General features: G+C 46.3%; 1 protein-coding gene across 3 annotated transcripts; it reads left to right on the forward strand.

Moving 5' to 3' along the window:
* The first annotated feature begins 1,823 nt into the window (after positions 1-1,823).
* RYBP (RING1 and YY1 binding protein) lies at positions 1,824-43,499 on the forward strand. 3 transcript variants are annotated; one of them, XM_063411588.1, is made up of 5 exons: positions 1,824-2,070; positions 2,905-3,030; positions 35,285-35,461; positions 35,577-35,675; positions 39,582-43,499. In XM_063411588.1, exons 1-5 carry the CDS (start codon positions 2,039-2,041, stop codon positions 39,832-39,834), a joined length of 687 nt encoding a protein of 228 aa, XP_063267658.1. In that variant the 5' UTR covers positions 1,824-2,038; the 3' UTR covers positions 39,835-43,499. The 3 variants fall into 3 exon arrangements, with proteins under 3 accessions (XP_063267658.1, XP_063267657.1, XP_063267656.1); XM_063411587.1 differs by lacking the exon at positions 1,824-2,070 and adding an exon at positions 2,139-2,289; XM_063411586.1 differs by lacking the exon at positions 1,824-2,070 and having other exon boundaries at positions 2,714-3,030.
* The last annotated feature ends 27,099 nt before the right edge of the window (positions 43,500-70,598 follow it).

Raw genomic sequence — 70,598 nt, forward strand, 5'->3', positions numbered from 1 at the left:
AAATGGGAGGTTGAGCATGCCTAAGTCTCCTGCTGTGTCAAAATTTCAGTGCTTTCTGCCTTTCTGTTCTTCTCAGGTTCTCCACTGACCTTGTCCCCACACTCTCCATTGTCATCAGGTCTGGTAGCAATTGCACGCCAGGTCTCTGCTTACCAGACCCCACATGCACTGCTGAGTTCCTGTTCCCACACAGATTCCCAAAGCAAACGTTACAGCTATAATCTAAAAGAGCAAAAATGTTTGGAAAACAGCAGATGCAATGGGAAAATGACACTTCCTACATGTGATAATTGTGCAACCTTAACTCTGCCCTTGGAGTATGTCTGCGTCTTGCTGTATTGTTCAGGAACTTGTGTGGTGAAGAAAAAAGTCACTGGAAGCCTGTCTGGAAATTGAAGTGGTTGGTGGAGGTGCCAGCAAGGGTTAAATTACCTGGGTGGGGATGGGGGGCTGGGTAGGGTAAGTGGATTAATGGCTCTTAAATACAGGAGTGCAGGAGGTGACTGTCAGCATGATTTGACTGTTAAAATGGGCATCGGTAAAGGGAAAAAGCCCTCTGTGGCTTGTGAGTCCAGACTCCTAAAGCTTTAATGCACAGGACATGGTTGTGTTACCTCCTGCCATGTAGATGCCTATCCTGCTTTAAGCCACTTACATGGGTTTGCTTTCAAGCAATAATTTTCTTTTTTTTTTTCCCTTGTACTCAGCCACAGATTAACTTTGCTCAGACTGTCTCCACACTCTCCCTGCAGCCTCACTCACCACTCTCTCAGGTACAGCCCTGTTCAGCCCACGTCCCTCCTGTCTGCCCTGTGCCTTGCCTGGGGATGGAGTTTGCTGTTCACTGATGGGAGGAGATGCTTGCTTGGCTTCACCACCACTGAGACAGTGGGAAAGCACAGTGAAAAGCACAGGGGAAGAGCACAGTGGAACAATGTCTGCACTGCAAGACGTGTGTGGCTGTACCAACTTTCTTCCTTCACTCATCACCCCTTGCGCCATCCCTCCTCAGCTGCTCATGGCCTCCATCCCCTCTGGCTGCTGCAGAGGAAACAGCCCCATGTGAAAGGGGCTCAGCAGAGACAGTGACAGCTCATGCTTGGCGTGTCACCATCCCAGCCCGCCCTGCCAGCCCTTCCACAGGCCCCCGGGGGCCGTGGAGAATCTCAGGACAGGACTGCTGCTTTTTGGGAAACGCCGCTTTTTGAGAATGCCACTTTTCGGGAACGCCACGTTTTGCCACCTGGGGAGTTTTGCAGAAGCACAGCTCGTGCTCGGCGGAGCCGACAGATCGCTGAGGGAGTGATGGGAACACTTCTGGAAGCAGCAGCACAGCAGCGCTGTGGAAACACCTTGGACTCTGGGCGGGCCGCTGCCCTGACCCCGAGCCCCAAGCCAGCTCACGGAGGTGGCAGCCGAGGCATCCGTGAGGGCACCGGGAGCCCGTCCCCGAGCTCAGGGCAGGCAGCAGGAGCTGCCTCCCTCTGCCCAGCCCCTCCGCTGCTCCCAGCTCAGGCACCGGGCGGGCGAGCCGGCTCTGACCGCCCTTCCCCTCACGGAGCGGGCCTGCCGCCGTCCCGCCCGCGGCAGCCCCGCTCTCCAGGGGGCAGGCGGGCGAGGAGCCCTCCGAGGGGGCAGGGACGGGCAGGGGCCACCCGCGGCGGGCTGCGCGGAGCCCGAGCCCTCCCGGCGCTGAGGGGCCGCGGCGCGGGCGGGGCGGCCCGCGGGCGCTCCCGGCTCCCCCCCGCTCCCTCCCCGGCAGGGCCGGCGGCGGGGCCGCCCCCATTGGCCGCGGCGCGGCAGCAGCTCCGCCCGCCGGAGCGGCGCGGCGCGGGGAGGGAGAGAGGGAGGAGGAGGAGGAGGAGGGAGGGCGCCGGGCTGCGCTGCGCTGCTAGTCCGGAGCGGAGCCTGGCAGCGGCAGGAGCGGCGGCGCGGGGTGCGCAGCAGCCGGAGCCTGCTGGACGGAGGCAGCCCCGTCCCCCCGCCCTCCCTCCCCTCGCCTCTTTCTTTGTGCGCAGGGCAGGGGCGGCCCCGATCCATGGTCATGGGCGACAAGAAGAGCCCGACCAGGTGAGCGGGGGCGCGGGGGCGGGCGGGGAGAGGCGGTAAGATGGAGGGAGCGCGGCGCGGCCGCCTCTGCCCCGGCCCCGGCCGAGGGGATGGCGGCGGGTAGGCCGTGGCTGGCAGCCGCCGGCGTGTGCTCGGCCCCGGCGGGGGGAGGCGGCGAGGGGCGCCTAAGATGGAGGGAGCGAACGGGGAGGGGGCGGCGAGCCCGCGCCGCCCCGCCAGGTACGCGGGGGGCCGGGGCGGCGGAGCGGGGGGGGAGCCGCGGGCGGGGAGGGAGTGAGGGAGGCTCCTAAGATGGAGGGAGCGTGGAAGGGCAGCAGCAGGAGGAGGAGTGCCGGTGTCTCCTAGCCTGCCGCCGGTGCCAGGGCTGGTGCGGTGCGAGCGCAGCCATGGCGGCTCCGCTCGCTCGCACTCCCCGCTCCGCGCACTCGCCGCTCCCAGACAAAGGGAGGTTTAACAAGGTGGAGGAGGGAACGCGCCTCCCAGCCCGCAAACTCGCCCACCCACCCTCCCACCCTCCCGCCGCGGGCGGGGGGACGCGGGCGGCCCGGCCCGGCGGGTTCGGCCCGGCGGGGCCGGGGCGGAGCTCGGCGCCCCCCGCACCTCTCCGGGCCCGGCCCCGGTCGGGGTTTGTCGGCTGCTCCCGGCCCCGCGGGAGAGCGGCGGTGCGAGCAGGCGCTGGGTTTCGGGGCTCTGTAACATGGTTTCTCATGTGTGTGTTTTCTTTCTCTCCTCCTCCTCCTCTCTCTCTCCTCCTCCCGCCGCCTCTCTCCTCCTCCCCAAACACACACGTACACACACACGCTTCCCCTCTCCCTCTCCCTCCCCCTCCTCAAGGCCGAAAAGGCAAGCCAAACCTGCAGCCGACGAAGGCTTTTGGGATTGTAGTGTGTGCACCTTCAGGAACAGCGCCGAAGCCTTCAAATGCAGCATCTGCGATGTCAGGAAAGGCACCTCCACAAGGTACGTCCGCACCTTTGAACGCGGCTGGGCTGCGCCGACTTGTTGATTTTTTTTCGCTGTTGCATGGATATCGGCTGGTTGCATCCTTTCTCTCCCCCCGTGCGGTCCCTTCTGTCCCCGTTCAAAAGCTTGTGGATTTTAAAAATTCTCTTTCAAGCGTTTAATTGGAGCTGGAAGACATGTTTCGTGGATGTGGCAGCAACCTGAATCTTTTTGTTGTTCTGTGCTTTTTTTTTGTTGTTGCTGGTGTGCAGAGAACCTTTCGGAGATGCACAGCCAGCCAGAAACGCTCTGACTGTGGTTTGGGGCAGATGGTTTTCTGTGGTTTGGGTGGAGGTTTACCTGTCTTCTCTACGGGAGTAGAAATTAGGATTAGGGAGCGAGAAAGGAAACGGCTGAAACTAAAGATGCCGTGAGAACAGCTCTCTCCCTCTGATGTTGATCTCTCGGTGACTGTTGTCATCAGAAAGGAATCGGCTTTGTGCTCACTGTGGGAATGGTGCGGGATTTTGAAAGCTTTAGCTGTCAGGTCTCTCTGATGGCCTTGCTCTGAGAAACTGTGGAGGTCTTTGTGAGGTGATGAGTCTGACATGCAGTAGTTAATTTAGTCTCAAAAAAACCCCCGAAGTTGCTATTTCTCAGTTAGAGGGTTCGGAAAGTTTGTCCTGGAGGTATCAGTTGACGCTAAAGCAGGCATGTGGTGCTCTGCTTTCCCTTTCTTTTTGTGATTTGTTCTACCATGTTGATTTCTGATTTTGTTCATATTGTACCTTCCAAATTTAGTTCCCATTGCGGTGCTTTGCCAAAGCAGTAGTCTGTGAGGTTTCCATTGTGAGAGGCGGCGTTTTCCTTGAGCGCAGCTGTGTATAGAGGTGCTCTCATCAGCAGGCTGTTTGCATGACTTGGCTGTCTTGGCTTGATTGACAAAGGAGGTGAAAGCGTGTCGGATTGTTATTGTTCGCACTGTGCTTTAGACAATGTGAAGTGCCTACATTTTTAATAGGGAGCATGTTTTCGGGCCATTGAAACTCTCTGAGTTACAGTAACAGAGCGATGAAGTGCTGCACTCTGTGTTTTGTGATGCACGTCAGCTACAAGTATCTGTGCTTTTTACAAAATGTGCAGAGGTGTTGAACTTCAACCAGTTGTAAATAGCGTAGTTAGAGCATTGAGTAAGGTCGAGCTTTGGGCAGCAGTGTTCATGTGCACCTGGAGCTGATTCTTGCCTCGTTCAGTCTTATTTAGTCATGCAGCTGAGCCTTCCCAGCACGTTTTATTCCTGCGGGTTGTGACTCCTTGGCTGCCCCGTTGGCTCAGGTGTTGCTCCTGCAGTCTCCTGGTCCTGAGCTGCTCCTCCGGAGCGTGGCCGTGCTGTCCCCGCACGCTCCCGGTGTCACCCAGTGCCTGGGGGTCAGCGGGAGCAGAGCCCTAAGGAGATGTAGCAGCCCAGATGGGATCTATCCTGTATCAGACACTTTTATTTTCATTGGCCACCATGCTGCTGTTCATTTGGAGAGCAGCAGCCTGCTCTCACATGCCCTTACTTTTTTTTTTTTTTTCAAAGATAATTTTCAAACTGTTTGTTGCGGTGGTAGGGTGGTTTGTCTTTTAAAGGGCCATTAAGAGCGGTGGCAGTCGATGATTTCAGGTTAAGAGCTGTAGCCTAACTTGCAGATGTGATCCTTGGGTCTAGAACATTGTAATTCTGTTTAGCTTTTAATGGACCCTTATGAATGGCTTCTAATTTTAATTCACTTAATTCATCAGCTTTCTATTCATTTTTGCTGCTTTAAAAATTGCTTTTGTTTGTAGAATTTGAGAAAGTATTTAAAATATTCAATGGCCCATCATGTCTTCTTGCATATTTGTATAATTTATGAATAAATATAACAGAAAGCAGGAGTGATTGAGTGTTGTGAGAGAGCACTGTGTGTTGGGAAGTTCTGGGAGGTCAGAGCTATTTGTGATGTTACTTTGAATTTTATACTATGTGACATTCGAGTCAGTTCTGGGAAATTACTCAGATTTTTTTTAATAAATGACTGATGTAAATATACTTAATGAGTTATGATTGATAATTTATTACTTGAAAAATAAGGTGTCTGATGAGCTTGACTTTTAAGTTGCAATTTGACAAGTTGATGACACAAGTTCCACAGTTAAAACTGCCTTGCTTCATTGTGACTTACTTCAGTAACACTTACGGAAATTTATCAAACTCACTTTAAAAAAAACATCAACCAAGTAGTGAAAGACATGGTGAGGCAACTGTTTTTCATCAAATTATTGTGTGCAATCACAGCATGCCCAGGGATTTTTTTAAGATCTGGTATGACCTACTTCCCCCCTCCCTCCACTGTGAAGCCAGTTATTTGTTGTGGAATTTACTTTGGCTGATAAATATTCTCTTCTTTAAGAACTGGTGAGGCCCTTAGCTAATTCTCACTGTGTGTATATTTTTTCAGACTCAATATAATCTGTTGGCGTGTGGGAGGAGTGGCTGGCAGCAGTTAGAAGTTTTATCTTCTCTGATCCAACTATCCCCTTTCCCTAGGATCTTGTAAAAGGAGCTTCAAACAACTGTGAGCTTTAGAGCTGACCTGCCAAGTCAAAATCATTGTAGAGGCTAAACAGTTAAATTGCACTCGACTGTTTTTTCAAGGAGCTGTTTATAAATATTTCAGGTGCACTTTTAAATAAAAATTAGGTCAAATCCATCTCTGAAGAATTGTTGTGCAAAGATTATATTAAACCTGTAGCACTTGAATACGGGATTTGTTATAGTATGTCACTGACTTCCTTTCCTCACCTGGATTCTTGCTATTTTACAGTTAAACTTTTATTACTTCCTATTTAGGCAAGTATGATGAGGTTTTTTACTGTTTTTCTTCTGTGAGGATGATGGCAAAGACACCAGCTCTGTTCAGAGCCCAGCTGGGTGAGGTGATGATTTAGCTGGCTGCAGAGTGAGCAGCAGGGAGCTGTGTGCTGGGGTTTACAGTGCCTTATTCCTTTCCTGGAGATTTTTATTGGTGTCACAGCACAGGGAACTGGTGCTGGTCACCACTTTCACTTGTGTCCTGTGGCTCTTCTAGTGGTTTTCTCTGGTGTAGCAGCACCAGCTCCTGCACTCAGGAGAAGACTGGAATTGAAACTTCTGCCAGGAAGTTTGCTCCACAAACGCATGTTCCTTTCCAATATCCATTACTTCTTCAAACACGGAAGGAAAGTTTACTTTGGATTTCCTAAGAATGTGAGGGCAGGATTTGGCCTCGTATTTCCTGTGAGTTCCTATTTGGGGGTAGGTGATGGCTCTCTGTTTCTGTTTGTTTTCTTAATGGCATTCTTGCTCCTCTTCTCCTTTGGTTCTCTGGTAGTTTACATATATTGTGTTCCTGTACACCTCTTGTAACTTCCTCTCTCCTCCTAGGCAGGGCTGTGAAGTGTTTCTACGTGAGATTGTTTTCAGACTTTGTTGTGAAGGAGCATATTTGCTCCCCTGTCCTTATGATTTCAGGGAAACTGGTTTTTGAAACTCTTTTTGGGTGAATAGGCAAGCGGTGTGATGTGGTGGAGCTTCTCTGATGTTAATTTTTCTCTAAATTTGGGATGAATGCTTTTCTTTTCCAAACTCCACATCTTGAATGTGCCTTGAGTACAGAGAAATGCACTTAAAGTCAGTGGAAAATGTGAAAGCAACAAATGGATGTCTGATATGCAAATGAACAAAACAATGGGAGCTTTTAGTGCAAAATTGAGTTGAAATGTGCATGTCCTCTGCAAGGTATAAACTGAGCAAGCATTTCTGTTTTATTTGTTGCTAATACCTGTACGCCTCAAGTCCAAGGTTTGGAGTTTGCATCAAGTGAGGTGAATGTTCACTTCATTGTGGAGTGCCCAAGCAGTGATGACAGTAGTGCTTCACCTTTTTGCCATCCTTATTTTTGAGGGGAGGCCAAGCTAAAACTGTTCATATTTATAAAACAAATTGTTTTGTATGGAGCAGATGTCTCAGATACAGGCCTTTGTTTCCCTTTAGTTCTGCAGAAAATTCTCATGTTAGCAGGATCTGAACTACCACCTTGAAGGATGCAAACTGCTGTGCATGTCACCATGGAAAAGTTTTCTCTTCTGCATCCAAGCTGGGCTGACCAGAATAGGCACCAGATAGTCCTGCTATTCCTGGAATGAGGAATCATGCTTATGATCTTGACCTTCATACAAATAATATGTGCCCTGCTTATTTGCCATGTGTTTGCAGGACTGTCCTGAAAACTCTGGCAGTGATGTGTGGCTGTGGTGTAGGTTGGAAGCCAAGTGGTTTAATTTGGTTCTCTCAAGTTAGTTAGCTTTCACTTGCATTAAGGTGGGTTTTATTTAGCATCATAGCTGGCCTTTAAGTGGCTTAATTTCTATAAAAATGGAATATGAAACTTGTCTAAAAAAAGCTGTTGTGGAAGCAATATTGGTGCTTTTACTCTGGAATATTTGTTTTACTATTTGGCTGTTTGAATCTGTTGTTAAATCATCCCTGCTTTTCCTGTTGATTGCTGCATTTAAATGGCTGTTGGATTAGGAGGAGTGAGGCATGTTCTGTGCCAGCCTGGGGCTGTGGCAGTGTCCCACTGGACCAGCCACATCCTGAGGACGTGTCCCCTCAGGGGCTGCTGTTCTGGTGGTGGAGGGTGCAGTGTAACTCTGCCTGGGTACAGCTGAGTGCTGCAATGCACAATACCTATTTGCAAAGTGTTTGCTCGAGTGCCAGGAGTTCTCGAGATCTCTGTTGTCTCATCCCTTATCCACCAGCACTGCCTAAAAGTAAGTGGCTGTTACTTTGTGGATTTGGGGAGTGCTGCTGCTAGATCTGGCAAACCCAGCAGGGCAGAGGAGCCAGGGGCAGGAGCAAACACCATCTGACAAGCAGACAATGCTGATGGTTCACAGCAAACCCTGAATTCTGGGGCTGTGGTTTGACAGCACACCAAGTTTGAATCTGTGACTTGTATTGCAGAACCACATGTGTCTCAGCCACATGGCTTGGAGTATTGACCCATTATGAACTGACTTCGGGTACAGATTCATGCTACACTTACTTTTTAAACTAGCATGGAGTTAGTCTGTGAGGCTTCAACTGAGCAGGTGAAGCTGTTCAGCTTCAGATCAGCTATTATCTGTCAGCCTGGTGCAAGCACAAGCCTGGCATTAGATCTGTGTCTTGTACTTTGGCTGTTTGAAAGAAGTGAGTGTTGTGTCCTGATTTGCTCTTTGCGGTGTTTGGCTCTGGCATTAATGATCTCATTACCATCACCCCAGGATTTCTCTTAGATCTCAGCACCTCTGGGAAATCATTCTCAGCAGGGAGAATCCTCAGTGTTGATGTGCAGCACCAAGGCAATACCCCTTTGCTATGGTTGTCAAATTTGGCTACCTGAGAAGCTGTGGGTGGCAGATTCAGTAGGGACTATGGTGGTTCCTGTGACTCACTTTGCTCCTGACACTTATTTTTTTCCTGAATGTCCTACTAAGGAATAATACCTATACCTGTTGTTTTCCTTATTTTGTTAGGATAAAAAAGATCTTTTGGTTAAATAATAAAATCTTCAGCATGTATAAGGGGTGCTGATAATATTTATGTAGAGTACTCATTTGGGTTAATTGTGGGTGGTAGGGTTTAATATCTATCTCTGATTTCTCGTGGAGACTCTCTGAAGATCTAATGGATAAACTGTGACACTGAGCGTGTTAATACATCACTGATAATATGCAGCGTGGATATTATTCATTTTTCCCTTCCTCCATAGGCTGCTTTTCTGGGAGACAGGAATCTAAATCAAAGTATGCATGTGCATGTAGGAGGAGAGGGCATGCAACTCTTTTATTGCTGTGAACAGACAGCGTCCACTGGGATGCTGACCCCTGGCTCCCAACAGGTCCTCGTGGGGAACTGGTAGGCAGAGGAATGCAGAGCAACTTTCTCTGCATGCCTTTCTTAATTGCCCTGATTGTTTCATGTTCCTATCAGCCCTGCTGTGGAGGGGCTGCTGCCTTTGCAGGCCTGGTGGGTGTGTTTGCACCCTCATGTGGGGTTTGTCTGGTAAGAGGAATTGGTTGAACTGGAAATAAGACAGTGTGCAGTGTTGCCCAGAGTGATGGTTGAGAGGAGGGAAGTGGTGGATGCAAGGTGTGGTTCCCTGTGGCCGTTCTCTGCTCCTGTGGCATTCCGGCTGAATGTGCTGTGCTCAATGTTGGTGTTCCCCAGCAGTGTACAGCACCCTGGGACTCTGTTCTAGCTGAATTTTTAGGGTCCCTGCTGAAAATGCATGAGACCCAAGACCCTCATGAGGGGTGAAAGGAGTCAAGAAATGTTCTGTGGGCTGGATGGATTGTTTTGGCTACACTTGGCTTGTGTGCCATAACTTGGACACCCCTGCTGTAACTCCAGGCGAGTTCACTGCTGACCTTGAATTGAGCTGCTTTGCGTTATTGGTAGGCTTACTGTCCCTTGCTGTGGCACTGCTCCTTTTCTTCCTGCTCCATTGGGCTTGAACAAACAGACAGGTCCTTGTGGGGTCCCTCGGAGAGGAGCACAGAGTTCACAGCACTTCTGGGGAGTCCCGCTGCTCTGCAGGAATACTGCAGCAGAGTGAGACACGCGGCTCCTGTGTCAGGGAAAGCGTGTGCTCTGCTTGTCCTTTATTTCATCTGCATCTCTCCTTGTCTGGGGAATTCTTCCTAGGAGGAAACCCACTGACCTATTTTGTGGGATTTCAGGTGGTTCTGTAGGTTAGTGGGTTCCAGTCCTGCAATGTAGGTCACTCCCAAGGTGCGTTGGAGTTTCGTAATGTGGAGCTCTGACTTGAAATAAGATTTGTACAGACTCTCTCTGTGGCTGTGTCTTGCAGCTGTACTTTGTCTCTTTGCACTGGGCTGTTTCTTCACAAGGTAGAAGGAGAAAATTGGCCATTTCCAGAGGGAAGGGCTCTTACAGGAGGGTTTATGAGTATTTATTTAGAAGTTGTTTCAGACAGATAAGGGCAAATTTCCCTCACTGCTGCTTTGTGTTAAGGGTACTGCAAGAAAAGCAGACTAGAAACACCGAGTAGCCCATCCATGCTACCCTAAGCAGATGTCCAGGATTACAGTATACAACAGAAATAATGTGGAAATGCCTCCATTACGTTTATGTAAGTTCCTTTTACAGCTGACATATGCTAAATACATCGATTGTCTCTTTGTGCAGACAGATTTCCTTTACATCAAGCAGAGCTCCTTTCACACTTTTCTTGGTACATCTGGAGGTACTACCAGATCCTTAACATTGCTCTTCCCATAAACCAGCTATTAATTAGGAGCATGTTCTTTGTAGCAGAGTGCTAATTGGTGCACCAACAAAATCACTGCCTGTTAAACATGGCAAAGATAGTAACTCTGACTGGCTCAAATATAAGTGAGAGAGAAAAACATCACTTCTCTTTGCTGGCGCACTGGGGTTTTTTTGACTGTTTAGTAACTCATATTCCAAATCATGTGAATCTCAAGTTCATCCTACAAACCCCAAAATTAATGCTTCAAACTGGGTGTTGCTTTGATAATATTTTATTCCTGAAGTTCTCTCTGTGTTTCTGAAAGTTCAAAGTACACCCACAGCCAATCTTCTGTTAGGTAAAACTGGAAATTCACGAGGAAAAGGGCTTGTAGGGATCTAAAATATGGATCATGAAACCAGGAGACCTGATTTGAGCTGTGTGTGGTCTTTCCTGAGACACTGGCCTGGGATTGTGGAGCACACCCTTATGCTACAAGGATCCAGGTACTAAAAATTTGGAGAGGGAATTTTTACAAGGCTGTGAAGGGACTCAGGACAAGGGGAATGGCTTCAAACTGGACAGAGGGCAGGGTTTGATTAGGTATTAGGAAGAAGTTCTTCATAATGAGGGTGGCAAGGCCCTGGCACAGGATGCTCAGAGAAGCTGTGGCTGCCCCATCCCTGGAACTGTTCCAGACCAGGTTGGATGGGGCTCGGATCAGCCTGGGATAGTGGGAGGTGTCCCTGCCCTTCCACATGGCAGAGTGGTTGGAATAAGGTGGTCTTTAGAATCCCTGCAAACCCAGGCCATTCTATAGTTCTCTCTGTTCAGAAGTTCCAAAAACTTTTGTTTTGGGATCTTACCAGATTGGTTGTCTTTAAATAAAATGGAAGCAAAACAAATCAGCTTTGGATTTTGTTTAGGGCTAAACAAGGAATAAATGTTTAGACATGTTTTCTCGAGCAGATTGTTCATGGGGATTTCAGAGTTATAATGAATTGTTTGTAACATGCAGAGGTGCTAAGTGAGACAAAATATCTTGCCTGAGATAAAGCTGCCTTCTTCAGATTTTTATTTTTGAGTAGACAGAAGTGACCCTGATCCTAATCGAAAATATTTTATCTGAACTAAATTGTCTTTGTGCACATGGAACTGTGTCTGGGTAATTCATGTGCAGCTTCACATGGTTGCTTTGGGGAGATGGACAGAGGATGCAGAAGTGCTGGGATTTGGTGCCTTCAGTGATGTAAACTTGATCAGAAAACTGGCAGGTGAGTGATGAGTATGGGTTACTCCCTGCACCCCAGTCCCATATGTGCAGTTTTATAAATTATAGGAGTATTTATTAATGGAATAGGATTGCTCTCTGTCTCTTTTTTTTTAATCTATGTTGTAAATAAGTACATGGAAGGATTTATATTTTCTTTCATTTCTGTTTGCAGATGACAGTGGGGCTTGTATGATGTTAATGTGATTTCAGCCTGTGTAAGAGTTGCTGGAATTCACCCTTTAGCAAGTCAGCTAGCTAAATATCCTCAGGATGCCATTTTTAATCTGTACGATTATATTCACTGTCTGTGTTACAATTTGATCAAGAAATTTATGTCTATGGTACGTGTTTCATTCCTTTGTTTAATTAAAGAGAAAAAAGATCTAGTTTAGCAGGAGGACGTAAATCTTACTTGTGCTGGATGGACAAAGCATGCTGATCTGTCCAGGTTGCTGGAAATGCGTGTCTCTGCTGAAATATTTGGCTCTCATTATATATCTTGGAGCTCTTATTCTGAAAGTGCTTCCACTGTTTTTTTCGGAAGTGGCACAGAGCACTTTCTCTTCCTGAGATGAGATTTCAATAAGAGAGGCAATACATTGATGGATGATGGCCCTGTGATGGAGTCAATCAGCCAGTGCAGTCATTTGTCTCCTGGGGATACAGGGTAGAGCACATCATTAGCAGCAGAAGGGGAGGCTTTCCTCTGTAATGCTAATAGGGCCAGGGAGCTGGCTGCTGCCTGTTTGCTGCCATTGCTCCGTTATTACAGGTGCCTCGCAGAGAAATAAAACCGTTTTCATTTGTTATCTACGGGTGTGGATCAATTTAACAGAAATATTTAATAAGCTTTAGGAAATGTTTGTGATTCAGCGCAGTGTTAGCAATTCATAAACCCGCATCACGTAAAAATGCTGCCCATAAAAATGGTGAATTATTCTGGGGGAATTGTGTGTGTCTTACTGGTTTTACACACAAGTAGCTTGACAGGCAGCTGGCTGATTTGGAGGGCAGTGGGTCTTAGTTGGAGAAGTGTTGAAGGGGAAGCCTGTGGGCTGCAGAAGTTACTGCAGAGGAGTCTGGTGGTGCTGGGTTTGTGTCACAGCAAAAGGCAAAGCACGAGGCAGTGAGGGAGGGTGGCCTGTCCGAGGGACAGCTGGGGCTGTGCTGGTGTGTGGCAGCAGACTGAGCTGATTCAAAGTGGTTTGGTGTGCTGGGCATCATGCAGCTTTGCCCAGGGAGGGTGAGTTAACCTGCAAACTGCTGCTCCTCCATGGCTGCTCTGCTCCTTTCTGGACTCCTGGGAGCCACAGCAGTGATCCCACCAGGGGCAAGCATGGACTTCCCTCAGGGTGGGCAGGAGTGCTGCTGTTGTGGGATACAGGGCTGCACACTTTGTGTAAACAGAATTGTGTCCAGAGATGGTCAGTTCCAGCAGGGCACACGTGGAAGCTGTCAATGTTGGGAGGAAAGGGTTGTTCCGAGTGGCTGGTGTGTGTTTCTGTACCCTCCAGCCCTGTGAGCAGGGGGCTGGCAGCTTGGATATGATTTCTTGGGGGGAAGGAAAGCTTAACCTGCTGTCAGTCTGGACATTTAAGTAACTCACCTGCATATGTTTACCCATCTGTAAAGTAAATGCACTATGAAGTCCACATACAGCTTGTTGGGAGGTAAAGTTCATTTTCGGGAAGCACTTCAGGTTCTGAAATAACTTCTCAAAAACTGCACATGAAGTCAAACTTAACAAACAATGTTTATCTTCTTTTCTCTGAACTGTATAGATAATGGTTAAAAAAAAAGAGCAAAGGCAGCCAGAAAGCAAGTGATGTTGAGCTGCTGGAATGGTGTGGTGGGTACTTCTGGAACACTTCTTTTCTCTGGTGTACAGCAATGCCTTTGCTCCTGAAGTGTGGGAGGAATGGCTCAGCTGTGGTGCTAAAGGCATGGGGTTGTCAGAGTTGTGCAGTTTTACATAGGGGTTAGCAGAGTGAGGAACATGCTTTGTCATGGGTGTGAGAATACAGGGCTCTGGCAGCAATTAAAAGTCATTAATTAGGAGTACTTATTGCCGGATGTGAGTCAAGTTAGTTATAAGTTGCTTAACTTCTGAGGTCAAGAAGATCTGATGCATCGGAGACAGGCTTAGTTAGCATCCATGGGACTGTGGGGCTGTCCACAGGGACTGGCTGGAATAGCAGAGCTCAAACTGAAATTTTGAGCTTCATTAGATGACTTATTGACAGTGACAGTTTGGCAGCACCTCTGCCAGCTGGGGCCACACATTTGCATTCAGAACTGCAGACCTGTGAAGGGTTCCTTGAGGCTCCTGGGTTGCATCAGCTGGGAACGTACAAGTGCACGCCAGGAATTTACACTGAATCAGCGTTGGAAAATGCTACAGTGAAGTTTTCTGGTAAGGAAAAGCTGTCCTGTCTCAATGAAGGACGTTACTTTTTTTGTCAATTACAAATTAACAAATTGATTAAAACATCGTGCTGCATCCCTGCTCTGTGAATGCAGGGGAGATCACACCCTCATGTTCAGCCTGTGTGCTTACAAAGATGTAAAACATGAGGACAGTCTCACTTCTTGTGCCTCTAAGAGGAATTCGTGCTGCCCAGCATGTCAAGCAAGTAATGGAAAAAGATCTTTATAATGTACCTGTTTTATTTCTCAGGGTTTTCCCTAATGTGCAGGGACAGTGAAGGATAGCACTGAGCAGTAGTTTGGGTTTATTTCCATCTCTCCAGTTTTCCTCTCTTGCCATTTTTTTTTGAGTTTTAAGCCAGACTAACTTTCCTGCTGGCACTCAGAATTCAAAACCCTGAAGTTGTACGGCTGTGTACTGCACTTGCTTGTTTATAAAAGCTGTCACAAGCATGAGTGGTTTGTGGTTTTTTTTCCACAAAGGTGTAGTGTGAGGAGCAGGTTTACTTAGCCACGGGTGTGGGAACACAGACACCGTGCTTAGAAATGACTTTAATAACAGTTGGTCGCTTTATTTCCGAGTGTGCTGGCATCTGCAAGCCTGTCTTGGTCCAACAGGTGGTTGATGCTTGAGGAGAATTTGACCTTTTGCTCCTTGCATTGATTTTTTGAGTCATGTCCAGAGGCTGCAGAAATCAGTGCAGCACTTTGCTGTCAGGAGCAGGGGCTGGATCAGGCCTCTGGGATCGATGCACTGAGAAGAAAGGGAGTAAGTTGACATGAAACTTAACATGGTTGTCTTTTGTGATCTTGCTTTTTTTCCAAGACTGTTCAAGTAGATGTTTTTAACAGATAAAAAAGATTTGAGAAATGTGTTGAATAAAGCTCTAAACAAAGTCTTTGGGGAATAGTGTGGTCTGTGTCCATGTAAGCAGAGGACTCCTCAGACTGCTCTTTGCTCTAAAGTCTGAGACTGCTACAATTCTGGATCTGGTTCTTTTCTGTTTGTTTTTGGGTTGGTTTTTTTTTTTTTTTTTTAAAGAGCACCTCGGTGACCAAACCTTTTCTCCACGCAGAATGAAACAAAATACCCAGAAAAACCCAAGAGATTCACCAAATTTTACAGAGCTACAGTTTTCCACGAGCCTCATCTACGTGCTCACTTGTATCAAAAAGATTACATTCCTTCTCCCTGGAGTTGTATCCATGTCTTTGCTTGTATAGCCAGCAGATTATTAGGAGGTAAGATAGGTCGATTATGGTGACTTGCTGCTTTCCCTGCTTGTGCCAGTTGAGGGTATTATTGTTAACAGCTTTTAAAGTTCCTCCTGGAATAATTGCTGGCTTCAGGCAGAAAAAGTTTTCCAACCAGTTCTGAACTACTGGGACTAGTGAAATTTTTGAAATGCTGTTCATTGCTCCACAAAACCGCTGCGAGTACACCTTGAATCATGCACAGCCTGAAGAGCATTCTGGGGGTAGGGAGACATAAATAATTCTTTAATTGCCCTATTGTGTATCTTACATCATGTTGAGTTTATAGAAAAAACTCATTCTAAACAGTATTTTACGGTAACAATTCCCTGAGTCTGAAGATGAGCATTTATCCCAGTGAAGTTTAATGTGGTGGTAAGGAAGACATGCAAATGTTCTTGACTTGAGTTTGAGTTTCTTAATAAAAATGTTGCCAGTCTGTCAGCTTTCAGATATTTGGTAATTGTGCTAACTGAAGTCTTGAAGAGTTTTAAAAGGAAAACATCATTCTATAGGAGGGAAAAACTTTGTCATTAATATGTACGAATTGTTAATAACTATTTTCGTATTTCATTAGATTAATGAGAAAACATGTCTTCTGTGGTTGTTAGCAGATACAGCAGAAATCAAATAATATACTAACATTGTTTTAATTAAGAACACATTGCTAATTCTAAAAATTCACTTTTGACATCCAGCTCTTAGGCTTGAAATGAATGTCAAACTTGAGCTTTTTATACTCCAGGAAAATATGCTGTTTTCTCAAAACATGCAGCAAAAGCAAGCTCACGAAAATCAGTATAACAGAGTACAGCCATTGCAAAATATCATTACAACAGTTAAGTGATTAGCCCACTGCATGACTTAGCAGGAGGGATAAATAATGCATGTGGAATTGTGTTGGAGCTTGCAGGGAGGATCGTGGCTGGGAAGGGCACAGGCAGAGCACGTGTCCAAGGATGGTGTCCGCTGGGTCTAGGAGCTGATGGCTGAAACCTTTCTGTTCCTGGGAGGAAATGCAAACCAGACCAAGTTTTCTCTTTTCTCTGTAAATTTGAAGGTGGCCATTGGGAAGAATTCTTCGCTGTGTTAGCACAGCTTGGCTCCTGCTGCTTCCCAGAGCTGTCCCGTGGACAGTGTGTCCCAGCCCTTGTGGGTCAGGTCAGCAGGAACATTGGCTCTTTTTGCAGCAGACAGATGAGGGGTTTGATTTGTCTTCCTTTCAGCTAGAACTGAATATTCCAAATCTGTCAGTTGCTGTCAAGAGGATTGTACTTTGGATTAGAGAGCTCCTGGAAGCAGTTTGAATCATTGCAGTTAAAAGCACGCCGAACAGCGGTGTAATTAATAGTTATATAATGTACCCAACAAGCTTAGGAAGCCAGGATGTAACTTGGAAAGGAACACAGCCTCGTGCAATCCCTGCATTGCCTGAGGACCACTGTGCATTTAAAGGGTGATGTTTTTTGTCCCAGGACCATTATGGTCAGGACAGGTTTGTTGCTGATGTGTCAGTTCCACATTCTCACAAGACTTATAGAGGCATCTTTCTGCACCTTTTCCTTTCCTTTTCTCTGATGTCCTTCTCATCAGGCCCTGGTCAAACCAAGAACATTGCTCATGTTAGGCTTGTTGGAACTATTCTTTGCTTCTGTGTTTGCAGAAATCTTTGGCTGCTGTGTAATTATGGATGCCACATGAAAAAAACTCCCCAGCTCCTGAGAATAATACACATTTCTGTTGTGGAGTTTTTGAATAGACATTCAGGGCAATTATGCAATACCTTTCTGCTATGCAGTACCTGTCAGCCCTTAACCACTTGTGTTTTTAGGGGAGCTGAAATGGCTATTGAGCCTTCCAGAGTAGTTTCTGCTTTGTGACAAGCTCGAACCTGTCAGGCAAAGCTGTGTATTTCAGCAAGGCAGCAGGTGAGTCTGTGCACCTCAGACCTCCTGTCTTGTAGGCATTGGATTGGAGGTGTAAAGCTTTCAAGTTTTTTATATTAATGTCTGTGAATATCTTAGGCACACAGAGATGGTGATCAAAATTCAGAGGTGTTGCTCTAATTCTGGGCGAGTTTGATAAAAAATTAAAGTAATTTTCTTCCTTTAGCTGACTGCTGAACACTTCAGTTGTCTTAAACCTTTGCACTCCAACATCTAAAAATGTTTTTTTCTCTTAGCTGATGTGTAGGTGTGGTGTTTGGAGACATGGTTGAGTGGTGGACCTGGCAGTGCAGGGTTGGACTCTGTTTTAAGGGTCTATTCCAAACTATGTGATTGTGTGAAAAAGGGAGAATTTTGCTGTTTCTAAGAAGATACCTTATCAAATATGATTGGTGATTGGTTGGTTGGTGATTGGTGATTAATTAGAAAGTAATTCTTATCTCTAGAAAGAGCTACTTTATTTTGAAATGGGATACTGCTGCTAAGCAAATGTAAGGCTGCCTGCCCTCCTGGTTTCTATCTACATTGCTTCCCCAAGTCAGTTTGCTCAATATTCACTGCCACTGACCTTGGATAATTAGGAAAAAAGTCTGCTGTTCTGAGAAGATAAATGCAGCTTCTGTTTGGAATGAGACTGATTAGCTCAGTTGTGAAAGTGTAATTTAATGTCTGTAGTTTCTGTGGGATGGATGCTGCCTCTGCCAGGCTTGATGTCCCTTTCTGCTCACTGATACCCAGCTGAGGCTGTTGCTGAGAATCCCCTGGGCCTTCAAGATCTGAAACTCGCAGTGGACCTCTTCAATTTCCAAAGAAAATGAATTTAAGGCTTCTTTTTCTTTCTGAATTGCTGACACTTCCAGCATATTCCCAGTGCAGCTCCAAGGCTGCAGTTGTGCCCTGCCTGGGGGTTTGAGATTCCTGCTTGGAGCAGAGCTGGAGCAGGGGTTGGTGCACGAGGCTGTTCTGTCCCACAGCAGGGTCGATGTCACTGCCAGCCCTGTGAGCTGGGGCTGAGTGGAGAGCAGAGAAACAGTGGAGACAAAAGGCCAAGTCACAAAAACAACAAAAAAATTAAGGAAAAGAAAAAGTTTTTCAGAGCTGTGAAAATACTTGTCAAAATTTGTCTGTTGGACAAATCCCTTGCTCTTTTATTTTTCTCTGTGCTGCTGCTTGGGCTTCATTTTTTACTTCTGTTTTTGCTATCTGAGTTACTTGGATTGTTTATGACTTAAAATACCTGCTTGTTTACAATGTGAAGGCTGTTTGTTTTTTAAACATCTTCATGATGATCATGCAGTTGCATGGTATTTTAATGGGCTTTTTTCTTAGTCTAGATTTTTCACGCGACACTTACTACTGTATTTGCTCTGGCAAAGTACTCCAGGCTGAAGATGTTTCATGACGTTAAAGTTGTATTTTAGTGATCCTTTTTGAGTTTTTTTTTTAGCTGGTGTCAGCCTCTTCTTTAGAGAATATACACTGCTGGTAAATTGTGTATCTTATCAGGTTGTCTTTTGTTATTACACAGTTGGGGACTGTTTCTGGTGGCATCTTTGGGTGCTGATGTGGTGGCAATAATTGTCAGTAGGGTTTTGAATGGCATGTGGACTCTCAGCTTTTGAAGCCATATTTACAGCCATGAAAATTTTCAAGTTATCATAATCTTCCCTCTGTACAAAGGTAGAAATTTATTTGGGAAATTGCATAAGACTTGTTATGCAAGCAGTCTCTTTTTAGCCTCTATGTAAAGTGTATTATAGAACAAAGTGTTATTTTTTTTTTTCAAATTCAGGCAGCGAGTGGCACAAAAATCTCACAACTGAGATGTTTTAATGAAGAGGTTTTAATGAAGGTTGTGTTATGTTTGGAGCAGAGTTAAGGCAGAACTGCACACAGCTCCAGCAAATGCTCATACACATTGAATCTCTCTGTTCCCACAAAGAGATTCAATTCCCACCACGCATCAGTTCTGAGGAGCAGTGATTGAGTGGACAGACTGTGGATAAAATCAACATAGGTCTGTTAATTGAAATACATTTTTCCTGGAATGTTGCTAGTAAACAACTTCTTAGATGAAATCTATCCATCCAATCTTACTTTACATCTCATTTAAGGATTTGCTGCTTACCCTAAGTTCTAGGTCATTTTTCACATGTCTGTGCATGTCCTGAAGTAACTCATTTTGTGGACATCTCTCCTTTTCCTCTGCAGGCTGGTGCATGGCTTTGTTTTTGAGTTTCCATGAGAATCTGATTTTAAATATAATGAGTTGATACAGTGAAATATTGCTGGGGTTGTAGGGGGACACCGGACTCCTTTGATCACTTTACACCTTTAACTCCACAGCATTAAAAAACAGTGTGGCTGCTTCCCAGTGTCAAGGGCCTTATAGGTTTTACATTCAGGTTGTAACTGTGTGCCTTGAATAAATCTGTTTAGTTGTGAAAGGGTTGTTTCATGTAATATGTCTGAGTGGAAGAGTTACTTGAACAAAAGAGACTTAAAATGAAGCTGTTAATTGTCACAGCCCGTGACTTTTTTCTGTGCATTGCTGCCAGCTGAGAGCACTTTAAACTCCCATCTGAGGTATGAGAAGGCCCATGCCTCTTATCTGCACCTCCCTAAGTAAGGAAAGCAGTTGTTCAATTATTCTCTATAATTAGTGTGCTTCAGTGGGTAGGCAGGTATTAGTTATTCACAGCCTCTTTCACTCCTGCTTTTCCAGGAGTGTTTGCCTACCAGTTTTCTTCCTTCTGTGTCCTGAGGCATCTGGATGAACCTTACCTGCCAAGACCTGGTAGTGGGTGGGCTCTTCCTAACAGCTGTGAAAAAGGGAACGTTTAGATCAGTACAGAAATGAATGCAGCTGATACAAGAATGTCTTACCTAGGTTGAAAGAATTTGAGAGATGCTGTGATTGCAGTAATAAATTAAATATTTACAATAACTTTTCCAGTTTTCTGTGGTTGCCGTGAAAGGAGGCTTGCAAGTCTGAGGGCCTGTTTTTCAATTTCATGGAGTTAATTTAGACTAAGCTTAAACCAGCAGATCATCACAACCTTAGTGCTATTCTTGATACTGCTTTCTATAAAATGCTTGTTATAAAGTATTGCAGGATCCAAAAGGTTTCTCATCACTTGTAACCCAGGGAGGTTTGCTGTGCACCTGTGTGTGGTGTGGAGGGTATGTGCACATGGGATTAGCATAGTTTATCTGCATGGAGAATTTCTTTGGTCTGTAAAACTGACAGAAAACTTTAACCCTGTGTTATGGGAGTGAAGTGGACCAAAGGGGAATATATGACCTGATGTTCTTGCTGATATGAGAAAAGAAATACAGAAGAAGGTTTTGTTGCTGGAACCTGTGTTATAAAAGAAGGTGAGTGTGAAGCTGTTGTGGTGGCTTTTTGCTGTTTAGATTAAAAATCCTCTTTCCTGTGAAAAGCCTTTCCTTGGAGACTTCTTTTGCCAAGTACTTTGATGGGAGTCTTCTTTGGTGAAACTTGTGTTTCAGCTCCTAATGTAAAGAAAAGGGGACTGTTGGGGCAGAACAGTGATGGAAAAGCACATTGCATTTTTGCTGGCTGAGTGTACCTTAGATTAGGAGAACGAATTTAGATTTATACCTTAATGAAAGCACATTGTTCCCAGAGGAAGTAGAGAAAAGAAGAGCAGTGCTGTGGATGTCAAAATGAGCAAAAGATGTTTCGTATCCAGATTTTCTGCTAAAATTGTATTTAAAAGTTCATGTTACTCTTCCTTCAGCTCTAATCCCTCAGTCAGTCCACTGCCTGTGTAAGGCAAAGAAGTTTGCCTGAACCTGGTGGAATTGGTGTCACTGAGGTTAAACGTCATTGTGGAATGTATTGTCTGAAACATCACCCAAGTGCATTTGCCTGTGAGCAGAGAAGCCAGATGCTTCCCGAGCGTTTGGGATCTGTACCAGCATCTCTGGGAAGTGTCTGCAGCCTCCAGCAAAGGAGCAAAGGATTCTCTTCCAACTCATGCTGGTAGTTTTTTAACCACTGTGTAAGTAGCATTTAAGCTACATCAAGCTTGGACTGTGGAACTTGTTGGCTTTTCCCTCTTCACCTCCACCACCTTCTTTGAGCTTAATGTGACACTTGGGGTCAGAAATAGGAATTCTTTTGAGGAAGCTCTGAGGTGATTTGCTACCTTATGGTTTAGAGAAGACTTGAAGCTTTTTCCAGGTTCACAAGGACATGGCTGTCTGTGTTTCAAAGAGCAGCATGGAGTGGCTGTCAGGATCAAGGGCTGCTTGTTGGTTTTGGATGGAGCTTCCTGTCTGTGCTGCCCTGGCTGCCACTGGGAGAGGGAAGAAGCTGAATAAACAGGGAAACTGTGAAATAAACAGAAACAAAACCAAACCAAGCCCCTGCCTCGGGGCGTGGGCTCAAGTCAGTTAAGCAGACTTTCTTTTGTTAAAAGGAAGCACATGAAAGCTTTTCTACTTTTGTTTTTGTGCCATAATGATAATTTCCATGTGTTTTTCTGTGGTATTCGATTGCTTTCTATTTCTTCTGAAGAAACTTAGTGGAAAAGCAAAAATTTGTGTTACTTCAGATGAAGAGGCTGCTTCAACCTTTCCTCTGCACATACCCTGGTATTTTTAGTGGAAGTTATCCATTTCAGGTAGTCAGCTTAAGCCTGCATGTTTTTCCAAGTTGCTACTCAGCTTTTAAAGATGTTATTAGAAGTTTTGGATTCCAGGCCAGGCTGTAAATACTCATTCTGGGGCTTCAGTACTCAGAACCTTCCTCACAATAACAAAGCTGCCACTGCAGTGATGCCAACCCCTCTGGCTTTGTGGGTTCATCAGGGTGGGTTTGGGAAGAAGGAATGGCAGGAACAGGCAGGGCTGTCTCATGTAAGCAGCACAGCAGGTGGAGAAGGTTGGTTTGGTTTGAATCCTGGCTCTTGCTGCTGCTCTAAGCATTGCTGGAGATCATGAAAAGAGATGGTGCTGAAAAATATTTTCTTGTTTTTCCTCTAGATGGTTCATGTGTGTGTAATTGCTCACAAAATGATGCTAACCCCAAAGCTGGTGCTCTTTTACTCCCCAGTGCTGGTGCAGAGTGCGGGTAGGAGCTCCTTAGGAAGTGATTGCTCAACTCCGTTTTCCGCAATGCGCTCGAGTAAAAACAAGGTTCTGTTTTTAGCTTGCTTTAACTTGGAAATTCTAGTGATAAGCATTTAGCTGCACAAATCCAGTAAGAAATTAGAGGAGGAAGCAGCATAACATAGTAGAATCCCACTGAGTCATTTTTGTAAATCTCCAGAAGCAAGTAATTTCTCTAATCTGGTAGATGTGTATCACCAGTGGGGTGTAGTCCCAGAGCTCAAAATCAACTTCCCCTGTAGTTACATAGAAATGAACCCTAACCAAGGGGTATCTTAATAAATACACCTGAGATTGAGGTGCCTGGGTATTGTGATGCTGGGTGCTGGATGATTGACTTAAACCAGAATCCAACCCATTGTAGCTTAGTAGTGTCTTTCCTTTCTTGCTTTGTTACCATGTTTGCTAATCTAATTGATATGTGTTTATTAGCACCAAAAAAAAAGTAATATGTTGTCTAAAAATCCCTGTATTTGGTTACATAGTTGGTAGTTTTATCTTTCCCTGATCATATAATTCACAAAATCTCTGTAATGTGACATCAGATATAAAGTAGAAAGTCTTGGTGTGTCAGGGCAGTTTGTGTTGTCTGAGGAGGTTGTAGAGGATGTGCCATGTGCTGTTCTTGAGTTTTCTGTTCTCTTTTGTTGTATAGAGGAAGTGAAACTTCAGCTGTGTTCTGAGTATTCTTTTCTTCAATTTCCAAGTAAGATCTCTGCTGGCTTCTGTATTTCATTCATCTACAAACCAGTTTCACTTTCATGACACTTCTTAGTTACACATGATGGTAAATTTGCATTTATTTGCTATTTGCACGTTGTGTGGTATTTCCTGTTGTATATTCATCCTGTCAGAATTTACAGTGGGATTTACAGGGCTGATGCATTGTCTCACACCTAAAAGCACCTCAGTATATCTTTTATACAGAAAAATGCCCAAGCCTCATTTCTTCCTGCCCTGACTAATTGCCAGGCATAGAGACAGTTTAGCAACAACCCCTTAAATCCATGAGTGACAATTGCCGTGGTCACAAATAATTTTTGAGTCCATATCTTTGAATTTTCACTGTCCTTATTTCATTTAACAGAAGGTAGCTTATATAAAAAGAAATTACTCAGATCTCTATTCTTGATGTGCAGATTTTGAGTCATTGCAAGACAGCAGTCGAGTGAGGACGGATGTTTTGTACGAGAAACCTCGTGTTGACTCTCCAGCCTTTAGTTAAAGGATCGTGCTGGGTGCTGCTGTTTTTAGGTATTTGCCTCTCAGAAATCAAAGTGTGGCAAACACCCAGACACTTCTGTACCTCCTTTTCCACCAGGGCTGGGAAGTGAAGTAACTGGGAGCTGTGGGGGCCCGCTGTGCCCCGAGCCTGTGCAGATGACAGAGCGCATTAGGCTGACAAACCCACACGTGTTGCGGGTCAGGCAGGCTGCCAAGAGCTCCACGCTCGGCCAGCGGGGAGAGAAGCATTAGGAATCCCAATAATCCGCACATCACTCTCTGTGTGCTGCCTGGTCAGTGGAGACCGAGCGAGTGAGCTGTGGAGAGATTGTGGGTATTAAGTGGGATGGGTAATGAAAGGCTGTGCTGGCGCTGATGTGAGAGTCTTTAAATGGAAAATGACTTTAAATGATGGTGCCAGGGCAGTTGAAGTGATTTGCCGCTGGCGTAGGATCACAGTGTAACCGGTAGTTTTCAGTGAGACTAACCACTTCTCCAGGGTGGAACACCAGAGTTGTTTGAAGAATTAAGAAGCAGGGGGGAAAAGAACTCTTCACTGAATTTGCTTTGCTTTCCCTCCTTGGGACTTGTACCAGACTGATGGCATTTCAGGACTTTGGCTGGGCGTGTTCATGTACGTACAAATAAACACAAGTCATGTGAGTATATGCAAAGCTCCAAAGTAGGAGTCATCAGGATGAAAACAGCAGTAGGACAATAAAATCAGCATTTAGGCTCAAGATTTTCTTATCTGAGAACTTTCTTGAAAGATGTTAGTTTGTCTGGACAAGTAGTTATCATTGTTATCCGCAGATCAGAAGTTGGCTTGCGGAGAACTCGGAAGTGTTTCTGTTGTTGTAATTAGTTATTCCTGGCTTTTTGTTGAGTAGGAGAGCACTCTTTGCTAGCTCTGTTTACAAAGGTAGCTGTGTTGCCCTGTCCTGCATCATACTGGGCACATACAGGTAACTCACACTGGTACTCCAAGTGGGAACCAAAGTTTACTAAGTAGCTTCTTCTAAGGCTTTCTAGCTAGTGAGAGTAAGAGCTTTCAAACTGAGTATTGTAATATTGTTTCCTGGCAAATTTTGAAACCATTTGGGTCAGTTCCTCACGCCCAGGAGTAATAACTCTGAAAGCAAAAGTTTCAGTGCTCTGGGGCTGTGTTCTTCCCACGGTGCCTGCACAGCAGCTCTCCACGGCTGCCTGACTTTCTCTGTGGCTTTCCCGGGCAGCGGCAGCGTGTGCAGGATTGCTGGAGCTGGACACCCCCAAATGTCACTGCTACATCTGTGTTCACTTATCACATTGTGTTCAGAGAACACAATGGAGAAAAAGAGCTCCTCTGAGCACATGGTGGCCTTTTGAAAAGGCATGTCTGCCTGCCCCGTCCTTCAGAGCAGCTTTTATTTCTTGGCGTGTTTAGAAAAGCAAGCTGGGTTATTGAGCAGTGGCGTTTTCTCTGAACCACTGGCAGCGACCTTTTCCCTGCTGATGCTGCTGGGACAGAGGTGTGAAGGGGTGGGCTGGATGCCCCTTACTGGTACCAGTGGGACCAGTTCCCTGTGCTGCTTCCCGGGCAGTGTGTGCTCCACCTTGGAGCAGCACTGATGTGTCTCTCAAAGTGCACGGCTGCTGCAGGCTGGGGCTTTGTCAGGAAGCTGCATTCCTGCCTGTTCAAGGGCTCTTGAAATGCTGCTTTCATATGAAAGGAAATCCTATCATTGATGTTCTTTTAATAAAAAGGAGGTTTGCCTTGCTGGAAAAGCTGAGTTTTTGCTCATTTAGGTAAAGCCTGCAGTGTCTGATGTGGCTGAATTAAACTTACTGCCATGCTCAATTGGCCTTTTTTTTTTTTTTTTTTTTTCTTTTTTTATGGCATCCCTAGAGATTTAGGGCCTATTAAGTCTATTCAGAATCTATTATAGAAAGGGTAGTTTGTCCTTCTGCTTCTTTCTGGACTTATTCTGGTTGTTAAATGATAGAGAAGTCTTAATTTTTAAGTGTACAGTATTCCAGTGTCTTGCAAGTGTAGCAGAATTTTGCTCTCATAAACTAGCCACTAGCCTACCTATTTTGAGGACACTTTGCAAGAGTTGCTTAGTGGAAATTCTTTCATTGTTTTTAAGAAAAGCCATTGTACCTTTCTGTCCGCTGTTTGGGTATTCAAGTGATTTGCATTTCTCAAACAGAAAATATTATGTGTATCTAAGCACTATTCTCCAAATTCTGGACTGGTGATAGGGGATCAGCTTGAGAATTTAACTGACACATCTTTTTTTTTTTGGTAGGGATCATATTTCCCCTGCATCTCTCCTTTTTGTTCCTTGTTTTCCAAGTTTGGTCTCTCCCCTGCTGTGATTTTGAAGTGTGAGTCTTGAGTATCCCAAAACCTGGAGGCAGATGCTCACAGATGGGATGTGTCAAACTAGATTATATGTGACAACTTCCATTACTGGTCAAGATTTCAGTGTCTGAAACAGAGACATATATATATATATTGGCTGCAGGGATAAGGTACTTTTATAACACCAAACCTGGTGTTCCTAGTTTCTAGCTTTAGTGCTAAAAACTATTATTTTCCTCATGTTTTTCTTATTTGAATTTATAATGCAATGATCATGAGCAGTTGCTTTGAGGAATCTACATGTTAAATTTTTATCAGACTCATTTATTCCCTCATGCTGCCCAACTGCACTTGGTTACCAGGAAGTTTTGAGCCAGCGTGCTTTTCTCAAGATTACACATAACTTAATAAAATAAGAAGTATTTTAAGTAATTGTTTTTCTTGTAAATCTGTGTATTTTATTATACACATCTTGGTTGCTGCCAGCTTTATGAACTGTTTTCAAATTTTTGCTAGTGAGAGCAGCTTATTTTTGTCAAGCAAGTAAAATGGCCTTAGTTTTATCATCATTCTGGTGCTTGTAGGCAAGTAAATTTTGTGCTGAGATCAGTGATTTTCCATAACAACTGTGTAAGTCCCTGTAAATCATGGAACATTTGGTGTTTTGCAGTAAGGTATGGCCATAGATGAAAACACCAGAAGCAGCTGCATGATAAATTTTCCTCTTTGGGAGTATGAAGTAGCGATTGGAATTTTCAGTGATGGATTGAACTGAAGTTCCAAGTGGATCTGTGATGGGTCAATAGCACAAGCAGGGCAGTTGCAGTAAGTTTGCAGAAATGAAGCTTGTGCAGCACTTGTAACATAGAACTAAAATTATTGGTGACCAAGGAAATTGGCATACCTAAGCAGAATGATTTTGGAATCTCAAGGCCATCTTTTCAAGTTTGGGCTTGGGATGATCTTTACATTTCTAGTTGCATCTCATTTCAGTTGTGGTTTTTGTGTATACCCACACAATTTTTCTATTACTGTAGAACTTCTTCCATATAAATGCAATAAAGGAATAGGGAGCAATGCTCTTTCTGGAATGCATAGCCTGGACCTAACTTCTGCTGGTGGTAGAGGGCAAGAAGGGGAATTGTAAAGTTGTTTTTGTTCAGCTGGAATTTAGGGTGATGTTGCAACTGGGAGTTGATGCCATTTTAATCTATTACATATTGCGAGTTTTGTTTTAAGCAGAAGGGATGTATTGTGCTGTATTTTCTTAATTTATGATTTTTTTTAATGGACCATTAAAAAATCTTAATAGAAACTTTTTTAAAGTAAAATAATGGAGCAAGAAATCATCTGCAAATCTGTATTTCTGGCTATGTACTTTAGTCTTAAAGAGTCACAGAATTCTGGAGTGGTTTGGGTGGGAAGGTACCTTAAAGGTCATCTTGTTCCACCCCCCTGCCATGGGCAGAGACACTTCTCACTGAGCAGGGTTGCTTAAAGCCTCATCCAACTTGGCCTCGAACACTCCAAGTGATGGAATGCTTTCTGTATAATCATGAATGAGAAGTGGTAATTTCATAGTATTTGTAAGCATAATGAAGTTGTGATCACTTGGACAGTTCTGCTTCCCCATCAAATGAGACAAAAATGGCCTTAAAACATGGTAAATTTGGTGTTTTGCCAATTCTTTACTAATTTTACACTTAGTTAATTAAGGGTGTTGAACTCCTTATTTAAGGAAATGTTATTTTTTTAAATGAAAGCAGAAAAAGCTATTTCACACATTTCCCCGCTCTAGTCCTTAAAAGATGTTCCTATTGGAAGTTAATTCCAGCAGATAAACACAGAACAATCCCTAGTTAGAGCACACAGCTCTTGAGCACTGTCCTGCTGGGTGTGGTGTGTGAATATATTTATTTATACACACCCAGAGCTCCTACCCTGCCCTCTGACAGGGAGTTGTGGGGGCTGCAGCCCCAGGGATGGAGCTGGCACTGGCTGGGAGCATCCAAGCAAGCGTTTTCCAGGGATTTGGAAGAGTCAGAGACAGCAGCTGTGGGATGAGCCTGTGCTGGGCAGCCTCAGGGCTTTCTCTGGCACTCATTAGTACAGATTAGATATGAAATGATCTGCTTAGATGGGTGCTACAGGTGAGCAGGCAGGTGAGGCTGCCAGCACCCACTGTGCTTGCAGGCAGGCTTTTCCTCTGAAAGGAGGAACAGCAGCCTTTCTTCCACAACTTCAGCGTGACTTTTGTTTTGCCTCCTGCAGACACAGTAAGTTAAATTTCACGGTATTAGCGCTTAAATAAACGTCAGGCTCTGTTCCAATAACTGATACTCAGCGTTGTTACTCATCATCACTGCTATTTTCAGTCCTCACTCTGCTAACAAAGAAGCCTGACGAACAACTTCTGTTTAGCTCTTGCTTTTGGCTCTCTGTTCTCCAGGGTGTTGCTGCTGTCTTGAAACTGCTTACTGCCTCCACGGAGGCACATCAGGATAAACCTGTAGTCCAAAATACTTGCACCATACAGTGTTAGATACCTCTATTGGAATGATTTTAGAGTTTTGTGTGATATGCATGGACAAGGAGCAGAGCCCATGGGAATTGGTAGGACAGACCCAGGTTTGTGGTCACTCAGGTTCAGCCCTTTTTAACCAGAAAACCTGCTCTGTGATTTATCATTTTCCCTGTGGAAAAAAACCCCCAAAACAAATCAAAAGAGAGGCCAAGTGTTTGCAAAAATGCAAACAGTGATGCTTCTCTGCTGAAAATTTTCCAACAAAATCCCAAATAGCCCTGTTCTCTGGCTCAGGGCTGCTTTCTTGCTGGCAGCCCACCAGGTCCTGAGTCCAGCTGTGCAAGTTGTTACATCAACCATGTAAGATGTTTCTTAATTTGATAGGAGGTAAATGGTCCAGATTCACTTTCATGGTTGCATTTGGTTTGCAGTTTCTAGTTCTGTACTGTATTAGAATGGGTGTTTTGAGGAATTCTGTGTCAACTCCGTTTTGGAGTGGCAAAATTCTGGTCAAACTGCTTCCAAAAACATCTTACGGCCCTGACTTCAGATTTTTGTAATGGGATTATATGGAACAATGTATAATAAAAAAGAACTGGAAACACACTGAAAAACCTATTACACTGTGCTGTTGAGCTGTCATAGTGGAATAGTTTATAGAGCAGTTCTGGGACTCTCTTAGAACTGTTTTTGCATGTTTTCACTAAAAAAAAAAAATCAGAAATGTGAGCTGCAGAATCTGTGCAGTGACAATTCTGGGAATAAATCTCTTTTCTTTATACACATTGATTTGTAAACATACCCTAGTATTTTAAAAAAGTAATGCTGAGGCTCCTGTAACAGGCAAGAATGGAGTATTCTTTTTACAGGCATCATTCAGAGTCTCAACTCTCTTCTGTTGGCACTTATCAGACACTTCCCAGCAGCCAGGAATGCCTGTCCTGTTCTGTATATGCAGGTGACAGCTTGCATTTCATTTAATAACATTCTCATTCTTATTTGGTTCAAAAGAAAAGTGGGAAAATGAGAAGAAAAGCATGTTTTCGTCCAAAAAGACAAAGAACTGGCAGCTTTGTGTGAGCCCAGTAAATACTAACTACTGCAAATAATTTTGAACTTTTAAAGTTTATAAACATAAGTATGGGATGACATGGGGGTGGGGGAGGATTGTTCAATCTGTGAGAAGTGACCTGAGGTCTAAAAACTTGTGGTGGACAAACAAAAAGTTTAAAACACTCTTCTGAAACGTGAACAGCTCAAGGTTTGTTGTCATGGCTGGGAGTAGTTATCAGCAAAACTGAGGCTTCTTTATCTTTGTTGTCTGTTCTTGACTCTTTCAAGGAGGTGGAAGACAGGGGCTGGATGGTCAAGGAGGATTGAACAGGTTTTGGAGGTGGCAGTACACTTTTAAATATGTTTAATCTATTTTGAGACAAATAGTTGCTTTCTTTGTTTGAAGCTGTTGTTTTCTTTCATGTTTTTTTAAGATGTTCAGACTTACTCGGAGTCTTTCAAACTTGTTGCTGTGCCCAACACCTGGGACCCACAAGTGGGTGCTCTTAGATGGACTTCTGTATTTTTAAACATCTACCTTCTAAATAAAAACACAGTGCTAGTGTTAAAGGAAAAAATCTCTTCTTCCATCAAAATATTGCTCAGTCACGTGTTTCTTGCAGTTTGTCCTTCTAGTCTTCTTTTCCTGTTGTCATTGTTGCTTTGTTTCCTGGATCACATGGAGAACTTTGAGATAAATGTATACAGCTTCCATACTGCTTTGCAGTTCCACTCTAAGGACAAAGTGTCCCTTCATCCTTGGTCTTGTTGCTGGAAAGGACCATGTGGTCATCAGAAATGAGCTGGAAAATATTCATGTAGGAACAGGGCTCACCCCATCATGTTTATAGCTTAATTTCTCCAAAGCTTTGGTTCTTCTGGATGTAAAATTCTTTTGAGGAGCTGGGTTAGTTTCTAATCCTGCTTCATGCTCAGAAGGATGCTTGTTGTATAAGTGTTTTGGCACTAACTGTTTTATAAACACTGTAAATACTTCTAGTCTTGTTTTCTTGTTTTTCTTTGAGCAAAGATATATTCATGTGTGACTGGGGTTATTAAAATAATCATGTACTTCACAGTGCACAGTGCATGAAACACATTTTCTCAGAGCGCCGCGGAGCCGCGCAGAGGTCGGCTGGTATCGCCGCGTGCATCAAAGCCAGAACAGCATGAAATTATCCAAATCCTCCCTACTTCACGTTACATGAGGCTTTTGACTCTGAAATCCCACTCGATGCCACTTTCATTCTTCTGATAACGTGGTTGTAGGGAAGTCTGAGCAGTTGTAATTAGATCCACGTTGCTGGGGATTGCCGGGGTCCCTCCAGGTCTGTGTTGCTGTAGGGATAAAGCCCAGGCACTTCCCCGTTCCGTGGTGTCTGCAGGAGACAGGTGCCTCCCTTTTCTCAAGGCACAGGGGCCAGAGAAATCCCAAACACCTACAGAAATTGGAGTCACATGAAAAATGAGGTGCAACTTATCCTCCTGTATCCCTCCTGAAATCCAGGTCTGAGAAACTCCCACGTTGGACGTGTGTGATTTGTGCTGCTGCACTCCTAAGCCTGCTTGCAGAATTCCTGAGTGTCCATGCTCTGGATTTGGTTCTGAAGCATGCTTTAAAGGGAAGCTTTGAGACACAGAAGGAAATGCAAGTAGTGAAACACTGCTTGCCAGAGCCTTAAAGTTACACATTGCTTTTTAATTTTTAATGTATTAAAAGAGCACAGCAGTGTAGGCCATGAGCCCTTCAGAAAAGTCCTGCATTTATTCCACTTGCTGTGAGTGAAATATCCCAGTCTCACTTCACATGGCAATCTGAGGGTACAATATTTGCATAGAGTATATATATATATTTGTATATATGTATATTTGCATATAGTATATATATATATTTGCATATAATATATATTTGCAGGCCCAGTGTTTCTGTAAAGTCTGTTACTAAAAGGTAGTAAAGATTATTTGTGTGCATCATTTACAGGAGCTGATGGTGAAGAGACCCAGGTGCCACAGCCCTTCTTAGAGCAGACAAATATATTTCAGCTTTTTCATGCAGCAGCATGTCCTTGCTGCAGAGGTCATGAGTTGTTGTGCGAGTGCCTGCTCCTAGGATGTAAACTACAGTTCAGCTAATGTGAAACAATTTACTTGTTTGTACATAACTTTGAAAGCACCGTTTAATTTCATTTAATTGCTCTTAGTTTTAGAGGGGGAGAAGACAATCCTCTTCATGTTGTAAAATCCTCTTCATGTGACAAACAAATGCACACTTTTTTTGTTTGTCACATCAGTGTTGGATCTTTACTCAGTCTTTACTCAGGCTGTCACCTAAATTAGGGGGAAATTGCTCAAGCAAAACATAACTTTGCTATGATAAAGAAGTTCAGATAGGAGAAAGCACACCTATTTCAGATACTTGCATTGGAAATTCAGGAACTAAGTCTAACACTAAGTATTGCATCTCTTCAGGTAATTTTTTAGGAAAGTGAGGCTTTTTAGCTATGAGTTGTGAGTAGTGTTGATACTTCCAACCTTCTATTAGATTACAACATAATTGTTCCTTAAGCATGAGTGCTGGTTAGAAAGCCTGAAGAGGCTGAGCTAGGGTTTGATTTTTGTCACTTAGGTGTATTCTCTGTGTACCTGAACACTTTAATATTGCAAAAAGTAAACCGATTAGAAGATTTTTGGGATAAAAAATGGTTAATTCTTGTTTCTGTAGCTGTTTGTTCTTACAAATAAAGTTTAGAAGTAGTTTGTAACTTTCTGTTCAGATTGTTCTGCTTAAGTGATAACTACTTTAATGTAATAGTGGTGTATTTGGGTTGAAGCATTTGCTTTGGAGGTGGCCAAATAAATCATTTTTGGTAGGCAGGGAAACTTGGAGTAAGTTTTGGATGTTGCAGCTGCTTTACTCAATTGTGGTTCCTATGGTTATAGTTTGCTGTGGTTAAAAATGTGCTGCTCAACTTGCTTTGCTTGGCTTTTTAGTAAAGGACTTTAAACCAGTGTGTCCTGGCTGTAGTGGCAGTGTGGGCCTTGAAGGATTTTATTACTCCTATTATTATTACTATTACTATGCCAGTTACTTAAATTACCTGGTTTTTACCCTTTTCCTAAGCTTGCTGCTGGCATGGGTGAAAGAGTCAGATTAGGAACTGGAAAACTGTTGGGTTAGTTGCATTATTTTTTAAAAAATCTGTTCTAGTAGTGCAGCAGATCTTGAAAGATGCTCAGTGTTGACCAAAGTCTCAGCAGCTTCGTGCTCCGTCCCTCATGGGCAGGGCTGGTTCTCCTTTCCACAGGTCCCTGGCTGCTTCCTGCTCTCTTCCCTTCCAGTTTTGGCTTTGCCCTCACCAGCAAACCATCCTGCTGGCTAAGAGGGAATATATAAATATGGATTTTGGAGAAGTTGTGCTGGTTAGGTCAGTGAGTGGCCAGAAAATGATAAAACTTAATAAATGCAGTGTGCTGTCACAGGCACAGACAAGGAGCAGAAGAGCACTGGGCAGTGTCTCCACAGGAGTGCTTTAAGGCTGGTCCTTTTGCCATTCCAGCCTTCTCTGGGGAAATACAGCGGGACATATTTATGCAGGTTTGATTTTTATTTGAGTTTGCATTTTAAAATTTTTATCTCTATTCAAGCAGTGCAGCACTCCTGCAACAGGAAAGGCAGCTGGGCAGCTGCACAGGTTGGGCACAAGGAAATCACATCACAAGGAGCACATCAGAGTTGTGCAAAGTGGGAAAAACTCTCAGATTCATGAATTGGGATTTTCTGTGAATGGCTCAAGTTTCTGACTTAGCTGGTTATGTAAACAGCAAATAACTGTAAGTCTAGGCAGAAGTGGCAGCTTCAAGCAGTGAGGTTAATCATGTATAATCATGCAGGAAGATGGTATCTGCCCTCTCTTTGAAGATTTCTTGACATTTTATCTTTTCTTCAGCAGGCGGTGAGCAGGTTGCTTGACACAAGTTATTGTTGTCAGCTTTTAGTGTGGTTGCATCAATCTGAAAATCTTTTCCATGTAACCAAACTGTTTCTTTTTACATGTTTATTCTCAGTCATACAGACAGAAATTGCTATGTATTGGATTTCAAGGATGCTAAATATCTTCACTGTTCTGTGGAACAGGTAACTGCTTGATCTGATCTACAAAAAGTTCCAGTATCACAGTTATTTAAGGCTGAAGACCAGATCATTGTTCACTCAGATGTGTATGCAGACTTTAGCATCAACTGAGTTACAGTCTCGAGGTTTGGTGAAAAATCCAAATGCCAGAGGTGTTGTGATGGGTCAGGGGCCTGTTACAACCTGTTACACAGACTCTATAATAATGGTAGAGAAATGAAATACTTGGGTATATCTGGCTTTAGTAAGAACATTATACAGGAAACCAGTACCAAGAGAGGCTTAGCAGATACTTGGATTTTCCCATGACAGGGAGTAGAAATTCTCTGGGTGTTCCCTTGTGCGTATCATCTCTCAGTGCAAATGTTATGTATGAGCAATTAATGTTTTACACTTTTTTTTCAACACATCACACCACTAAGTAGGTACTTGAAACCTCTCAAGATGTTTGTAGCAGAAGCTGGGTGCAGGTACAGAGCTCTGCAGCACAAACCCCTGGGGTTCTGTGTGCCAGCTTGGAGACCTGATGGTACTTGGGTGCAGCTTTCACTGGCAATCTGTTGTAGTCTGATCTGTGTGCAAAATTTGAATTGTATTTATGAACAATTTAACAGCTCTGGACAAGCCTGAACAACTGTTGCAATTAGTATTTGGTTTATTATGGGACTGAGGGAGTTGATTACCTGGTTTTGTTCCTCTCCCATGAGCTGTGTGGTCACAGGGAGCATAGATCTTTGTGGAGTGTTGAAGGGATCGAATCAATCATGAATAGCCAAAGTATTTAGACTATAAATTGCTTTGTAATATGCCAGGGGTGAAAGTTTTTGAGTTGATAACAGAGAACATTAGAGTTTGGATGAGGAATGCAGGAGAGACAAAGGTACCAATCCCAGCGGGATGTGTGAGGATCAGTAACCAAGGTATTGGTTACATGCAAGGCTCCTCTCTGTGTAAGCCATAATTTGCAGTGGAAGCAGCCTTTGAAAGGCAGTGTGCTTGTGTTTTTTGTCTGAGCACGCTGGGACAATGGTGTGAGGACGCTGTGTCGGGGGCTGGCACGGCTGCTCCCAGTGTCAATGCCCACTTGTGTGCTGTGCTCCTGCCAGCCCGGCCCTCGGGACAAAGTCATCTCAGTTACCTTCTCTTGTGCTTTGTTATTTGTGCAAGGTCTGCTGCTGCTCAACCAGAAGCTTATTTGAGAAATTAAACTCAAGGATATGAAGGAGGCTGATGTTTATCAGGAAACTTCTTTTTTTGTCACATTCTGTTCCTTTTCTTAAAGTGTAGCCACAGTGCATGGTTGGCAGCTTCTTGAAAGCTGCTTTTTCACTATTGTCCCCCCCCAAATTGGCTGTGATTTCATGATACAGATGAAGAAAGGGAGCATTATACTTAATAATGCTAGATGCTAAAAACTGATGAAACAGCAGTTCAGAGTATTTCTTTCTTTTAACGTTTCTGTCTTGTTTGGTTACAGCAGTAGTACTTCACATCAAATCAGGACATCCATTTGGTTCTTTAAGTGGAGTGTTCTTCCCTGGTTGCTGAAATAAATCTTCATAGTGCTCTCAGTGTAGTTATTCTTACTGTGTAATGCTGACTATAGATCTCTCTTTTCATTGTCATTATAGAAAACCTAGGATAAACTCTCAGTTGGTGGCACAACAAGTTGCCCAGCAATATGCAACCCCACCACCACCTAAGAAGGAGAAGAAGGAGAAAGTGGAAAAACAAGACAAAGAAAAACCTGACAAAGAGAAGGAAATTAGTCCAAGTGTTACAAAGAAGAACACTAACAAGAAGACTAAGTAAGTTTGAATGATGTAGTATTAAATGTGATGTGATTTCAGTAGCATTGTGCCATTGGTTAATTGTGCAGTTAAACCAACGTAGTAATCTCCCTCTTCCCTCCAATTCTCACAGACCAAAGTCGGATATTGTGAAAGATCCTCCTAGTGAAGCAAACAGCATACAGTCTGGGAATACTACAACAAAGACCAGCGACTCAAATCACACTTCAAGGTAACTCTAGACTAAAACTGAGCCTGTGCTATCTGAAAGCTGTGTTACAAAGCAAACACTTCTTTTTTTGATATACAAGCACTTGAACGCTCTGCTTGTGAGGACAGATTCAGGCTTTAGAAATACTAATTCTGTTGTCCATTCTGTTCTCATTTCTCTGCTAAAATAATTGTATTGTCAGTTGGGTAGTAATGCTTTTGGCTGTACACAGTGGGAGAAAAACATTAACCAGCAAAGAATCGTATCAAATTCTTATCACCTCTCGATAGCAGTAACAAAGGTTACTTTTTTACTTCCTTATCCGTAATTCAGTCACTGTAATTGTCCAGATAATTCTCCAAGTATACAGGAACTAAGTGTACATGAACAGATTTGCTGGTATCTTGCTATCAACAAAAAGCACAAATGGCTGGTTTGATATTTGTCTAAGTCTGAAATGAGCATATGGAGAGAGGTGTATTCCTAGTCTTGACTCTACTGTTATTCCATCTTCTAAATCAAAAATTCAACATCACTGAACAGTTCTTGTATTATTGAACTTGAGAGCTACAAAAGGCAGAGCTGAACTGGGTGCTTTGTATAAGAATTGCATCTCTGTTTAAAATGTGCTGTAATAGGTGTTTTATACTGAAGCCACATGAACTGAGGCAATATTAGCTGCAAACACTTGTAAAGCGTGTGGGAAATATGGTTGGCCCTGCTGCTGGCATTCAAGTTTGCAAGGTGTGACTGCAGAAAACTCTTGTCTTGGAAGTTTTTAAATAATAGCATGAAAATCTTCAAAAAGAGGGAAAATCCTTTGCTCAGTAACCCACTGGAATGTAGTGAGGACAGTGTGAAATCAGCTGTGCTACAGGACTGAGCTATGTGCAGGAACTGCTGTTAACTCTTCCTCAGCCCCCAAAGAGTGAAGTGTCCATTCCTGATTGGATTACAGAGAGGCAGCTTTATTGCAATGACTCTTTTCTTGTCCTGTTCTTCTTTAAATGGTGCTTATTTTGAGACTTAGGATGCAGGAGACTTGATGTACTTGACTAATGACATAATATTAAATTGAGAGATTACATCAAATAATTGTTTTTACTCATTAAAGGAGTCACTCTGTCTACTGCAAAGTCTTTTAGGCAGTGTTTTGTGGCAAGCTTTTGCCAGGCCTAATTAAGCCTTAATGGTACCAGGTCTAGCTGGGTATATTTAAAGGAGACCTCATCTCCTTTACTACTCAAACTGTTGTTTTAAGTGTTTTGTTTAGTGGAACTTTTCTGGCAGTTCACTGTTCTCAGGAGTGCTGTCAAGAGTCTTTTTCTGATTTTTACAGAATGATAAGTTTTTTTCATGCCCAGATTGCTTAACAGTTGTTCTGGGTTTGTTTTTTTGTTTTTTGTAAATTGTCTTTTAGGGCTCTCTGGATTTTTAAGAAATCCTGTTTAAATTTCTTGGATACCATGCCTGTTTCTGACAAAACATCTTGGTTTATACCATGCCTTCCTGTGTACTTTCAGATTGAATGTTTTGAAACACTTCACTTATTTGGCCATAAAACTTTTTTGCTATAAACATGAAGCATCGGGGTGTTTAATTTTGCAAAATAACATGAGTGAGCCATTCCCTTTCTTCTGTAAGAAGCAGAAATTGTATGCATGTGCTGAAGAGATTGGTGGTTTCCATCTGTGCTTAATCAGCTCTTTGTACAGGGGAAACCCTGAAAACCTCCCAGAGAAATGGTTGGGAGGCTCAGTTCTAAAAGTGATAACATAAATGTTTGTGAGAGGGACTGTGGGGAAATCCTGTACCTCAGCCCTACTTTCCTCAGCCCTTCCACCTTACGTCTTCATGGCATTTAAAGATGCATGGGCAGTTCCGTTTTTTCTTTTCTTGAAACTAATTTTAACCCTCAGAGCTGCCTTCTCATGAGCAATAATCAGAGTTCACATCCAACCCTGTAGGAAGGTGGAGCCAGCAGGCTCTGTTCCGGTATGTGGGCCAGCATTTTGCCTCTTTCTGAGTACTGGAGGAAACAAATGACCGAGGCAAATTACAGGAAGAGCTGGGTTTCCTAGAGGAACTCGGGGCTCAGGGAGGAAAATACGTCTTGGTACCACGCTTCCGCGAACAGCGGCGGCCGCGCGGGGGATCTGCCGGGACGGTGCCGGAGCGCCGGCGGAAACCTCCAAACCTGCTGAGCCAGCTGGCCTTTCTTGTAAGCCACAGACGAGGTGGCATCATTTCATCTCCCCGGGGTTCTGTGTGCAGCCTGGCAGCTCCTGTGAGTGTGTGTGTGCAGCGTAGGCACAGCTCTCTGCCCCGCCAATCCCCCGCGGTCCCGGAGTGAAGGGGCCACTGCAAGAAGGAGTTTCACTGAGTGTTAGCCCAGTGCAGCAGTGTTGGTTGGGTTTTTTGGGTTTTGTGTGTGTTTTCTATCTATTAGAAATGCTTTTCCTGTGTTACTTGTTAAAAATTGCAGCTGCCTCCTAGGTTAGATAAGAAAATAATATTTTTGGTGCAGTAACTTCATTTTTAGTGAGGAAGGTTGCAGAAATGCAATTGGTCTATTTTGGAAATTGTACATCCGTCCCCAATGCGTTTTTCTGTTCTGTCTGATTCTGGAATACCCCTTGCATAACTGCTGCTTAAGGACTTTCTCCTTGTTAACTCACCACTGCAAGCCATTGAGTATTCATGGCGGGTGGAAAATGAGCTTAATTCCCTCTTTTTCTGTTTTACTGCACTAGCCTTGTGTGCTGCAAGTGAGGAGGAGAAAAGGCAGAGTGGTTTAAAAGCTGGAGCTTGATCCCAAAGTAAACTAACCTTCCCTCCATCCCTCTCAATAAGGCAGCTCTCAGCAAGCTACTTTTCACTGATGTATAAAGACTCTCCTTTTTAATTTCCCTATTGGGAATATTCTGCTGCTTAAGCCTGACCCTTAATTAGGAGCAAAAGCTGTAAATTACAGCAGGCGCTGCAGCTGACTTGGAATTTGTTGGTAGTTGGAGGAGTGTCCAAGGCTTGTTGAAGCAGAGCTTTGGACCAGCCTGTGAAATGTGCTTGAATGTCAGCTTCCTAGAGCTTCAGCCCTTATTAGCTACATTACTAATTGAATGATAACACAGCATGCAAATTACTGAGATAATCCTGAGCAATAAATACCAGTGGGTTCTTTTCAGGTGGTTTGTATTTTTTTTTTCCCCTTTTCTTTTTCTCCTAACCAAAAGCTCTGGCTGCAAAAAATACCGTTGTACATTCTGGATTTTATTTACAGTAGCCTCGATTCCAGAGGGAACATTTTGAGCTATATTATCCATAGGCTGATTGGGCATCTGATTTGTATAAGCTCAAAGCAGCTGAGAGAGAAGCCAAGTTGTCCCAGTGCCTGTGTTGTTTGCAGCTGCAGAGTTCCAACATGGGAATGAAAGAGCCGTGGCCGAATGCTTTCATGTGGTTTTGTATTGCAGAGTCACAGCCTTGTCTCATAACATCAGGGCACATGATGAGATGGTGAATTTAGATAAGAGAACTCTTTCATCTGCCCCTTGGGGAGGAGATCCTTCTCTCTGTCTGGCTCCTGTCCTCTTGGCTCTGCTGTGATGTCCTCCTTTCTGGCAGGATTGGAAAGGGAGAAGCCTGCAAGAGGCTCCCTGCGCAGAGCTCTGTGAGACAGGTTGTTCTCTGGGGCTGTGTGTGCTCACAGCCCTCAGAGGCACAGGGAGCCTGGCTGGCACAGGGAGGAGGTCACACCTTCATCCTGTGTTCTGCAGCCCCCTGCCTGCCTGGGTTCTCCTCCCAGCCACTGCCATCTGCGCAGGCGAGGGAGCGCCAGTCACACCGAGGTTGTTTTCAAATGCTTTTCCTAATAAACTTTCTCCTTTACTTTTATCCTTTTAATAAATGTCCTCTCATTTGTTTTAGACCCAGACTGAAAAATGTGGACAGGAGTACCGCACAGCAGCTGGCAGTCACAGTGGGAAATGTCACAGTAATTATCACAGACTTTAAAGAAAAGACTCGCTCTTCATCCACGTCGTCTTCTACAGTGACCTCCAGTGCAGGATCAGAACAGCAGAATCAGAGCAGCTCGGGCTCTGAGAGCACAGACAAGGGCTCGTCCCGTTCCTCCACGCCCAAGGGGGACATGTCGGCAGTCAACGACGAATCTTTCTGAAAAAATTGCACATGGAGTTGTGGAAACTATGAATCAGGGTATGAAATTCAAACACTCCACCTGCCCACGCTGTTCAAATCCTGGAGAGCCTCTTCTGTGCTTGAACACACTTTCTCGGACATCGACCTCTTACTGATGCAACCAGGATCATTTCTGCTTGCCGTGGGCATCTGGCCACCAAGGAATTTCTCACCCTAGTGATTACTCTTGACACTTTTATGTATTCCATTGTTTTATATGATTTTCCTAACAATCATTTATAATTGGATGTGCTCCTGAATCTACTTTTTTATAATATCTGCTGTGCACAATTTTCCATGAACATGACAACTTTTTGTTTTGGGGTAGGGAGAGGGTGGGGTGGGAAGGGGACTTTATTTATTGCATTCACAAACTCCATCCTCTTTCAACATATCCTTTTTAAGTTCAGTTCTTCTTCCAGTTATACTGTGTACTATCAGTTTTGATATAAATTATATATAAATATATATATAAATAAATATATATAAAGGGTTATTTGAAACCAATACATGGAAACGCTGGTGCTTGAAACACTGTGAAGTGATAAAACAAAATAATTGAACAGTTCAAGATCTGGGACAGTCCCCTTCTGTGAAAGTACTGAAACTGAAATGGAACTGGTCTTAGGTGAAAAGTGTTCCTGAAGGTTTGAACCTGTATGGGACCTGTTCTCTCTATTGTTCCTTCCCTGTTTCTTCCCTAAGCAATGGCTAAAGTGTACTGGACACGGTTTTGATTGTTACAGCTTGGGCTGTGAGATGAGAGAGGATTGCTCCAGGTGTTTCCCCTAGGGTCACTCAGGGTGATGTGCAGGTCTGTGCCCAGCTGGAGCAGAACGTTCCCCACCAGTCACACCCCAGACCCGTGTGACACAGCCAGTCCCACACGTGTTGGTGTTGTTAATGAGTCCCAGCCAGCAGCCTCAGTGCCCGAGGTCACCAGAACTGGAGTGGTTCTGTGGGTGGAAGGCAGCAGGGAGCCTGGGAGCAATCCCGAGGTCAGGAACCCAGCTGGTGTGGGTCGATGCTTGTCAGCCCCGTTCCATCTGTCCTGTCCATGCTGTTGGGGTGGCTCTGATCCTTGTAGTCCATCTGTATCCCAGGAGTGCTCCCTGAACAGCCTCGTGTCCACTGATGGGCTTGGCAGCGTTCGGACACTTCCGAGTCTCCTGCTGTGGGAGCAAAAGTAGGGAAAAGTTTTCATGCTGGCAAGTGAGCAGTGTGTGGCTCATGCTCATGACCAGCATCTCCTTCATTCTTACTCTCAAGCTATCCAGACTATAATTTCTTTTCCTGGCCTGTTAATGTTGCTTTACAGTTTACCTTCCATGCATTATCCTGCTAAAACACTTGGCTGAAGAGGTGAAACAAACTTTTGTTTAAAAGGCAAAATAAACCCCAGTCCTCTTTGGCTTTTCATCTTTATTTCGTGGCCCCAGGGTGCTCTGCAGTAATTTCAGGCACAGAGGCTGTGGCTTCATCTGACATCAAATGCATAACTTTTGGGCATGATGAAAGAGGGCCACATTTTGACAACTTTGTGCCTGCTTGTTATATTGTGAATTATTTCCTTGGCAAGAGAAAATTCTCTTTGTGGAGGCAACCGATTTAAGATTTCTTTTAAAATCTGTGTGGTTTTGAGTAGCAGACGTAGATTCCTTTCACACTGGCGACAGAAATGTGTGAGTAAGGGATCTGGTAGAGCCCCTGCTTGAAGGCACGTGCAGTGGCAGTGCCTTGGCAGCAGTGGTTTTATTCTGAATATCTTAACATGGGCACCCCAACTTGATTCTGCTTATATTCACAGTATAGGCTGTCTTTTGTAAGCATTTTTAAAAGTATTAAAGAACCAAAGGAAAACAGATGCTTCCTATGAGCATCACGACAATTTATTATACATAGTTTTAAATACTATGAATATCTCAATCCACATTTTAACATTAGTGGGATATTGCAAAGACATTCCTTTTCCAGTTTTTACTATTCCTTTAAGGGTCTCAGGGAGGGTAAACTGGTCAGCCATATTTATTTATTTTACTGAAATGTATTGGAATAATTTTTTAAGAGAGATTTTTTGAAGATGCCCCTGAACTTGTATATTTTGCACTGCTTTATAAATGATCCATTATCAATTAGGCTTGCGTGCATCTCGGCCGTGATCCAGCCAAGAGCATGAGCGAGTGGCAGGTCCCGCTGGCCTCAGCAGGGCTGATTCTGGTGCTTCAAGTCAAACCACGTGCTCACCTTCTTCGCTGGATCTGGGAAATTGTGCAAAAAAAAAAAAAAAAAGAAAAAAAAAATAGCATTGTGTGTACCAGGAAATTGCTTCTTTTTCAAGTGAAACTAGACCTGTAGATCAGTTGAAAAGCTTTAACGCCGTACCCAGCTACTCGCGGTAAAGTCGGTAACATCTGTCCCTTTGGCGTGCCTCCTCGGTGAAGTAGCTTGCTATAAACAGATGGGAAAACTTCTTTGGAACGAGTGACCTGTAATTCTGCAATCAGTTAGGAAGTGCTAGCTGAGCATGGGACCCCCGGCCTCACCCGTAGCTGTTGTGCTGTGGGTTGGAGGGACAGCGTTGGCTTTCACGCTTCGTTTCGGAAGCTGGCGCTCCTGCGGCGCCGCGGCCGTGGTGGGGAAGGGGTTCCAGAACCAAGCCAAGCAAACACTAGCGTAGGGAAGGACCAGATTCACGGTGTTCAGTGGCACAGAACGCAGGTAAGTGAAGCACAGTGTTACGATGGCCAAGTTCGGACTCTTACACACACACACACACACAGACACCGACACAGCTTGCCTGACTCGCTCAGTTGACGTAGTTCTGCAAAGGAAAGGTGACAGCGTTTTACACCACCAGGCTATTTATTTCAATTGGAACTTTGCTTCGGATTGGACAGATCCAAAATTTGGCAGCAGCTTCTGTGAGTTTATTTCCACTGAGATGTTTTCACCTGCCTTACCAAGATCATTCTCAGTCTACTTTTTTAAACTCTACCATAAACTTAAATTATTGAAAATTTATGAATTGCTGACTATATAATAACCTTTGCTTGTATGTAACCGAATGGTTTTAAGAGCCAACATTTAGAGTATGACAATGGAGCTGAACAGTTTTTAATGCGCAAGCAGTTCTGTTCTTGTGTATGACTTGTAACCTTAATTTACTGTGTAAAGATGGTTACATTATTTCCTTAGCTTTGTTTGTTGGAGACAAATATAGAATGCTTGTTTAAGTATGTCAAAACATAATCTTATCTTGTGGATTTTTATGTTAATGTATTATACGAGCTCTATTTTTCATTTGCCCAGAAAGACAGCTTGTATAACGCTTCTGAAAGTTTTTCCGCTCTGTAAAGTCTTTAGAGCTGACAGTCCTGTTAGGTTTGTTTTAATCTTCATGCTAAAGTGTCAATGGTGGTTTTGTGAACTGGTCAGAAATTCACAGGTCTTAAATGTTTTTGGGAAATTTATATTGGACACTGCTCTTTGTCTAGCAAATAAAAGATGTTAATATATTCCTGTTACTGGCATGTGCACGACTGTTATTAGAAGCCACTTTATCATTTTCCTGCTTTAAATAGAAATGTCTATTTATGAATTCTGCTTGTAGTTTTTTCACAAATAAAATAGTAAAATTTAATTATATCTGAAAGCTCTCTTTTTTGGGAGATGCCAGTATTCAGAAAAGGTGGAGAGTCCTGTTGCTGAAGCAGCTCATTCCTGAGGCACCGCTCGAGCACCCACTTCTGCAAACACAGTTTGTGCCCATGGAAAACCTCAGTCAAGTGAGTAAATCCAGCTTGTTCCCTGGGACTCAAGACTTGGGGAGACTTTGTGGCACATGTGCCTGCAGAATTTGGGTTTCTGGTCCCTGGACATAACAACTTTCCCCTTTCTGTAGCTGCAGCAGTGGTGAGGCTTAGTGCAGAGGATTTAGTGAGAGCCCTTGGGAGTTCCTTCGCCTGTCTTGCGCTAACAAAGTCCCAGGAGTAAATTTAATAAAGTGTAATTGAGAGTCTAATTGTATTTTTGTAGCATAAAAATACTGGTATTTTTCAAGCAGTGTTGTGTTCCTCTGCCTAGGAGACAAGGTGATGTGAATTACTGTGCTCTTTCTAGCTCGTGTTTCCCCTCCACCACCCGAGATGGGAGATGTGTGATGTAACTGTTCAAATATGAAGCTGAAATTTGAAAACAAAGCAACAGATAAAATGCCAAGGGGACAACATCTTTTTCCTGGGAATAGGAGGGCAGTTCCTAAATGAAAAAGTGTTTGGATACTTTCAGGTATGCCAGGGGAAATGTGTGTTACAAATAGAGGTCGCTTTAGGAAACCCCATGTGCAAACAGACGCTTGAATGCTTTTAACCTCAGCTGGAAGCGGTTCAGGTGCCTTTGTGCCAAGAATGAGAAGAAACAGGAAAGACACTGGTTGTTCCACAGACCTGAAAAGCACTTGCTTGGCATGCTGAGGACTGAGGAGAGGAACAGTCCCTCTGCTCAACCCGTGACCACCCAAAGGTGCCAGAGCCACCATGGGGGCAAAGCCCAAGAGCTGCAGGGACAGGAGGAGGTGGCTGCATCTTCATCCCCTTCATGCTGGAATGTGAAGGTAAAGGCTTGAATGCAGCCAGCAAAAGACGTCCATGGCAGTGTCATCTCCCTCAGAGCCTGCCCACTCACTCCTTTGCTGGGATTTCAGCTGACTGGTCTGGAAATTCCTGTCTGGAAATTCCTTGCCTTGGAGCCACATGAGCCAAGGGCCACCTCCAGTGCTGGAGCTGCAGTTGTCCCCTGCTGGCTGTCACTGTATGAAGATGATGCAGTGTCACACTCACAGACTTCAAGATCCCTCAAGGATGCACGTGTTCAGATTCAGGCTGGATGGATTCCTAGAGCCCCGCTTGGTTGTTGAAAGGTAAACCTGACTCTACAATGCTTTAAACAGAGGAGAGCTGTGAAACGTCACTTGTGATTCACAAATGGATCAGATTAAAAGAAAACAGAATGAATTGATCTGGAGAACCAGCAGGATCTGGGAGGAAGAGGGAGACTGGCTGCATTTTGTGACACCTGGATGGCCTCGTGGCTTTTGTAGTTGAAACAAGGAGAGGGGAAGGTTTGGTCTTTCTGCCTGCCTTTCTCTTGGCTTTTCCTAGAATATTTACATGCCCAAATCTTGCTTGCCTTTTCTCCTGCTGTCAGCAGGCACAGCAAGGCTTGTTTGCTGTTTTCCCTTACGATGATGGATTGCTTGATATTTGTATGGAGCCTTTTTCCAGACAGGGTTGGGGCTGATGCTGATTCCAGCTGAACCCATCTCACAGGACACTGGAAACTTCAGCCGTGTTTTCTCATTGTTTATTCTCAGCAGAGCAAAACCTGCATGCTGAGATCACCAATAACACCAAAAGCTGTTTCAGAATTTCCTAATCAAAGCACTTCACTCCGCTGCAATTGTCCCACTTGCAAAACTTCCCCGTGGCAGAGCATGGAAGCCTGGGGCAGTGAAGAGCACTCTGTGCCTAGCTCTGGTCTGCAGTTAGTATTGATAATAAAGGTAAAAATGCTGTCTCCCTGCAGCCAGTGCTGCACATGCCTGCAGTCCCTGTTGCTCCTCAGACAGGGATCACTCCTCACACAGCAGGAGCTGATCTGGCAGCCCCGGCTGTGCAGGAAGCACGGAAGGCACGAGCCAGTTGTGCTTCCTAGATGAGGAATCAAGAAACAAATACTCCCTTGTTCTCCTCTGTCTCCATAGGAAAAAAAATGGAAAAAGAAAAGAGAGAGGCATTGCTCTCCACCATGACTATTTATTATTCCCAGGATACTGGAATTTCATTACTTTCTAACATTCTTGATTTTTTCCAACTTCTTCTCCTTCATCCTTAGGAGCTGTCAAAAGTGTTCTGACATCCTTAAAAGGCTGTTCCACTTCCGCCCTTCTCCAAAACCGTTCTTAGAAGGACTGAAAATGGCACAGTGGCAACTGGAGAGTCCCAGCGTGAGAATCCCTGCTGCTCCACATCCCTGCCTTGGCAATCCTCCCTTCCTCCTGCCAGCAGGTGAAGCAGGGGCATCCAAAGCTGATATTCCCTTAAATACTGTGAAATTCCCAGTGTAATACACACATGATAACAGCACATCAGAAGATTTTCAGGAACCTTTTTAATTGGCCACAGCTACTGGAGCTGAACAGCGTTTGAGGGGGGAGATCTGAAGTGTTTAAGCTGCTCTAAGTTCCTCTCAAGTGTTGGAAAAAACAAGTTTGGGAGTTGAATTTGGGTACAGAATATCTCTGTGAGCAGGAGGAGGCTGGAATGCTGTAGGAACAGCACATAGTGGCCCAGGTAAGTAGAATGGGAATGGATAAAGCTGATTTTTGTTCCTCCTCATGCTGTGCTGTGTGATTCATGTTGCCCAGGAGGTTTGGCGTGGAGTTGGCAGGAGGAGTTTTCCATGTTTGTTTGTGTATTTTAGGAGGGCTTAAATCTCGCTGTAGAGAAGCAGAACCACTGAAATTTTAATTCTGCCTTCACCTAGGAATTGATACCTAATACATACAAGCTATAATCTTAAATATAGATGGTCTATTTTTACATAGGTTGTAGAGATATTCTATGGGACAGGCTAAAGGTGTTTAAAAGCACAACTTGCCAAATGTTGTCTCTGCTAGGGATTTACTCTCTTTCTGACTCTCTTGAGGAATCACCAGCATAAGCCAAGAGTAAATAGGGCCAACAATCCCTCCCACCCCTTTTGGGTGGTTATTGCTGTCTTACTCTGCAAATTGGCATCCACAGCAAGTAGGCTGTCTCTGTTCATATGCTTTACTTCCCATGGGGTTTATAAAAATAAGATGAAGGAAGGGCAGGAAAAAGTAGCTTTCCATTAAACTAATTTCTTTCTGATCCAAGAAAGGCGAAATCATGGAGCAGCAGAAGGAACTACAGGGTCAGGGCTGCAGGCTGATGCTGCTCTCTGGGTGGGTTAATTTATTTATACATCCAGATTTTTTTCAAAGGTTTAAAGAGACATCCATCAGTCTTGAGCCCCTCAGTGGATTTGGAAGAGGCTTCACAGAGCCTGGAGGAGAAGCTGCCCCACAGCCAGGGGAAGCCCTGTGGGTGCCTCTGCCCAGGAGCAAATGAATCGTGCCTTTCAACCTTTCTGACATGCACATGGCCCTTGTCCTCATTCCCAGCAAGGAGAATCCTCTGAAATCTCCAAATCTCTCTGCTCAGCCCTTGTGAGAGGCTGAGGCTTTGGCTGAGGGTTAGGGCTGCACCCAGGCTTTACCAGGCTCGATATTAGAGCCCGTGGGAGCCCGGCAGCATCCCTGCTACCAGGAGACAGGGGATGGAAACGCGTTTAGCTGCTCCCATTGTTCTCCTCATCCAACCCAAGTTTCCTTGGTGTGAATTTGAGGAAGGAAAATGTGGACTGGAGCTGGGGAAGCGTTCCCTGGAAAGGAGCGCGGTGGTTCCCGGGGGGCGGGATTGCTGCGGGGTGTGACTGCTGTGACAGCCCTGGCAGGGACCGACCCGGGAGCCGCTGTGCTACAATGGCACGGGAGAATGAGTGATGGGAACCTCCCCTGACTGCAGAGCTCCCGAATTGTGATGACACTCAGGGCGGGAGAAAGCCCGGCGGGGGGCGGGAGAGGCTGACAGGGGCACCAGCTTTTGGGGTTTGCGTGCGGGCTGGTGTCTGACTCAGCTGCCTCCAGCTTCCCACTCATCCCAGGAGGGTCTGCCATCCCCCTGCCATCCCCCTGGCCTCTGCAGGGTCTGCCATCCCCCTGCCATCCCCCTGGCCTCTGCAGGGTCTGCCATCCCCCTGCCATCCCCCTGGCCTCTGCTGGGTTTGTCATCCCCTCTGCCACCCCCCTGGCCTCTGCAGGGTCTGCCATCCACCCTCCCATCCTCCTGGCCTCTGCTGGGTCTGCCACCCCCCTGCCATCCCCCCTCCCATCCCTCCTGCCATCCCCCTGACTTTTGCTGGGTCTGCCATCCTCCCTGCCATCCCCCTGCCACCCCCCTGCCACCCCCCTGCCATCCCCCTGCCATCCCCCTGGCCTCTGCAGGGTCTGCCACCCCCCTGCCATCCCCCGACCTCTGCAGGGTCTGCCATCCCCTCTGCCATCCCCCCTGCCATCCTCCTGGCTTCTACTGGGTCTGTCACCCCCCTGCCATCCTCCTGGCCTCTGCTGAGTCTGCCATGGCCTCTGCAGGATCTGCCATCCCCCCTGCCATCCCCCTGCCATCCCCCTGCCATCCCCCTGCCACCCCCTCTGCCATCCCCCTGGCCTCTGCAGGGTCTGCCATCCCCCTGCCATCCCTCTGCCATACCCCTGCCACCCCCCTGGCACCCTCCCCTGCAGGAGAGCAGCCTGCATTCTGTTTCTCCGTGCTGCTGTGTTGCTGCAGCAGTCCTGGAGCAGCTGGGGGAGGTGGCCCCGCTGGACACCCCTCACCAACAGCTTTGTCAAGCCTTGCACTCATTCCCTGCATCAGTTTCTCTTACATGCAGGACCAGCTCTGCTTTTGGGTCCTGATGAACCCAGGTATCCTCTGCAAGTCCTGTTAGAGATGCCAATTGTCATTTTCCTTCTGTGCCAAGTTGTAAATCCCACAGATTTGTATAGCCAAAGTCCTCATCAATCAAAAGATAAAGTCAAAGACAATGAGTTCAAACAAGTGGGAGGTGACTCCATTGAGAGAAGTGATGAGCCAATATTGTAGAGCTGGTGATTCCCCTGAGCTGGGTGTGCTCACTGTGCCCTCTCTGCCAGCCAGAGGAGCTTAACCAGGGGAGAAAAGGGTTTTATCTACAGGATTACTTTGAAGTGGTCCTTTTCCTCCCCACATCCATACATTGTCTGAGAAGCAGGAGCTGCATGGAGCAGGATGTGAAGCTCTCAGACCCCTGGTCTCCTGGATGAAACCATCATCCCTCCTTGTCTTGGGGAGTCCCTGGAGTCATTCCTGCTGATGTGTTGAGTGCTGTATTTTACACAAGGCTGGGAGTGACTCTCCATGCAGGAAGGGAATTTATCCCTTGTCCTGCTGGACATTGGGAGATGTTTTTCCCAACAGCAGACCAGCAATTTATTTGTAGTGGGTTAATGACTCTCCCATTGTTCAACAGGTTCTCCTTCATGTTGGGTTTGCCAGAGGGGGGTTGGCATTCCTGAAAGCTGAGATGGTGGAGTGGAACTCAAACAGCACTGAAATCCAGTGGTGCTTTTCTCTTTTCTCACCTTTATCTAGCACTAACAACACTCTCGATGTCTGGACTAGAGTAAATAGAGATTTTTAACTGTCTTTCCATCTGGATTATTTCCACATTGCTGGCAAAGCTGGAGGTGATCTGTTCTGCAGAGACAGGGGTTTGGGATCCAGTCACAGATCTGGTGACACACAGAAGCAGAGGGTGAGAGGGGAAAGCTACCTCTCTGCTCCCATCATCCCTATCTTGTGTGTTTGGACCTTGAGATGTCCCTGCTGAGGCTTTCACAAGCTCTCCCTTGAGATCTTGGCCAGTGCAAGTAATTCCACTTGGGAGTCTTAAAACTGCTGTCCGGGGAGGCAGAGCTCAGCCTGCAGCTCTGTGTGCATATATCCTTGCTATTCCATGGATTAAAAAATATATAATAAAATAAACAGTGGTGCTCTTACCTCAGGCTATCCATTAGGAGTGTGATTTAGTGCAGGGAGGGCTATAAAGGCAGTTGATAAATCTTCTGTGCAGCACAAATAAAATCTCTTACGGGAGGAGGAAGGGCCCTGGATAACGGAGCGGGGAGGGAACAGCCCTTTCTCCCTCGTCTAATTAGGTTGTCCAGGAGGAGTTAATATAAAATAATAGATCTGGAAAGCCCAAATCTTCACAGCCTTAGGAAGGACTTCATCCCCTTAAATTACGAGGCTAAGACCTCATTCAACAATGCTTTGAAGGAGATCAACTGGCAGCGCTGTTCACGGCGGCTCCGGGCTCGGGCGCTGCGTGATTGCAGCATCTTCTGAGGAGAGCAGCTCGCTCCTGTTCCCATTGAATGCTGCTATTTTTATCCTCCTTAATTTCTGGAAGGTATTTCCAAGTGGGAAGCAGAGCAGAGAATAGCAGATCTTAACTCTGCTCCTCGTAACAATTTCTGTAAAAAGCAGGGAGAAACGTTTGAAATAGCTTGCATCTATTTTCGGTGCCACCAGTGTGGTAGCAAAGCACCTGGAGGTGTTTGCAGTCCTGGGCACCCTGAGGGTGATGGGGCACAGGGGGAAGGGGTCACTGCTGGCCCTGTCCCCCATGGGTTTCACAGGCTCCTGACTCTGCTCAGAGCCAGAGGTGCCTGGGGATGTCTCAGAGGGGCCACAGGGCAGGGGGATGCTGACAGGGGAAAAGGAGGTGTCTCTGCTTGGCTGTACCCCCCTCCCAGCCCAGGAGACCTCTCCTGTCTCACCCCTCCTGGGCCCCCCTCAGGAGGGCTTTGATCCTTCCCCATATGGGAGGCAGAGGAGCAGAGGGACTTAATTAGGTGCAGTTACCTCACCCAGTGCAGAGCAGCCAGGCCTGCTGGCACAGGGTCAGAGAGGAAATCCAGGGCCCACCAGGGCCAAAGTGGAGGAGTTTGGGGAGATGCCTTGGACCTTGTGCTCTCCCCTGCTGACCTGTAAAAGGCCCAAAGTCTTCCAGCATCCTGGAAAGGCTGGGGAGCTCAGGACTGACCGTCACTGACCCCAGGATCGCTGTTGGAGCTGTGGTGTGAGGTGAGTACCGTGGGAAGAGGATAAGATAGGATGGAACCTGGCTGGAAAACACAGCCTGGGACTGAGCATTGTGCAAGAGGGCAAATAGGGACAGTGATTTGTGAGTCCCCATTTCAGTTTGTGACCCTGGCCACACAGTTTTGATGTGTGACAGGGCTTTTATCTTCTGATTACTCCCTTCTATGGCCACAGCTTTTGCTTCTCTGCATGCCCAGGTTCTCTGAAGCTGCTGAGCACAATGTTGGCACACACAGCTCTTGTGCTGGACAGAAGCGTCCTGCTTCACTTGAACATGAAATATAAATCAGAGATCAAGTGAATTATTGTGCCATGCTGCTGCTCAGGCAATAGGGAGTCTTTAAATCAATCAGGCCCCAAATAAATAAATAAACCTGCAGCAGACATGCTGGAGTGCATGTCTGATTCCTATCAGAGGCAGTAATTCAAGGCAGATGCTTGCAGTTCTCTGCTTCCCGCTCGGCGTTACCTGGGCTGCTGGAGTCACAGGAGACAGAAAGCAGAGGTTTTTTCCTAGGCTTTCATTATTGTTGCCAAAGAAACCATTTCATTTGGTTGCCACGTGTGCAGCAAATCTGGTTCAATCCATCTGGATGCCGAGGGATGAAGGGGAAGGGCTCTGGGGAGGGAGGTCTGCAGAGTGCAGCCACCTCGATGCCCGCGATGCGCTGTGACCCTGGGGACAGGGCTGGGAGCTGCAGGAGGGAGAGTCACGCTGCTGCCTGGAGGGGCTGCAAGGGTCCCACTTCAAGGGTTTGACCTGCACGAACATCCCCAGGGCAGTGTGGACAGCTGGGTGAGCTGGATCTGAAGGGCTCATCCCCCAGAGACCCTGCAGACATAGCCCCAGGGAGCAGCTGGGAGTGCCTGGCTGGGAGATCCTTCCACCCTCCAGCACTGAGGCTTCACTGGCTTTCCTTTCAGCTTACACTGGCACTCGGCAGAGAAACATTTGAAGTGTTTGATCTTTCTGGGCTGCTGTTTCCCTCCCGCAGGCGCCAGGCTCGGGAGCAGAACTCCCTGGGGTTCTGAGTCTGCCAGGCACCGTCCTGCTGCCTCCTGGCTGGCACCATCCTGCTGCCCCCATGGCTGGCACCATTCTTCTTTTTCCTGCCAGGCACCATCCTGCTGCCCCCATGGCCATCATCATCCTACTCCCCCCATGGCCATCATCATCCTGCTCCCCCCATGGCCATCATCATCCTGCTCCCTCCTGGCTGTCACCATCCTGCTGCCCCCATGGCCATCATCATCCTGCTCCCCCCATGGCCATCATCATCCTGCTCCCCCCATGGCCATCATCATCCTGCTCCCCCAGGACTGCCATCATCCTGCTCCCTCTGTGCTGCTCAGCCTGGGCAGTGATTCTCCATCTGGGTGCTCTGGGTGACTCTCCCCATTGCTCCCCAGCCCTGGGGATGGCTCCAACACCAGCACTGAGTGCAGGCAGCCAAGTTGGGCTGGAGGGGACTGGGGTGACACAAGCTGTGCTAGCCAGGCAGAGCAGAGCCTGTGAGGTGTGTGCTGCCCCAGGAAGGAGGCACTGGGGGCTTAGTCCCTTTTCCAGGGCAGTTTTTGTCACTTGGGCCCCTCTCAGCAGCCCCTGAGGCTGGGGGTGTGTGTTTGGATTTCACAGGGGCTTGGCTTGCAGCTGCAGTCTGTGCCCTTGTGTGTGCCCCGTGCTTTGTAAAGGTAAAGCAGCCCTGTCCCTGAGGGAGGCTGCTGCCACAGCAGGGCTTTCCCTCCTCAGCAGACCTGGCCACATCAGCCCAAGGTGATGATATTTCACCAAGTCAGGGCCTCTTCTCCCTCGAGTTCTTCCAGGAGAGTGTTGAAAGTGAACCTTGGACCAGTGGAGCTGACACTTTGTGATAAAAGATAAAGCGGTTGCAACACCGGCGATTCAGCTTGGATTTCTGAAGATTTATCCCCAGAGGAGAGCTGAACTGATGCATGGGTAAGGTTTGTACCTCTTAAAACTCCACTTGCAACTCCAAAAGAATAAAGGTCAATTAGTTAACCCCACTCAGCACATAATCCTGTGCCCTTCTGAATTAGCACAATCTGTGTAAGAGCAAGTTAGCACAATCTCTTGTGTAAGAGCAAGGCGTGCTGACACACGTAGTCATGCTGGATAGACACACTGTGTATCCCACAGCAGGCTCACCCCTCAGCTCTGAGGACCAGTTTTGGTGTGTTCCTCCTACAGCAGCTCATCCCAGCCCTGGACAGCAGTGTAAATCCTTCTTTGCAAATCATTGACCCAATAGGTCATAAAAGTTCCTTTATGGCCTGTCAAGACAAGCCAGGTTCTTTACGTGCACCCTAAGTCAGCACAGTAAAACTTTTATGGTGTTTTCAATAACAAGAGCTACTGCACATGAACAGCAACTAATTTTTAACGCCTTGGTATTTCAGCTGAGATGAGGTTTTTTCCTCTCTTCTGTTGGAAAAACACCCAGATTAGTGTGCTCAGCAGTCAGTGCCTGGGGCTGACCTCTCTGCCTGATGTGGTGCTCCAACTTCCACAATTACTGAGCACCCCTGGAAGGGAACCTCTGCAAAGCAGGCTGCACTTGTGGTATCATCTGTACACATGGAGAGGCTGAGCTTCAGGTTTCCAGGTGCCTTTGGGAAGCAGGAATCCCTAATCCCAGCCACTGCTGCTCCAGGGTTGGGTGTGGAGGCATCCAGAGGGAGGGGGGCAAGGGCACAGAGGGGCACAGACCCCTGGGACACCTTCATTAGTGAATTAACAGGGTTTGGTCAGAGTGCTCAGCCTGCTGCTGGTTACAGTCATGATTTGGGTCCTCTAGGGTTGCTGCTGTGGCCATGAGTGCCTGCTCCACCCCAGGGTCCAGTCCGGGCAGAGAGGATGGGATCTGCTGAGCTGGACAAGGGAATTGCTTTTTTGTGGTGGTGGTGTTGTCTTTGTTTGTTGGGGTTTTTTTAAATAAGAGAATGACATTCTTTTCTGAGCTCTGCCAGGCCTGAGCTGTCCTGGCCCTGTATCTGACCTGAGATGTCCTCAGACAAGGTGTGATGGATGTTGTTTCTGTGCCCTTTAATTACCTGATGGGAATGACTGTGCCCTAAATTCACACTGCAGCGCCAGGGGCTGTAACTTCTCTCTCCTTCACTGGAGCCTTGGCCAATTCATTGCTTCTGTTCACTCCTCTGCCCCAGTCACAGCCTTTGCCTCTTTGGGCTCAGGCTTGCTCGGAGCTCTGCTGCCCCATGACCCCAGGGTGGGGGTCCACATGTGCCCCTGGCCCCAGTGGGTGACAGGGATGGGGTCTGTGGTGCCATGGCAGCAGTGGGGTCCCTGCTGGCTGGGGCCTCAGCCCTCAGAGCTGTTCATGCAGGATGAACAGTCGGTTCTGATTTCCCAGCCCTGGCAGAACCAGGAGCAGAAGGTGAGAGAGGCCCTGCTGTTGCAGTTTGGTTTGGATTGATTTTACCACATTTGCATAGATAATCTGTCTGGGTTTGCTTTCTTTTTTCTTTTTACAAAATTCTCCTTTTAAGAAACATGTAAAAGTGGGAAACCCTTCCTCTCTCATGTCTGTCCCTGGACAAAGGCAGTGGGACAGTTCAGGGACTGTGGGTGCTACAGCCCAGACCAGGATCTGTGCTCTGGGGTGGAGGGGATGCTCCTGGTGCTGGTCCCAGCTAGGGGTGGATGTGGTTCTGCTCTCCCAGCTGGGTTCAGCTGCGCCTCCAGGAGGGCTGGAGCCAGTGCAGCCCCTCCATCTATGCACAGAATTTGGTCTTTCCCCCACATCAGGATCCACAGTGATGCTGGAGCAGCAGCACAGCAAAGGCTGGGAATGCTCAGGGGAGCTTCAGGGAGGAACGGTTGCTGTCGATCTGTTAATTAAGATTAATGTGCTAGCTGATAAGGATGACTCTGCGCCAATTGCTGTTACGAGCCAAGATCCTGCAAAGGCAGCGAGCAGCACATTCCTGCTTCCTCAGCACTTGGAGCCTCTGCCTTGCAGCCTGAGGTTCAGGGCAGAGAGAAGGATCTGCACAGCTCCTGAGGGCCCCTGGGCTCTCCTGCTCTGCTGGTGGGATTCTCAAGAACTCAGTCTTGTTCTCTATTGTCAAAGGAACACTTTTAGCTTTCCAGAGGGTGTTAAGGCAGAGCTTTGCATCCTCTCCTTCTGGGATTAGTGTTGAAATTTCTCCACTCAAAAAGTGCACGAAATGATGGACATAGTTGAAAAATATATGTGTGCATATATTTTATTTTTGCCCTCTCAGGTGGGATCTCTGAGGAAGCTGGATGTGCCTGGTACAGCAGGATATGATGAGTTAGGACCTGGTTTGCCTTTGCTACAGCTGTCAGGGCAGGATTTTGGAGCAGAGGCTGAGCACCACAGCACCCATCCCATCTTGGGAAGAGCCTGCTGAATCAACATCTCCACAGTCCCTGAGGGAACCCAAAAAGCCAGCAGAGCCACTGAAACTGGAAAGCTGCAGGTGACCACGTGCTCAAGGCTTCAGAGCATCACAGATTGTTGAGGAGCTCATTTTAGTGTTCTTTACCCACTTTGCTTTAACAGCCTCCTCATCCCCTTGGTTTCTGTGGCTGGTACCAGCTGCATTTAAGGGCAGAATTTGTGTAACCAGCCTCATTAAAGCAAACAGGTTTGCCAAAGCCTCAAAGTTCACCTTTTTGGATGGCATCACCTTATTAGTAAAAGGCAGAAGTGGAAGGAGTGCTCCCTGAATCCCAGATGAATTTTCCCCCTGCTCAGTCCCCTCCTGCCTTCTCCCCTCCCCAACCTGGCTGCTCCTGCAGCTGCTTTCATTTCCCTGCTGCTCCCCACAAAGGCCCCTGGCACCAGCCCTAATGAATAAGTGTAATTAACCTGTGACCCCTCCCAGAGGCTGCCAGCAGCGTGGGGGACAGGGACAGTGGCCATCCTGCCATGAGGGGCAGCACTGGTGCAGCCAGGCCAGGACCAGCCCTGCTGTCTGGAGCAGCACCTCGGGCCATGGGCAGTACCTGCTGCCATGCAGAACAAACATTTTGCTGAAATAACACTGCCCCAGGGGAAGAAATGCCATTTTCCCTGCCATAAAAGCAATTCATCTTACATCAAAGGGGGAAGCTAATTTTTGTTTCTTAACTTGGGAGTGGGATATGATTTTGAAGCCTCTCCTGTCCCACAATTTGCTTTTCCTTACAGGCACTGCAATGGCCTCACCAACATCCCCTTCCCACCCTGCCCCTGAGCTCCACGAGTTTCAAAGTTGAGCCAAAGTCTCTTGTTGAGAGTCTGGAGTCTCCACAAAGACTCCCAAGTCACGTGTGGAGAAGGAGACAACCTTAGCACAGCACCCTGCACCCACCAGGAGCTCCTGTGGCTGGCAGCTCCTCTCAGACAGAGGGATCTCCTAGCAACCTTGCACTGGCTCTGTGGATGCAGCCTAATTCTGTTTCTGGTCATCCAGAACAAAACCCCATGAAGGCATCTGGCAACCAGAGTGACAGACAGGCTGTGGTGGAGTGCTGGAGCATCTGGCACGATGATTATTTCAGCAAAATCCCTGCTTGGGGTTGGTTTTGAGGTTTTTATAGCGAGCCTGAGTGTAACATTCAGGTGAGGGCTCTGCAGCATCCTGCTGAGTGCTGGGTACCCCCTACCTGAGCTAAGGGCTCAAAGGAATGGTCCAGGTGCTGGTGAGGGTGCTCCTGCTCCTCTTTCTTTCATCCTTGTTTCCTGGTAAAAAGGAGTGAGAGAATGCACTGATGGTTGTGATGGCAGCAAAAAAAAAAAAAAAAAAAAAATAAAAAAAAGAGGAAAGAGAGGAGGAATGAGGAAAAGAGTGGCATTTCTCTAGCCTAGGGGAACAACATATCCAGCTCAAAAAATTTGAAAAATTTGGCAGTCTTCCACAGCCAGTAGATCTTTTTGCAAATTGCAGCAGTGGAAGGATTTTAGCCACATCTGCTCTCCTGTCTGTAGGTGACTCACAGTGATGCCCAGGAGCACGCAGGGCACTGGGAGCTGCTTTAATGGAAAGTTTGAGCACTGCTGTCTCATAGTGCCAAGTCCTGACTTGGCAGGATGGGTTATGGAACCCAAATTCCAGCATTCACTGACTGGTGAGCGTTTGGCTCTGGGATCTGAGCACTGGTCTTCACCCGTGCTTCCCATGCAGAATCCACACAGGCAAAGCAGTCAGTCTTTCTGAAATAAATTAAATGCTGATGCTCATTTAGAAAGGATTTATAGGAGGCAGTGTGTAGCTCCAGCTGGCAGTGCAGGGATGGAAAGTGGAGCACGAGGCAGGGCTGGGGGCAGGACGGGGGGCTCGGGGTCACACTGTACCCCAGGGGGCAGCTGCTGTGGCTGGAGGGTGGCTCTGTGCCTGTACCCTGTGGGGACAGGCTGGGTCACCCACACATTTCAACAAATCCCCTGCTGCATCAGGGGTCTTGGTGGTGCTCTGTAGCCCTCCTGAGCCCTGCCAGTCCTGTGCTTTTGTGATACTTTGCTGGGCTGCTGCTGAAGGAATCATTTCTTCAGCAGACTGGACCCCAATTTCCATCATTTTTGGCTCCACTACGAAATCAGTGGGGAGAAAGAGGTTCCAGTGCTTCCAGCCACTGAACCACCAGTCTGGAGGGAGGTACCACCCCTCCTGTCCCATCCCACAGGTCACTGTGCTCCTGTTAACAATGCCCAGCATTGCCCAGGTCCCTGGGAACTGCCTGAGTGTGGCCAGTGGCTCTGAGAGCTCCATCTGGGGGTGTTAAAATTTCAGTATGAGCCATTTCAGTATGGGTGAGAGCCCTTTACTGCTGTCATTGAGCTCAGGGACTCCACCAGGGAGGGCTCCTGCCACTGACTTTACTCCTGATCTGCAATCTCTCCAGAGGTGTCCAAATCCCAGGCTTGCAGCCAGCCCTCTGACCCAGCTGAAGATCTGAATTTAAACCCAGACACCAAATTTGAGGGGTGCTGAGGGGACTGAGGGGTTTCCAGTGAGCTCATCCCACACTGCAACCTCCAGCAGAGATTTCACCAGCTGGTGCTGGATGTCTGGAGAGCTCTGTGCCCCCCTCTGCCCCTCTCCCATCCCTCCATGAAGCAGCTCCAGGTCCAATCCTGCACACACAGAAGCCTCTGGCTGATTCTTGGAGCTCTGCAGGGGAGGGCTTTCCTCACACCGTGCTCTGCTCTGGGGCAGTTTATTCTCTTGGCATCTGGTTTTACCCTGCCCTGGCTGCTCACAGAGGGTTTCAGAGAACAAGGGGCTGGTTTCAGATCTTGCTATTACAACCTCACATTCAAGAATTACTACTACTATTATTTCCAAGGAAACAGGGACTCACGCTCGTATCTTTTATGTGATTTCTCACATCCGGAGGTTCTCACGTGACTTTGCTGCCTATTTTTAGCTCCTCAAACATCTCTGCCAGGATGAAAGCTTTAAAGAAAACCCACCCTTGAAAGGGATGAAACAGGCATTTGCTTTAATGGTAAATTTGTGACTGTGACCCCCTCGAATCCCCACATTTCAGCAGCCTGGGGAGAGCAGGCAGGAACATCAGGCTGCAGTTAACTGTTTCTGTGTTTGCTGTTACACCCTCCTTCTTCAAACAGCAAAGGCTTGTTGTAAAACAGAGCTGTTTCTAGAACCAGATCCACCTACAAGTCATTTAAAAGCCTCCTACCTCAATTTTGCAGGTAAAATGTTAGTCTAGCAGGAATTGAGAGGAGGGATTTTCCCCTCCATCTGCTTCTTGGCTGGTTTGGGGGAGGAAAAAAGCTACCCTGGCTGTTCCCACTTGCAGCACCCACCTTGGGGTGGGATGGGTGAGGATAGGACCCCTCTGTCCTCCTGGGTTTGGGGGTGCTGTGGGCACCCACCTGGTCCTGCCCATTCCAGCACATGGGATGTAAAACTTGGCATTTCCTTTGGATGCCTCACAGGAAGCATCCTATTTAAAAAACCCAGCCATAAATAACCCATAGCTGTATCCAGCTATTAGAGCAAAATTGTTCACATTGTCACAAACTTACATTTCCATTTTTGTCTCAATTTCAGCTTCATTAACACACACTGACCTGCCTTATCAATTATAGCTATTTCTAGTGTGGGCATTTTGGTAATTGGCATCAAAATGTCAGGACAGCCAGTTGGAGCTCTCTGGGTACAGAAACCTCAGCAGTGCCTCCCGCTGATTACAAGCCTCAGTAATTAGTGATCAGCAGAGTCCCACCCTCGCTGCCACAGCTGCAAATCCCGTGGTACCACACTGGAAGCAAAGCCCAGCTCGGGTGCTCCCTCCTGGGATGTGACAGGTCACTGAGCACAGATCAGGGTGACAATCAGCCCCTCCCTGACACCCAGAGCCACACAGAGCTGTGCACCCCGACAAGCTCCTCTGAGGGTGGCAAATTCATCCTGGATGAGTCAGGGCTAAATTTGCTCTCCTTCCCCGAGCTTGCAGCGTGCAGCCCATGGCTCTGCCCTGGCTGCTGCTGTCTCTTTTCTCTCCTGGATTTAGGGTTAGAGCCATGGGGCTGTCTGAGCTCTTTGGGGTGATGGTAGAGCCTGTTCCTGGTGGAGGAGGAGGCATGGAGGGGTTCAGCATTGCAGGAGAGTGGCAGGTTGGGGGTGCTGGGCTGTAGGAGGGATGAGCTGGGAGCTGGAACAAGCTCCTGCCAGACAAGTAATTGGGGCTGCCTCAAGCAGTGGGAGGTGGAGATTTTATAGGGCCTCTTGGTGTTCGGTTTCCTGTTAAATGCTGGTCTCCAGCAGCAGGCACAACAGAGTGAGAGCAGTGAGGTTTGGACCCCACCTCCTTGGCAGGGCTGTGGTTAGGGGCTGGCATCAGATGTGGTCTGGGCAGGTCACTGCTGAGCATTGCCTCTGCCAAATTCTCATTTCCTTTGGGAGGCTGGGATGAGGAGAGGCCTCTGCCTTCATCTGAGAGGTTCCCTGCTCTGTGTCCCTGCTCTGGGGCCAGTGTCTTGCAGGGAAGGGGCAGCTCCAAGCCCTGCTGGGTGCTGCAGATGGATTTACCTTTCCATGCTGAAACCACAGAGCTGTGGAGACCTGGTGACCCCGTGTCACACGCTGCCCTGCCAGAGGGACAGGGCTAATTGAGACGTGACAGCCTGTGAAAGCAAACTTCTCCTCAGAGGTCAAGAAGGCAAAGCTGATGAACAGATGCAAAACCTGACACGTTGAGGAGCTCCTGGAAGAGCCTCACAAGCCAGTGAAGGCTCATCCCAGCCTGTGCTTCTCTGTGCAGACAGGGAATTTGGGCAAATGCCTGGCAGAGCCTTGGAGGTTTTGTGGCTGGATGCTGTGGACGTGTGGGACAGCTGGTTCCTGGGAGAAACCTCCTGGGCATGGAAGGGCTGCAGGGGCACTGCCTGAAGCAGGCAGGTAACACAGACCATCAGGTGATTTGGGAGGGAAAGATGAGCAGGTGATGGGAGAGCAATCCTGAACACCCAGAGAAACCCTGAATTCGTGTCTGAGGTAAATTAAAATGGAACGAGAAGAGCTGCCTGGCTGAGGAAGATGAAGTGTGTGTGCCTGCATTTCCCTTCAGGAGCAAAACAAGCATAAACAAAATCGAGCTACCAAAAAGCTGCCAGCATTTCGAAAGGAGGCAAGGCTATAACTCTTAAAAAACCCCCCGACCCAGAGGATGCAGGGGTCCCAGTGCCAGCTGCCCTCTCCCACCAGCACCACACTGAGTGAGCACAGCCGGTCCCCAGCGAGTGACACGCCAGCAGCCGGTGACCAGGGTGACATCCCAGAGATAAATGACTCCCATTATTGCCTTCATTCCCGGGCAGTCCCCTGAGGCCCCGGCAGCTGTGACCGAGGTGTTCAGGGCTCTTCACAGCAAATCCTCCAAGCTCTGCCTGTTCGTGCAGGTGGGGCTTGCAAGGGCTCCTAACCTGGCACAGCTCTGAGAATCTGAGCCGTGCTCTGGGAGAGGGCTGAGGCTGCTGCAGTGTTCCACCAAGAAGAAGCCTGCTGCCAATATCCCCTGGAATGGGAGAGAACATCTGTGCCTGGCCCTCCTGGAGGTGTTTTTTGTGGCACCTCCCTCTGCTCAAGTTTTACAGCTGGGGCAGAGGCAGTGAGATGCCCTGGCATGCTGTGGTGCCGTGCACTGCAGCCATCAGAAACACGCCTGCTGCTCTGGTTTAATCTTTTCCCCTGTTATTTGCCTCCATTCCCCTCCTTGTCTTTGTGTTTGCTGTGCCCCACAAGCACCTCTCTCACCCACGGGGGGAGGAGAGCAGGTAAAACAAAGCCACAGCAAAAGGCAGAGTTTGGGCTTGTTACCATCAGCACGGGTGGAAAATGACTTTGGGGTTAAATCTTTCCCACAATGATCAGCTTTCACAAATATCTCCTTGTGCCTGGAACTAACATGAATTAATTTGTTCAAAGTCCTTTATGAAGGTAGGTGCTACCTTGGCTTTCTAGAAATAGAGATGCTTCCTGCACAAACATGGGTGCAGAGATCCTGACTGTGATCTCTCCTCAGCCTCAAGACACCCCACAAGAGGTTGTACAAGAGCTGGCCAGGCTCAGAACCAGCACCCAACTGGGCTTGGCTCCCCACCCCAGGGGCTGGCCCCACATCTGGGGGATGCCGAGAGTTCAGACATGTGATCTGAGTGCTTTAATTCTATTACTCATGAGCTCTGAATAGCTGCTTTAGACACCCTTGACCTTCTGCTGCAGAATAGATCAAAGCAAATCTCTCTGTAGTGATATACTTTATCTGATTCAAAGGGGAAGCATCCAATGAAGCGCTTGTTTTGAAAACATTATTTTACGTTGTGCCCCGTTAAATTGTTGACATGTTGCCCTCTGGCTATTTGGCATTAGTTATACTCAAACACTATCTACAGCCTTAATCTGATTTCGCCTTTCCTCGTCTTTATTCCTTGATCTTCATATTACACTGCTTAACAAATCTGTTGAAGGACAAAATTGTTTCAAGACGGGGTTTGATAAGCCGGGGGAAAGGGCTGCAGAGCCGGGCAGGGATTGTGTCCTGGATCCCAGGAATTCAGAGCAGCCAGGAGGGGCCTGCTTTATCTAAACCTCGCTCCTTCCCTCCTTGAGTTCAGATTCCTGCTGGTCAGGAGCTGTGCTAGAGAGGTTTGTGGTTTGTGCCATTGATGGATGGCACATTGATGACTTTGGGGTGGTTTTTGTGGGGTGGAAATTTGGACCCCAATTTCCATCATTTTTGGTGTAAATCCACTAAGAAATCAGCAGGGAGAAAGAGGTTCCAGTGCCTCCAGCCCCTGAACCACCAGTCTGGAGGGAGGGCCTTTTGTTACCAAGCCTGCAAGCTGCTCCATGCCCTGGAGGGTTTATGCTGGGTATTGAGTCATATTTATTCTGTATTCTTTTGTGATAAGCCACAGGATTTGGTGGGGAATTTGGGAAAAGTGAGCCCTGCTGTGCTGGAAGTGTGCTGGATGCTCTCACTCTTTGCGTTGCAAGTCTAGATTGGAACCAGGTGAAAAAACGTGCTCACAAAGCAGTCAGTGGAAAAAAATAGCTTGATTTTAAAAGTGTTTCATTTTGAAAAAGGGAAGAAAAGCTAAACAATCAGTGCTGTTAAAATTTTCCATCACTGTCCTTTTCATGCAATAGGGCTTTTCCCATGCTCCAAAGCTCCAGCTCCAGCAGCAGCACGTGGCTCCTGGGAAAAAACTTTCATTAGAGGAGCATGGAAAAGGTCCTCAGAAGTGGACCAGGGGTTTACAAAATGGAAAGAAGAGTTTTAATAAAATACTTTTCCACCTTTGTAGTCCTTTCTGGGGGGTTATAGAGGATCCTCTTTGTGCTGTCATCGTCCCCAAAGATCTACAAGAGTGAGCATCTGAGCATGGAATTCTCCAAATTACAAACTGGCAACCCTGCCAGTCTCTTCAAGAGCTTCAGACAGGGATCCCAGTAATTTTCCTAGGAGTAAAACATAAATTTATATTTTCTATTTCTAGTAAATTGTCATGGGAATAAAAAAGCGATAGCCCCTGACAAGATAAGACCCAAGGTGTTGAAAAATCCTTTGATAATACAAAACTGAATGAAACCCTAACAAACTGGGTGTGTTTAGCATCAGCTCATCTCTTCCTGACATCCAAGCTGTTGGAAATATAGATATAATTAAAAGGATTTGCAAAGCCAGCATAACACTAAGAAGACTATTTTACATTATTTTTATAATGAACTTTAGTATTTACACTGTTGCAGCAGGAATCCAAATAAATGTTCATGGTTTATCTTTTTTCTGCCTCCAGTACATTGACTTGGGTTAAACAGCTATATTTATCATTGCAGTGCTGGCTATAAAAGTGAAGGGAACAAACTATAAAATGTCCAGTGGAGCTGTGTATTTCTTCAGGTGGGTGGGTACATGGGCAGTTCATAATTCTGGGGGTGGTAGCCACAGTTATTGCACATGAACAATGTCATCTACAGTGATGGTCCAGATTTACAAAGGTTTGTAAGACTCAGAAGCAATAGATATGTGTTTATCAAGATCATAAAATGGTTGGGGCTGGAAAGGACCTTAAAGATCATCTGGTTCCAAGCCTGGCCATGGTCAGGGACATCACTCACTGCCCTCCCTGTCTGGAGAGGACAAAAATTGGGAGGTGGATCTGGGTTCCTCTGGGTGACCCTGCCTTCCTAAGGGGAATGAATCACAGGAGGATGACTATAACTCTGCTTTTTAAAAGACTGAATCCTTCTCCTGATGTAAAGGGGGAAATGGTGCTGCAGAGACAAGAATGAAGATCAGTTCCAAAACTAACAAATGAGCAAAAAGGCTCCAGAAGAAGGAGTGAGGAGCCAGATCCCAAAAGGACACAATGGTTTAGATGGCCTCCAGCTCCACAGGTTTCTCTATGCAGTAAAATGCCAGAAAATGAAAGGTAAGGATCATTCCTCACTCCTTTACTCTGCCTAATTCTGTAATGGTCCGTGGTGAATGGTCATAGCTCTGCTCACAAAGTGATGGTTCTGGTTGAGGTTGAACATCATTTGCTCTCATGCAGGAATTTCTCTTGAACTGTGGACCTGGAGGATCCCTGTTACAGCCTTTGCAGGAGCCTGTCCCCACACCAGAAGCAGAGCAGAGTCCAGGCCCTTACAGGGCTGTGCAAGCAGACAAATACATGGGGGTTTTTTGGAAAGGAAAAAAAAAAAACAAGTAAAAAAAAAATATTGTGGTAGAGTGCCTGGTTGAGTTACATTAAATCTTAGGAAGCAAGAGCAGAGGGCAGCTCCTTACATCTGGGTTAAAACTAATTGATCCCTTTCCCCCGGCACACAGACCTGTCTTTATACTGAGCTTGTAAAGAAAAAGTTCCCTGAAAGTCACCGGAGACAAATAATCCTTCAGGAGTCAGTGCTGACACGGAATTACATTTTCAGTCATTTTTCAGTTGTGTGCGTCTCCATCCTGTCACATTAGTTTGCTAACACTTCCAATGCAACAATGAGACAAACAGAGCATTGTGCTGGTCCAAGCCAAACATTCATCTCTGCTTGGCACCGGTTCAACAGGCCTGTCAAAACTGCTGGCGAGCTGGCCAAAGCTCATTAAGTGGTTGGATGCATATTTAGCATGGAAAAGAGCTTTACCCAGGGCTCTGAGTAATGTGCGGAGTGAGCGGGCAGGAAAGAGCAGGGATGGTGGGAAGGAGAGAGCAGGATCTATTCCTAGTGGATTGTACCTAAGCTGGAATGAAAGAATAATGTAAATATCTGTTGGGGGAACATATTTCAAGGCAGAACAGAAGTGAATTGCCAAATCCCTGGGCCCAACGCCAGCCTTAGATGTGTCTCAGAAGAGCCGTGGATGCTGCTGCTCCTCTATGTGCGCGGTTTCGGGGATGGTGTCCCCAGAATGGGAGCTGATCTTCTGCCCTGAGCTCTCCTGCCCAGCCTGGGGTGGGTGGCCTTGGAGAGCTCTGACCAGAGGCTTCCCTTGCACATTGGCTTCACCAAAGTGCGTGGAAGAATCTGATTTTTGGGGATCCAGCAGGAGCTGGTGTAAAGCATCCCGCGTTGCCGGCGGGAGCCTGGCTCAGCCCCCGGCACGCTGACACAGCTGTTAACAGCTGGGGAAGCATTTCCTCAGGAGGAGGCAGATTAAGAGAGAGATTTAATTGCAGAGCCTGAATGTTTGTGTTGCCTTCTGGTGTTGAGCTGATGTCAAGGAAAGAATTATCAGGGTACAAGTGGCACTTCTCAACTCGTCCACGTTCCCGTGCCTTTGCTTTCTGGACTGCTAAGTTTCAGCACATCTCTGCAGCAGACTTTTCAACCTGCAGGAATGCTGCTGATTTTCACAGGCAAATGGTCAAATATTAGAGAAATTTACCTCCAAACATGTATACAAATGACAGAAACATTCCTTTCCTTCTTTATGTTCATGTACCAGTGCCCATGTAAATCTGAGTTTCCTAAATTCTTGCCTAAAACTCCCAGCACTGTTCCATGAAGTACTCACTCTTGGACATGGAACAATGAATGACAAAAAAACCCTACATATTGCAGGGGGGAAAAAAAAGAGAGAGAAAAACTTCCTACTTAAAAAAGAATTTTTTCTGTGTGCACTGAGATGTTCCAATATGAAGGCAAATAAATTAAGATGCTGGAATTGAGAAATCCTTTATTACAGATGAAGAAAGAAGCCATTCATGGACTAATTAACAGAATGCTTCAAGCAAATGTTAACAATTAACCAATTGAGCATTTAAAGGAGTGGTTTATTTTAAACCTAGCACCTCTGATTGCTTACTTGCTTGCTTACTTACTTACTTACTTACTTACTTACTTACTTACTTACTTACTTACTTACTTACTTACTTACACACTTGCAAACAATTGCTCTGTTCATTCAGCTTGTCCTCTTCCTCCACCCTTTTTTTTCTCTAAGTTCTTGGAGGGTGTTAGGATGGGTCCTTTAGTTTACAGTGATGCCCATCCTGATTGTACAAGAAATTCAGGATCATCCAGGGCCGTGGTCTCTGTGCCAGGATCCATCCTTGCCGAGGTGAGCATCTCCTGTGATCTCTTTGGCAGGTGCTGAGAGGTTATTGCTGCTGGATTGTGTTGTACTTGTCAATCAGATATGAATTGATGAGTTTCAGCGTCTGTGACTTTAAAATGGAAGTTAATTATGCTTAAAAATGTACAGAACTACCAGAGCTGATTTAAAGTCTGTGAAAGGGGAAGGAGTTCAATCTTCCTTATCTAAGTAAAGAGCTTAATGAGCATATCTGGAGCAAGGTAATTTCCTGGATAACTGTGATGACTTCTGGTGGGTGGGAGGGGAAGCTGGGTCTGGCTGTAAGAGAGGATGAGGAGGTCGTGTTACCCTGGTTGTTAACAAACCCTCCTGTGTCTGATTCACCCCGGGACAGGGTGGGCAGTCTCAGCTCATTGCTTCAAGTCTGCCTGGGAACAGCTTTTGGTGGTTACAGGTGAGCATAGCCAGGCAAAGATAGATTTTTTTTCTCCTCGCGAAATCACACTGGGATAGAGAGTGGCAGAGATGTGCTGGAGTTTGATCAGTTCAACCGCTCCTCGAGGCAGAACTTCAACCTCACAGCAGATATTCCTGTAATCTGCCCCTTGTAAAGCCCCTTTTTGGCTGAGGGATAAGATCCCATCCCTCTCCAGGCTTTGTGGAGTTAACAGGCTGCAATGTTTCACTTCCACAAACCGGAGACATGAGTGCTGAGAAGACATCCAGAGCAGAATTTGCTTTATCTCTCTGGCCTTTGGGTGACTTTTTCTCTCACTGTGGTGAGCATTGTTCCCTCTGCATGCAGTTACCTGACACACTTACCTGACACTTAATCACTGCTGCCTGGGGTTGCTGGGTGTGCTCAGCAAAGGAGAGCCTTGGAGGCAGAAGTCTTTGGCAAGGGTAAAAACCCCCTCAGAGCTTGGGTTTGGGAAATTCTTTTTGTCCCCACTTCTCAAGGGCTTATTATTGAAGGACTCCAGGCTCAATTAGACCGTAAAAGCTGCCTGACATTGTGATTTATGAGATCTTAAAAGTGAGAGCTGCTTATCGGCCAGGGAGTGTGGTGAGGGCCCCGTGTCCCAGCGCTGTTCCTGGGGGATGGAGCAGTGAGAGAGCCTTGGGAATTCTGCTGGGGGAAATTCCGAAGTCCACCTGAGGGGCTGGACCACACAGAACAAGGGGGAAGGAGCACGGCTGCAGCCACTGATGGGTGGCACAGGCACTGCTGCTGCCTGTGCAGCCACAAGGAAGCATTTCAGGGATGGCCAGCTGTGATTCAGAGCTAAGGATGTGCTTCTCAGGAGTGTTCTTCCTTTTGCAGCATTTGGTACAAAATGCCTCTTCATTTCTAAAGGCTCTGCATTGTCTGGAGTGACTGGCAAAGCACAGCCCATCACAAAAATACTCATTCTGATGTGGTTTAGCTTTTTTCCAGCTGACAGAATGGCTGAAACGTGTCCTTTCTCACAGCTGGCCAGACACCCACTCAATCAAATTACTGTGGGTTTTTTTAATCAACATCTTTAAACCAACAGCTTCTTTGAAATCACGGGCATCTCTGGTGCTCCTCAGGACCTGCAGGAGCTGCAGCCAGGGCTCAGCCACAGCTGGCACTCTGGGATCCACCAGCAGCAGCTTCTGAGAGCTGAGCAGAAATTCCTGCCTGTCCCTGCGTTCCTGCCTGTCCCCGCGTTCCTGCCTGTCCCCGCGTTCCTGCCTGTCCCTGCGTTCCTGCCTGTCCCTGCGTTCCTGCCTGTCCCTGCGTTCCTGCCTGTCCCTGCGTTCCTGCCTGTCCCTGCGTTCCTGCCTGTCCCTGCGTTCCTGCCTGTCCCTGCATTCCTGCCTGTCCCTGCTCTGGCTGCTCCTCAGGACATCCCTCTGCTCTGGCTGTGTGGCCAGAGGGACGTGACATTACTGCTGTGACTCACAGCATTCCCATTCTGCCTTCCCCAGGCAGGACTGGATTTCTCAGCCCAGGGAGAGGCAGGAAGGTGTTTGGCAGCCCTGTAGTTAGATGCCTTTGGGACAAGCCCAGTCTTAACAGCTCCAGGTCTAAGGTTGCTTTTAAATGTATTATAAATTAAATTATTTATTTTTTCCCTGGGGTTCAAGCACCTTAATGTGCTATGAAAGAAATACCTGATGGCTAAATACTGTTCTTCCACAATAGATGCCATAGCATGGAGCTGCTGGCTCCAGCACAACATCTGTTAAGAATCCACACATTACAGCTAACAGGATTTTTCACCTTAAATGAGGTTTCTGTGATCTGCACAGTTTTGTTCGTGGTCCCCAGGTGATGAGGGGAAATGTAGCTGCACGACTTTGATCTCCTCTTATCCCAAACCACTGTTGAGAGGCTTAATTGTACAAGATGCAAAATAAAACCTCTGTTAAAGCAGCACTTGGATATTTTAAGTAGACTTAGATTTGCAGTTACAATAACAAACTACAAAGGGTACCAAAAGGTAAGGCACCAACAGTGCTGGCTTGATTGTGCTCTATACCCTGTGTATTTTTTTTTGACATGAACTCAATACACACACCTTACCCAAAACCAAAATATTGGGTTGTTTGTGAAAATTCTTTCCATAATATGAGGAGCACAGGGCTGAGCATCCCTGGTCGTGCATGGCCAGGTAGACCTGACCCCTATCCACACCTGGTGCAGAGCAGGGCTCTGGCAGCCTGGAGCACCCTCTGAGCTGGATGCTGCTTCCTTCCACCTTCTTCTGTGGGTGGATTCTCTCTGGCTTTCACACCATATTTTCATCCCTCTCCCTGCCTCCAAAACTGCATCAGAATTGGCTTGATTTGATATTCCAGCCTCTTATCTTCACCTTCTCACAGTTCTAGAGCATTAAACCATGTCATGTAACACCAAGTTAGGGGACATAAAATCATTTCCCCAAAGAATTTTAAAAGTCTCCAAACTAGAGCGTTCAACCTGATAGTTCATAACCAAAGTACAAAGTTATTTTTTTACATATGTTTGTTTGAGGTTGGGGGATTTTTTTGGATGGAAAATAATGGAAAAAGAACCCCAGCTGGTGACTGAAGCTGGAGTATCCTGGAGGAGCAGAAAGGTGTGGCCCAGGCAGATGCAAGGGGAGGGAAATTCTGGCAGGTGACAGGAGAGATAAAGTAGGTGATGCTGGGGCTGGAGTGGAGAGCTGCAGGATAAAACTGAGATATAAAACAGCACAAGATTAAAACTTTGTCTCTGCTAACAAGATTTGTATTTGGAAAAGGGAAAAGCAGTAAAGACTTTTAAGAGTTTAAGTATGAAACTTCAGGTTTTTCTAAAATATATTACTTTGTCCTTTGTAGAGACTGACTTTATTTTTATTTTTTTTTAAATAATGCAATAATCAATAATAGATTAAATCTCCATTCCATTACAAATCCTTTTGCACAGTAACAACAGAGCCAAAATCTCTGGTGATACATTAGAAAACATAATTTGAACCCAAATTTGGCTGGAGTGTGCTTTATTCCAGGTCTAGCAAGACTGTCTACCTAGACCTTTCCCTTTTACAGGCTGTGCATTTGATGAAGGCCTGTCTGGAAAGCCATAGCCTGTGAGTCTTACCCAGCCCCCTCATTAGATTTAGCCCTGCAATAGAGACTTCAGTGCCTGTAAATTAATTTCCAAAGTCACTCCAGCCTCTGGGATGGGCTTTGGTGCCAGCAGGAAGAGCTTGGTATGTTCCTGGAGTGCCAAGGATGGCCTGCAGCATGAGAAAAAACCAATTGTCTGCTGTAGGATCCAGCTTGAGGGGTGCTGGAAGCCCTGAGTGCCTTTCAAACCTAACAGATTCCTTTGTAGTTGGCTTCTTGCCTCCCCTGCCCTCCTCCCACCCTCAAGAAAATTCCATGCACTGAAGCTGCCCTGGGTGTCCTGCAAGACATGAACAGGAGGTTTCTGTCTGTGCAAGATGGCTCAGAGTGGGGATGGTGAAGGAGAGTTGTCTCCTTCCTTGTCACAGCCACGGTGGGACAGTGAGACAAAAAAGCGCTCCCTGCTCTGAATTTCTGTGGCAATTATCCCGTGGGCAGGCGTGCTGCTGGAGAACATGCTATCTCCTCTGGAAGCAGAAAATTCCACTTTCCCTTGCTGTCTGGCTGCATCTCTCCTGAGTATTAACATTAGCTCATAAAGAAGTGTCTGTGAAGGAGAATTGAAGCCCAAAACTGCTCACTTGGCAAAATACACAGGGGAAGGAGGAAGAGCAGGGGTGGACCTTGAGCTCCTGACACACCACGAGGCTGCAGCACATGTGGGAGAGGTTTCTTCCAGTGACATCTGAAAATGCCAACTAAGCACAGGCCAGCATGCAGATAAACGTGGGGCTGATGGATGTTTGCATGGGGGAGAGAAGCTGGACAGCATATGGTCAAAAAAAGCACAGGCAGAGAGAGGGTGGAGCAGGTATTTCTCCAGCAAAGTCTCTGCTCACTTGGGATTTTGCTGCTTGGTCCTGGGAATGGGGGTGGCTCTCAGGGCTGGGTGACAGGCACTGTCCAGCTGTGCCTGTGCTGGATCCAGGCTGCCTCTGGTACCCACAGCAGCTCCTTCAGACCTCCCCTGGTTTAGCCCCAGCTGGTGTCTCAGTGTCTCTTACAATGATGTCAAACACGAGGGTGACTGTCCTTCAGCAGGGTGTGCACAAAATCCTGACAGCAGCTGGGTACCTGAGGGTGCTGCTGGTTTTTCTGGGGGATGTGTGCTCTCCTGGACAGGCAGGTTGATAAATCCCATTAAACACCAAATGTTTTCTTAATCACCAGAGCAAACCAACACATAAAACCTGTAGAACCTGTCGGGAGGAAGGCAGGGGTAATGCTTGCTGCCCAAGCCTGGGGTGATGTTTGCTGCTTTCCTTTCACAAATTG

The sequence above is a fragment of the Prinia subflava genome, chromosome 14 (genome assembly GCF_021018805.1).
Source record: "Prinia subflava isolate CZ2003 ecotype Zambia chromosome 14, Cam_Psub_1.2, whole genome shotgun sequence".
In the NCBI taxonomy this organism is placed as follows: domain Eukaryota; kingdom Metazoa; phylum Chordata; class Aves; order Passeriformes; family Cisticolidae; genus Prinia; species Prinia subflava.

What these genes read in the sequence shown, in the direction of transcription:
- RYBP (XM_063411586.1), top strand. Translation starts at nt 2,768, where the DNA reads ATGGTTTCTCATGTGTGTGTTTTCTTTCTCTCCTCCTCCTCCTCTCTC. An exon ending in AACACTAACAAGAAGACTAA is followed by an intron (nt 35,462 to 35,576) that starts GTAAGTTTGAAT and finishes CAATTCTCACAG; the next exon opens with ACCAAAGTCGGATATTGTGA. An exon ending in GACTCAAATCACACTTCAAG is followed by an intron (nt 35,676 to 39,581) that starts GTAACTCTAGAC and finishes CATTTGTTTTAG; the next exon opens with ACCCAGACTGAAAAATGTGG.